The sequence below is a fragment of the Phoenix dactylifera genome, chromosome 3 (genome assembly GCF_051530095.1).
Source record: "Phoenix dactylifera cultivar Ajwa chromosome 3, Ajwa_hap1_PhDact_Kaust_v1.1, whole genome shotgun sequence".
Lineage (NCBI taxonomy): Eukaryota > Viridiplantae > Streptophyta > Magnoliopsida > Arecales > Arecaceae > Phoenix > Phoenix dactylifera.
In genome coordinates, this window is record NC_143192.1 from 21,883,661 (window position 1) to 21,955,749 (window position 72,089).

The 72,089-nt window shown below is 36.2% G+C and overlaps 1 protein-coding gene and 1 non-coding gene across 2 annotated transcripts; one reads left to right on the forward strand and one right to left on the reverse strand.

Annotated features, from left to right (window-relative positions):
• The first annotated feature begins 27,138 nt into the window (after positions 1 to 27,138).
• On the forward strand, positions 27,139 to 33,771 carry LOC149767978 (uncharacterized). The gene is made up of 2 exons (XM_089929893.1): positions 27,139 to 32,503; positions 33,761 to 33,771. Exons 1-2 carry the CDS (start codon positions 27,859 to 27,861, stop codon positions 33,769 to 33,771), a joined length of 4,656 nt encoding a protein of 1,551 aa, XP_089786019.1. The 5' UTR covers positions 27,139 to 27,858.
• On the reverse strand, positions 28,345 to 28,451 carry LOC149767979 (small nucleolar RNA R71). Its single transcript, XR_016400092.1, has one exon. It is a non-coding gene; the product is annotated as a small nucleolar RNA R71 (small nucleolar RNA).
• Positions 33,772 to 72,089: the final 38,318 nt, after the last annotated feature.

Sequence of the window (72,089 nt, forward strand, 5' to 3'; positions counted from 1 at the left end):
TTCAAGAAAAGAAAAAGAATTTGCTAATGATACAGAATTTATGAGCAAGAAATTTCAACTTGAAGGATACATCGATGAAAGATACAATAAACATTCCCTTGCAAACAAAAAAAAAAGGGAGAGATTTTCTTCAGCCAAGGATGTAAAGAATCTAAAAGGTATTTGGCTTGAAGAATGCTAAATGCACTGGTAATCTAAACTCTTCTCTTGTGAGTTAGTTGAGCAAAATCAATAGTCTGAAATTATATGGTAGCATGATTAAATCTTTAATTGCTGATCATCTTGATATCATGCTTCATTCTCATGCTAGTGATGATTGTTTCATGGTGTGATTAAATTGAAGTTTACTTTTTCCTATAATGCATAACCATGAAATACACAAGTTTATGCCTCAAATCTCTAATTCAAAATAACTTGTGATGAGCTATGAATCATTGGGCATAATGAAAATGCTGTTTGCATGATATACATTTATATGCAGCATATTAGATTAATTCTTTATTCTGCTCTTTCATGTAAATTACTTGAGAATAACAAAAAGAGGGAGATAAAGAAAAGAAAATGAACAATTATTCAAGGGAAGTAAAATCTAAGTAAAGGCAAATACTCCAATCTTTAGGAAAAGCAAAACAAGCATAATATATTTGGCACATTTGTGAGACTAATATGAACATTCCTTTGGAAGAGATAAAATCCGTAATAAAATACACTTAAACAGGAAGAGTTTGAAGTGAACATTTTAACATTTCTATATTGCTCATCATAGGGATGGTGCCAATGGGGAGGCTAGTGGTAGTACCCGGCACTATTTGACCCAACTATTTGGTGTAGGGTATATTAGGGACGGCACAAGAGGAAGGCTAGTGGTAGTACCTCGTGCCCCTTCCAACTCCACCGGATAGGGAGCAAATAGAGTATAGAGCATAAGAAGGTAAAAATGAAAGTATATAAGAAGAATCAAGTCAAATTTTTTTAATCACTTGAAAACACACTTTAAGGATGAAATCAGTGCAAGATTATATTTAAATAGGAGGAGTTTATTTGAAAAGAATTGATTTTGATCCTTGACATGCTTGTTCTGAATATTTTAATGCATAATATATTTTGCATGTCACATGATATTTTGAATTATATGTTTTCAATATTCATATAACAAAGATATTTCCTAAATATAACTTGTAATGCTTCATGCCTATAAAATTTGATTGAAACATGTTATTACCAACAACAACATCATTTTGTTTTAATGAATATATTTTAAAAAATAACAGAAAAGAATAATTTGAATTTGCAAATTAGGCAAAATGAATTGATTCCGATTTATCTTTTATCTTGCCTAACATTAGTACATAATGTCCTCCAATTTGTACCAAAATTCAATATGAATTACAAAGATTCTGGATGTGCTCTAATGTTCTTGAAATATGTGTTTTCAATCTTAATAATTTAAGATAAGCTACAATGTAGAAGATGCATATCTCAAATTATAATCCTGAAAGCCTCCTTGAAAATTTTTATGAAATTCAGAATCTGATTTTGTATAAAAGCTTAAACTTAATTTAAAAATGCTTCTATCATTGCATTTTTGTAACTTTCATTATATGCTTCAATGATTGCATCATTTTGGGAAATAACTCAATATGATTTCTAGATAAAAACTACGGTTTAAGAAAAATAGAATTACTTTTGATGCCTTGATTGTTTGCTCCGATACGCATCTGAAACATATCATTTTCTATCTTATAAGTTTATTAAAATTAGTCTAAATGATGCATTTTTCAATGATTTTGATTGCAAACAAATGGTTCTAAACATATGATGTTATTTTGATATTAAAAAGATTTATTGTGCTTCATGTATACATTGCTGAGAAACTATGACTAAGAAATTGAAATTTATAAATATACACCTTGAATGTTTTATATTTGATTCATGATCATTCTTGTTAATTTCTGAATTTAACTGTTTTACTTACAAAGCATGAATTGATATCAAGAGCCTTGCATACAAGAAAGAGACATGACTTAAAGCTAAATCATTAAAGATTACTCTATGTAAATTTGGCAAAGGACTTTTAGCATGCTTTTAATGTCAAATTGGTTTCAAACTAATATCAATTTAAGCATATTTTGGTATTAGACTTTGTGCTTCATTGAATATCTTTTGAAAGTTGGATTTTCATGTGTACTTAATTGGTAAATCACTTGTTTTGAAAACTAAGTGAAAAGAATTCCATTTGTCTTAGTATTGAAAATTTACTTTGGAATCCACTAATGAGCTCTTATTGGCTTGCACTTTAGTGTTTCAATCCTGAGCCAATTCATTTTAATTGATTTTGATGCTATGATCTTTAAAGGAGTAAAAGAAAGTCTTTAAGAGAGCTTTAAAAGAACTTCCAAAGCCCTGAATTTTATGTATCCTACATTGCATAAATTCATATTTTGGTATCTATGCTCCAATACTTTTATATCATGAAAGAACTTTGAAGTCATTAAGAATTAAGGATTCAACATAATCTTATGTTTTTCGAGTATATAAATTTTGATCTTTATCTGCTCTTATACTATACTCTAAAAATTAATTAGATTGCTCTCATGTTGCTATATACTTAATATATTAAAAAAAAAGGGTATTGGATTTTCATTCGTACTTTCTTTGAATATTATTCTTGATACTCCTTGAAATAACTTGAAAAGGATTCCATCTACACTTGATTTCAAAACTATCTTTGGAATCTACATTTAGAGATCACTTCGGGCTTACATCCTAAATATCTCATTCCTAAAGCCAAACACATAGAAATAAGATATCATTTTATTAGGGATCATGTGCAAAATGGAAACATATGTATTGAGCATATATGTACTGAAAAATAATTAGCTCACATATTCACAAAACCCTTGAGTGAAGATAGAATCTGCACGCTAAGGAGGGAATTAGGCATATGTGATCCTTTTTATTGAAGAGATATAAAAGGGAGCAAGCAGTCTCATGATACATTCCTCCCATTTCTAAAAACCCATGAAACATGAGTCAAACTTGTAATCTATAGATTCCTTACTCATGTATCATTGTCCCAGAAAGAATTTGTAAGGATTGGAAGCAAGGAAAATTTTTAGAAGCGAAAAGGAAGAGAAAGAAAAAATTTCTGACCTTGGGTCGACCCAACCCAGAATAGAGTCGACCCAACGTTGAGTCGACCCAAGAAAATTCGTGAGTCGACCCAACGTCGGGACCCCACTGTTAAAAAGGGGGACCCGAGAGCATTGTTAGGGCACTGTTTGCCCCTGTCCTCTTCTGAATATTCCTATTTTGATCAATGAAGTTTGAAGTTTGCTATTTATTGCATCTTTCCCATGTATCTTTTTGATGATAACAAAAAGGGGGAGAAGTAAAGTAAGAGTATTTATTTTAGGAGAAGTAAAGATCTTAGGGGAGAAGTAAAGATTTTGTAGATTAGATAAAGTAACAAAAAAGGGAGAAGTAAAGATATCTTTAGAGTAAGTAAAGAAAGATTGATAAGAGGAAAAGTAGAGAAAGGAGAAGTAAAGAAAGTTAAAGAAAGGAGAAGTAAAGAAAGTTAAAGAAAGGAGAAGTAAAGAAAGAAAGAGAAATAACTTGTAAAACAAATTAAAAATTATATAAGAAAGCTTATACATCTAAGGGGGAGCAATTTGTAACAATGAAATTGATTAAATCAAAAATTTCTATCAAATTTCAGAATTTGGCACATATAAATTCAGAATTTGGCACGCACCTCTCGCACCCCGATACATAACCTGAAACTCATATTTTATCTCAAATTTTTGAAGTTTCATCGCTAATGAATTATAAATGAAAGGGGGAGCAATTCAAAGAGTCAAATTGGCAACATTTAAATAATATAGGGGGAGATTTCACTCTTATATATGAAAAGCTGAAATTCAGCAATTTAAACCCTTTTATAAACTGTTTTTAAAGACAAGTATCAATAGGCTTATACTCTTTATTTTGTAATCATCAAAAAGGGGGAGATTGAGGATGATAGTGTTATTTTGATGATTAACAAGCAATTATCTAGAGTATATTATAAGTTAAATTGATACTAAATTTATAAGTTCATTACTCTCAGTATATTTGTATGAATTGATATAGATACATGTCTTTGTTCATTTGAATGAATCTAACCTTGAGGTGCAGCAAAGTGTAGATTGAGTCGACCCAAAGGTTGATTGGGTCGACCTCGGCACATCAAGAAGTCATTTGGCACACTTCTGCAAAATTGGCACAGATGAACAGTGAGTTGGGTCGACCCAAGGTAAGCATGAGTCGACCCAAACTTCAAGAACCTCAAAACATGAAAGAAATATGTTCTCTGGATTTACTGAGAGGGTCGACCCAAACAGTGGTTGAGTCGACCCAAGCTTGAGTCGACCCAAACCCTGAGAGGGTCGACCCAAAGGCAAGACAGAAAGGCAGACAGAAAATGGTTCTCTGGAATTACTGAGAGGGTCGACCCAAGAATAAGTTGAGTCGACCCAAGTGAACTTTGAGTCGACCCAAAGAATGGTTGGGTCGACCCATGGGAAGGAAGGCTGAAATTTCAAGTTTCTGTGTTTTCTGAGAGGGTCGACCCAAGGAATATTTGAGTCGACCCAAGTGAATGTTGGGTCGACCCAAGGACAGGTTGAGCCGACCCAAACACGGGCTGAAGCATAACGGCTAGTTCTGCAGATGTACTTTTTGTCCTTCCCAAGGTCAATAACGGCTAGTTTTTCAAATCTAACCATTGGGGCTTGTCCAAAGGATGTGGGAAGCTATTTAAAGGGGCACTATTCATCAGATAGAACAATTTTTGAAAGAAATATCAAAGAGTACACAAGAAAACAAAAGTGCCCTAATCTTCTTCATCAAGAGCTTCATTCAAGAATCAAAGAAAGGGATTGAGCAGATTCAAAGAGGCATCAAGAGCTCCATCCTCCCTTGAAGAGTGAAGCATCCTTGACAAAGAAGAGAGAAGCCACTTCAAATCGATAAATATTTTCTAACTCTTCTTTGTGGTTAATATTGTTTCATTTGCTCATTTAGGAGTTTGAATCTCTCTTTTTGTTTGTCGAACTATTTGTAAAGGTTCGTTGGTGAACCCGTAAAACCAACAAAGGTTTTTGGTGAACCCGGAAAACCAAAGTGTAAAGGTTCGTTGGTGAGCCCGTAAAACCAACAAAGGTTTTTGGTGAACCCGGAAAACCAAAGGGTAAAGGTTCGTTGGTGAGCCCGCAAAACCAACAAAGATTTTTGGTGAACCCGGAAAACCAAAGTGTATAGGTTCGTTGGTGAGCCCGTAAAACCAACAAAGGTTTTTGGATTGCGAGCCCGGAAAACAATCCAACTGTAATCCGCGAGATTATAGTGAATTCCCAAGGGGTCGCTTGGGGAGTGGACGTAGGTGCTAAGGAGAGCACCGAACCACTATATATTGTTGTGTTTGTGTTGTGCTTGTGTTTACATTTATTCTTGCATTATCTTCCATCTTTGTTCTAGTTTAACTCATTCAAATAATCTAAGAAAGCAACCACCGCACTTAATTAAGAAAGCTTTTAAAACACCAAAATTGAGAAGAAACCAATTCACCCCCCCCTCTTGGATTGTCACCTTGGGCAACAGGATCTCTCCAGAAACTTTGCGTATACTTCTCGTAGAGGCCATTCGTGTGTGTGGTTGTGAAGTCAAGGATAAGATCCACAACTTTCATCCATCATAAAAGGTATTAATCTAGCATTAATCATTTATTATGGTGTCAAGATCTAAGTTCGATTCTCCGAGGTTTTACCCTCTTTCGGAGCTCCTTACGGAGATATCTCCAGAATCCATTCGATGGATATTCGGAGATTAATTGAAATAGAGTTATTAAGTTTCAGATCTGATAGTTAATCATGCATGAAAGTTTTAGCATAATTGTTTAAACGATTCCGGCATAATTCTATGTATTTTTAAGGTGCTGATTTCTAGATTTGATCTTGTAAGCATGCATGAATTAAATTGTTTGATTCGGTTTTTCCGCCGCATTTTTGAAACTTAAAAAGAACTACGTATGGCTTGATCCCCCTTATGAAGGGGTACGTAGGCAACCCGATCAGGTTCAATCATGGTTTTCAAAAAAAAAAATTTCAACATGCCTAACACCGAAGAACCTAAGATTCACTTTCATGGTGATCCTTCACAAGGCATTAGGACTAGATCCTCTATTAGAGATGTTTGTAATCATCTTGCATTTGTTTCTCAAATAGAACCAAAATTTTTTGAAGAAGCTGAAAAAGATAACAATTGGTTAATGGCAATGTAAGAAGAACTAAATCAATTTGAAAGAAACAATGTTTGGAATTTGGTTAGAAGGCCTGAAAATATTTCTGTAATTGGAACCAAATGGATTTTCAGGAATAAATTAAATGAAGATGGAATTATTATTAGAAATAAGGCTAGATTAGTTGCTAAAGGATATAATCAAGAAGAAGTAATTGATTTTGATGAAACTTTTGCACCTGTAGCTAGACTTGAAGCTATTAGGCTATTACTCGCATTTGCATGCTTCATGAATTTTAAGTTATTTCAGATGGATGTCAAAAGTGCATTTCTAAATGGTTTCATAACTGAAGAAGTTTATGTAGAACAGCCATCTGGATTTGAAAATCATGAACTTCTAGATCATGTTTTTAAATTGAACAAAGCACGTTATGGCTTGAAGCAAGCTCCTAGAGCTTGGTATGATAGATTAAGCAACTTTTTAATAAAGATTAATTTTTCAAGAGAAAATGTTGATAAAACTTTGTTTATTAAAAAGAAAAATGCTGATATTCTGATTGTTCAAATATATATTGATGATATCATATTTGGTGCTAGTAATGAAAGTTTATGTGAAGAATTTGCTAAGCTCATGCAAAGTGAGTTCGAGATGAGTTTGATGGATGAACTCAACTTCTTTCTTGGACTCCAAATCAAGCAAACAAGAGATGAAATCTTCATCTGCCAAAGCAAATACACAAAAAAAATCTTAAAGAAGTTTGGTATGGAAGATTCAAAATCAATAGGTACTCCTATGAGCCTCTCTTGTAAATTAGAAAAAGATGAGCATAGTAAATCCTTTGATTCAAAGCTGTATAGAGGAATGATTGGATCTTTACTTTATCTTACAGCAAGTAGACCTGATATAATGCATAGTGTTTGTATATGTGCAAGATATCAAGTAAATTCTAAAGAATCACACTTAATTGCTGTTAAAAGGATATTAAGATATTTTGGGAACACAACACTTAGGTTTATGATATTCTAAGACATCTACAATTGACTTGATTGGATATTCAGATGCTGATTTTGCTAGTTGTAGATTAGACAGAAAAAGTATAAGTGGAACTTGTCAATTTCTTCGAACAAACTTAATTTCTTGGTTTAGCAAGAAACAAAATTCCGTAGCACTATCTGCAGCTAAGGCTGAATATATTGCTGCAGGAAGTTGCTGTGCCCAAATCATATGTGTTGCCCAAGGTGACAACCCAAGAGGGGGGGTGAATTGGGTTTTTCTAAATTTTTGATGCTTTAAACAAGTTTTCTTGTTAAGAGCTGTGGAAGCTTTCTTAAGTTACTTGTGTGAACTTACCCTAGAGCAAGAATCAAATATAAAGCAAGAATAAATACAAGAGCAAGCACAACACAAACAAGACAATGTATAGTGGTTCGGTGCACTCCAAGCACCTACGTCCACTCCCCAAGCCTCTCCTTGAAAATTCACTATAATCCCTCGGATTACAGTTGGATTGTTTTCCGGGCTCACAATCCAAAAATCTTTACACTTTGGTTTTCCGGGATCACCAAAAACCTATGTTGGTTTTACGGGCTCACCAACGAACCTTCACAATTGGTTTTACGGGTTCACCAACAACCTACATTGGTTTTACGGGCTTACCAACAACCTACGTTTGTTTTACGGGCTTACCAACAACCTACGTTGGTTTTACAGGCTTACCAACAACCTACGTTGGTTTTACGGGCTTACCAACAACCTACAATGTTGGTTTTACGGGCTTACCAACAAACCTTACAACAAGAGTAATAAATAAAGAATGAAAGCTCCTAAAAGAGCAAATAAGGCAATTATAAACTACAAAGAAGAGTTTAGAGAATGTTTATCGCTTTGAAGGAGCTATTCTCTTCTTTATCAAGCTTGCTTCACTTCACAAGGGTTGGCGGAGCTATTGATGACTCTTTGAAACTACTCAACCACTTCCTTTTGGCTCTTAAGATGAAGCAATTGAATGAGGCTTGCTTTTCTAGGGTTTTCTCTTGAATGTGCTTCTTGATTTCCAAAAGCTTACTTCCTCTGATGAATACTCCCTCTTAAATACTTCTCCAACTTCCAAATAGACCTTCCTAACCGTTGGATTGAAGAAACTAGCCGTTTATAGCCGTTGGGAGTCCAAAAAGCACTTCTGCACAACTAGCCGTTATGCTTCTGCCCGTGCTTGGGTCTGTTGGGGTATGTGGAGACCTTTGGTGATGAAGAGAATTGAAGGAAAATCAATTCTGCATAGTTTTCTGTCTGACGGACTGTCGGAGTCGACTCGAGCTTCAGTCGAGTCGACTCGGGAACAGTCGAGTCGACTCGAGGTCTATCGAGTCGACCCGAGAGGAGAAAGCCGCAAAAACCATGTTTCTGTCTGGACTGTCAGAGTGGACTCGAACTACAGTCGAGTCGACTCGGAGCATCGTCGAGTCGACTCGAGATACAGTAGAGTCGACTCGAGATCGTGCCAGTTAAACTGGAAGTTGTTCAGACGTGCCAGAGTCGACTCGGACTTCAGCCGAGTCGACTCGGGCTCGCGAAAAATCGTACGGACGATTTTCTTTTGGTGTTTTTGGTGGCGTTTCGACGGCTATGATCATCTGAAGGTCTTGAGACTATATATAGGACTCATGAGAGCCCTAGGGTAGGGTTATTGGCCGTATATTTGAGAGAGACTCTTGTTTGTGAGGCTAGGGTTCTAGAGAAGAAGAGGATTGGGATCCTACTTCTTGTGCAAAGGGAATTCTGTGTGAATCTCTTGTAGATCGATCGCTTGTGATCGTTCGGGTGTGTGCTATCTCTGTAATCAGTTCATCCTTATTGAGATTTGGAGCGGTGGAGGACGTAGGCTATTTGTAGCCGAACCTCGTTACATTTTTGTGTTTGCTTTGCTATTTTCTTCCTTCTTCTTCCTTTGATCTTTGATAATCCGTTGCGGTGCTCAAGTGTTTTATCCTACTGATACCACGGGGTAATCTTTTGCCCTTCGTAGGCGGAGCGAAGAGGTGATCCTTGAGTCCGGAGTCGAGGGAGCGAGAGAGTGCTTATCCGTTTGTATCTCTCTTGCTTGTCCGACGTCGGTGGCGGCGCTGGTGTGAGTGGGTTCCGGTGCGGGGCGCCGACATCAATTGGTATCAGAGCTATTGGTTATTCTGCAATGGCGGATGAAGGGAAGTTGCGAATTGAGAAGTTCAATGGCACGAACTTTGGGTTTTGGAAGATGCAAATAGAAGATTACCTTTACCAGAAGGATCTCTATTTACCTCTTGGAGGTAGAGCAAAGAAACCAGAGAAGATGTCCGATGAAGACTGGGAGGTCCTCGATCGGAAGACGCTCGGCACCATCAGATTGTCACTTGCATCCCAAGTGGCATTCAACATCAAAAACGAGAAGACGACGATGGAGTTGATGGCAACATTGTCGCGGATGTACGAGAAACCCTCAGCATCAAACAAGGTATTTCTCATGAAGAGGTTGTTTAATCTTCGTATGAAAAATGGCGGCAGCATAGCAGAATACCTCAACGAGTTCAATGGACTCACGGCCCAGTTGGAGTCAGTGGAGATTAGTTTTGACGATGAGATTCGGGCATTGCTAATCCTCTCCGGATTGCCTGATAGCTGGGAGGGCCTGGTGATGGCGGTGAGCAACTCTTCGGCAACGGGGAAGTTGATTTTTGATGACGTTGTGGGAGTGCTTCTGAGTGAAGAAGCAAGAAGGAAATCTTCTGGAGCTACGGAGTCATCTGGAAGTGCACTAAACACCTCTGACCGGGGAAGACAAAAGAAGGACGGTCGATTTCGAAGCGACTCGAAGTCGAGATCCAGCAGGTCTCGAACACCTCAGAACAAGGGAGCGAAGTGCTGGAACTGCGGGAAGACGGGGCACTTTAGGAGGGATTGCAAATCTCCTAAAGGGAAGCAAGGCGACCACACTGAAGGAGTCAGCAAGGATCTGGCAAATCTTGCTGAAGACGGTGATATGGATGCCCTCGTTCTATCTTTGTCTACCTGTGACGAGTCTTGGGTGATAGACTCGGGCGCGTCTTTCCATGCTACATCCCAATGGAAGCTTCTTGAAGGATATGAGAAGGGAGACTTTGGCAAAGTCTACCTAGGGGATGGAGAGCCTTGCACCATACAAGGAAGGGGAAGCGCGGAAGTGAAGTTGGTTTCTGAATCTTCACTTGAGCTTGAGGACGTACGGCACGTACCTCAACTGCAGAGGAATCTGATTTCTGTTGGACAGTTGGCGAGCCAGGGGTACAAGGCTATTCACAGCTGATCAGTGGAAGATATCCAGAGGTTCGTTGACGGTGGCTAGTGGCAAGAAGGTTGGGACACTTTATGTCACCAACGGCATGGAGAACTCTATTGGAGTTGTTGCAGCAGATGTGGACACCAAGTTATGGCATTGTAGACTTGGGCACATGAGTTATCAGGGACTGGAGGTGATGCACCAGTTGGGAAAGCTGCAGGGTCTCAGGAGTGTTGAGATGGACTTCTGTGAGGATTGTGTTCTCGGAAAGCAGAAGCGTGTTTCATTCAACAAAGAAGATAAACGTCGGAAGCAAGAAAAGCTAGATCTCGTGCACACGGACGTGTGGGGGCCTGCACCAGTTTCTTCCATTGGTGGATCTCAGTACTATGTTACTTTTATTGATGATGCTACCAGGAAGCTTTGGGTGTTCTTCTTGAAGCACAAGTCAGAGGTATTTGGGGTCTTCAGGAGATGGCAGGTGATGGTAGAACTCGAGACAGGAAAGAGGTTGAAATGCCTGAGATCGGACAACGGTGGTGAGTATTCTAGCAGGGAGTTTGAGGACTACTGTGCAGATGCTGGGATCGTCAGGCAAAGGACAGTTCCAGAAACACCACAACAAAATGGAGTTGCTGAAAGGATGAACAGAACAATTAATGAGCGTGCCAGGAGTATGAGGATACATGCTGGATTGCCACAGCAGTTTTGGGCGGAAGCAGTTAACACTGCTGCCTACTTGATCAACAGAGGGCCATCAAAGAAACTTGAATTTGGGATTCCTGAGGAAGCATGGACAGCGAAGAAGATTGATTTGGCGCACTTACGAGTATTCGGTTGTACCAGTTATGTCCATGTTGATTCCAGTCAAAGAAGCAAACTAGACGCCAAATCAAAGAAGTGTATTTTCGTTGGATACGGAGGTCAACAGTTTGGGTACCGGCTTTGGGATCCCGAACACAAGAAGATCATTCGTAGTAATGATGTGGTATTCAATGAGAAAATGCAGCAGAGCACTGAATCAGAAACAAAACCTGTTGAGCCGTGTTTTGTGGATCCTGAAGAGGAGTCTACAAATTCTGGTCAGAAGACTCAGTCAGAGCAAGAACCTGAAGCATTGGCACCCCCTCCACAACTAAGAAGGTCCACTCGTAGTACTCATGGGAAGCCTCCTCAAAGGTATGATGGGACTCTTAGTTATTTGCTGCTCACAGATAATGGCGAACCTGAATGCTTCACGGAGGCATTGGAGGTTGATACCAGGAAGGAGTGGGAGTTGGCCATGGATGATGAGATGAAGTCATTGGAGCAGAATCAAACGTGGGATTTGGTGGATCTGCCCAAGGGGAAGAAAGCACTGTCAAACAAATGGGTTTACAGGCTGAAGGAAGAGCAAGGCGGGAAGAAGCGATACAAGGCCAGGCTGGTTGTAAAAGGATTTCAGCAGAGAGCAGGTATCGACTTCACAGAGATCTTTTCTCCTGTAGTCAAGATGAGTACTATTCGAGCGGTGCTGAGCATGGTGGCAGTAGAGGATCTTCACTTAGAGCAGCTTGATGTGAAGACGGCCTTTCTCCACGGAGATCTCGATGAGGAGATATATATGCAGCAGCCGGAGGGATACATTGCAGCTGGCACGGGTGACTTAGTCTGCAAACTAAAGAAAAGCCTCTATGGTTTGAAACAGGCACCTAGACAATGGTATCTCAAGTTCGATAGTTACATGCTTGAGATAGGATACAGGAGATGTCAGGAGGATCACTGTTGCTACTTCCGGGACTTCGGTACATCTTACATTATCTTGCTATTGTATGTTGATGACATGTTAGTTGCAGGAGCTAGCATGCATGAGATTGCAAAATTGAAGCTGAAGCTGTCAAGAAAATTTGCAATGAAGGATCTAGGAGCAGCAAAATAGATCCTTGGGATGCGGATCAGTAGAGATAGGTCTAAACATATCCTCAGACTATCTCAGGCGGAGTACATCAGCCGAGTACTCAGGAGATTCTGCATGGAGGGTGCCAAACCTGTTGGCACACCGCTGGGTGCCCATTTTAAGCTCTCAAAAGGGCAAAGTCCGAAGACGCGGGTGGAGGAGCTCAATATGTCAAAAATCCCGTATGCATCGGTAGTGGGGAGCTTGATGTACGCTATGGTGTGTACGAGACCAGACATTGCTCAAGCAGTGGGAGTTGTGAGTCGCTTCATGAGCTGCCCAGGCTTGGAGCATTGGCGCGCAGTCAAATGGATACTGAGGTATCTGAAAGGCACTGAGCACATGTCATTGTGCTATGGAGGTTCTGAGATCCGGTTACAGGGCTATGTGGACTCAGACATGGCAGGGGACTTGGACGGCAGGAGAAGCACGACAGGGTACTTGTTCACCTTGGGCAGTGGAGCCGTCAGTTGGATTTCCAGGTTGCAACCAGTTGTTGCATTGTCGACTACGGAGGCGGAGTATGTGGCAGCCACAGAGGCGTGCAAGGAACTAATATGGCTTCAAGTCTTGATGAAGGAGCTTGGGAAGGAACAGAAGGATTGCATGTTATATTCAGATAGTCAAAGTGCAATTCATCTGGCAAAGAATTCAGCTTTTCATTCAAGGACGAAGCATATTGACATACGGTACCACTTCGTGAGGTCATTGCTCGAGTAGGGACTCGTCAAGTTGGAGAAGATTCATACAAGTCAGAATCCTGCAGATATGTTGACGAAGGTCGTCACGGTGGAGAAGCTGAGGAGTTGTTCAGCTTCTGCTGGTCTTCATGCTTGAAGACGTTGAGGAGGCATCGTACCTATTTCACTAGGATGATTTAGTTTCAGTGGGAGCACAGAGGAGAGCCAAGTAACAAGAGGATATACCCAAGGCCTCCAAGTGGGAGATTGTTGGGGTATGTGGAGACCTTTGGTGATGAAGAGAATTGAAGGAAAATTAATTCTGCATAGTTTTCTGTCTGGCGGACTGTCGGAGTCGACTCGAGCTTCAGTCGAGTCGACTCGGGAACAGTCGAGTCGACTCGAGGTCTGTCGAGTCGACCCGAGAGGAGAAAGCCGCAAAAACCATGTTTCTGTCTGGACTGTCAGAGTCGACTCGAACTACAGTCGAGTCGACTCGGAGCATCGTCGAGTCGACTCGAGATACAGTGGAGTCGACTCGAGATCGTGCCAGTTAAACTGGAAGTTGTTCAGACGTGCCAGAGTCGACTCGGACTTCAGCCGAGTCGACTCGGGCTCGCGAAAAATCGTACGGACGATTTTCTTTTGGTGTTTTTGGTGGCGTTTCGACGGCTATGATCATCTGAAGGTCTTGAGACTATATATAGGACTCATGAGAGCCCTAGGGTAGGGTTATTGGCCGTATATTTGAGAGAGACTCTTGTTTGTGAGGCTAGGGTTCTAGAGAAGAAGAGGATTGGGATCCTACTTCTTGTGCAAAGGGAATTCTGTGTGAATCTCTTGTAGATCGATCGCTTGTGATCGTTCGGGTGTGTGCTATCTCTGTAATCAGTTCATCCTTATTGAGATTTGGAGCGGTGGAGGACGTAGGCTATTTGTAGCCGAACCTCGTTACATTTTTGTGTTTGCTTTGCTATTTTCTTCCTTCTTCTTCCTTTGATCTTTGATAATCCGTTGCGGTGCTCAAGTGTTTTATCCTACTGATACCACGGGGTAATCTTTTGCCCTTCGTAGGCGGAGCGAAGAGGTGATCCTTGAGTCCAGAGTCGAGGGAGCGAGAGAGTGCTTATCCGTTTGTATCTCTCTTGCTTGTCCGACGTCGGTGGCGGCGCTGGTGTGAGTGGGTTCCGGTGCGGGGCGCCGACATCAGGGTCGACCCAAACTTTTCTGGGGTCGACTCAAACCACTGTTCATCAGACTTGGGGTCGACTCAACTTTCATTGGGGTCGACCCAACATTGGGGTCGACCCTCTCAGAAAACACAGAACCTTATATTTTACCCGTTTTTCACTTGGGTCGACTCAACTCTTTTGGGTCGACTCAACTCTTTTGGGTCGACTCAAGGTTGGGTCGACTCAAGGTTGGGTCGACTCAAGGTGGGGTCGACTCAAGTTCCATTGGGGTCGACCCTCTCAGGGATTCCAGAGACTTATTTTCTTGAGGCTTGAAGATGGGGTCGACTCAACTTTCACTTGGGTCGACCCAAGTACTGTTCATCCGTGCCATAAGTGCTAGAATGTGCCAGAATGTTTCTAAAACGTGCCAGGGTCGACTCCTACTCTGTGCCAAGTGTTCCAAAGGCGTGCCACTTCGTTCCAAGGCATGCCAATGTATCGGGGTCGACTCCAAACTAATTGAGGTCGACTCTAACCATGTTTTTCTGCACTTTGAAGGTTAGTTATGCACATTGAAACAACAATATGATATTCCAAGCAAATTACGATGCATGGCACAATAAAGTTTCATACCCTTAACAGTAGAAATTATCGAATTGCCCTTTTAGGTATTTTTAACGTGAAACTTTGCCAAAATGGATTCTTGAGCTTTCTACCATTCTCTATTACAAATTTTATCTCGTTATCAATTCTTGAGAGTGGTTTTGACCATATATTCTTAATGTATCGTGAATGTATCGAGGGTGTGTCATTTATCAATGATGTATCGAATATTTCTTCCTTACTCACTTATGTACTGGATTAATTGAGTTAATAGCATTAGCACTTCCATATGGCCTCAATGGCTTTGTAAGCATCAAAATAACACTAGGATCCTCAATCTCCCCCTTTTTGATGATTACGAAACATTGAGTATAAGCAAATTGATTTTCATGTGAGAAGTAAGGTTTAATGTATAGGAAATGCTTTTGGTGTAAAAATTTCAAATAGTCCAATTTAGAGAATGTATCAATGAACCAAAAGCTCCCCCTATCTTATCCAAGTAGAATGCCTAATGAATTTTAGCTTTGCTCCTCCTTAAAGCAAGAGTTTCAAGCTATGTATCGAGGCAAGGAAAATCTCTATGATTATGTGCCAGATTCAGATTTTCTCTTTGTCAAATGTCTCCCCCTTAAGTGTATAATACATGTCTCCCCTGTAAGTATACAATATATACCTTTTATATTTTCTTCCTTACACAGTCTTTGTTTATAGAATTATCTTTCTTATAGAATTTGCTTCTAGTTTCTCTCTTATACTTTCTCCCCCTTTTTGTCATCATCAAAAAGAATGAATAGCAATGGATAGTATTGTATGACACAAAGATCATGAGTAAAGAAAAAATGTATTTCATCATCTTTGCCAAAAGTATAATATTCTAGAGAAGAAATGCAGACAAAAAAAAAGAGTAATACTGGTCAAAACAAATACAAAATCTAGAAGACACTAGTCATAATGAACATGCTTCATTATGAGCATATACTCAGATATTTTTTTCCTTTTTTGACAACATCAAAAAGATTGCAAAATAATGACATATTAAGCACAAACAATATTTCATTCATTGCATGCCAAATTATTGCAAGAATATGAATTATGTGACTCAAGGCAATACTGTTAGGGCAAGATAATGAGTATAGGTCAGAGCCAATTAATATAGTTTTAAAATTATGATTGGATCACATCAAAATCAAGGATGAAAAGTTTGGCTTTAAAAATGAGACATTTAAGATGTGAGCCAGAAGAGATCTCTAAATATAGATTCCAAAGATAGTTTTCAAATCAAGTGTAGATGGAATCTTTTTCAAGTTATTTCAACGAGTATCAAGAATAATATTCAAAGAAGGCACGAATGAAAATCCAACATTTTTTTTTAAATATATTAAGTATATAGCAAAATGAGAGCAATCTAATTAATTTTTAGAGTATAGTATAAGAGCAGATAAAGATCAAAATTTATATACTCGAAAAACATAAGATTATGTTGAATCCTTAATTCTTAATGACTTCAAAGTTCTTTCATGATATAAAAGTATTAGGGCATAGATACCAAAACATGAATTTATGCAATGTAGGATACATAAAATTCAAGGCTTTGAAAGTTCTTTTAGAGTTTTTTTTTTAAAGATTTTATTTTACTCCTTTAAAGATCATAGCATCAAAATCAATTAAAATGAATTGATTCAGGATTGAAACACTAAAGTGCAACCCAATAAGAACTCATAAGTAGATTCCAAGATAAATTTTCGATACTAAGACAGATGGAATCCTTTTCAATTAATTTTCAAAAACAAATGATTTATTGATGAATATAGATGGAAATCCAACTTTCAAAAGATATTCAACGAAGCACAAAGTTTAATACCACTTTACATTTAGTATTCTTTCTCTCATCTTTAGAAGTGAATTTACACGATTAAGTTCTATATGATCTCTCCCTCTGAAATTTTCTTTCTCTCCCTTAATTAATCATTCCATTTGAGAGTTTAGAGTTTGAAGATAATTTTCAATAAAGAGATTGAGTATTTAAAGCTCCCCCTCAAAAGATGCATTTTCTTTCAAACTTTCTTTTCTTCTATAATATCAAGAATGTAGAGTGATCCAAAATTTTTCAAAATTTATATCAATCACTCTTTTTAATCTTTCAAGAATAAATTATATTTCCTCAATTTTTTTTGAATATTTATGAAAATATTAATCAGAAAATAATTCTTTTGAAGCTCAAATTTCTTTCAAAAGTAATTACATTTTCAATAGCTTTTCTTTTTAATGATAGAAGCATTTAATTATGTAGGAGTGTATATTCAAAATATTAATTTCTTAGTCATAGTTTTTCAGCAGTGTATATATGAAGCACGATAAATCTTTTTAATATCAAAATAACATCATATGTTTAGAAATATTTGTTCGCAATCAAGATCATTGAAAAACACATCATTTAGACCAATTTCAGTACACTTATAAGATAAAAAATGATATGTTTCAGATGCGTATCGGAGCAAACAACCAAGGTATCAAAATTAATTCTATTTTTCTTAAGCTGTAGTTTTTATCTAAGAATCATAGTAAATTATCCTCCAGCATGATGCAATCTTTGAAGTATATAATGAAAATTACAAAAATACAAAGATATAAGCATTTTATATGAAGTTTAAACTTTTATACTAGGTCATATTCTGAATTTCATAAGAATTTTCAAGGAGGCTTTCAAAATTTATATTTGAGATATGTATCTTCTACATTGTAGCTCATCTTAAGTTATTAAGATTAAAGATACATATTTTAAGCACATCAGAGCACATTCAGAATCTTTATTTTTAATATTAAGTTTTGGTACAAATTGGAGGATATTTAACATATATCAGAACATTATGTGCCAATGTTAGGCAAGATGAAAGATAAATCAGAATTAATTCATTCTGCCTAATTTGCAAATTCAGATTGTTCTTTTCTTTTATTTTTCAGAAGATATTTACTAAAACAAAATGATATTGTTGTTGGTAGAATTATGTTTCAATTAAATTATCTAGGCATAGAGCATTACAAATTATATTTGAATAAGATCCTCAATTTATCTGAATATTGAAAACTCACAATTGAAAACATCATGCCACATACGAAACATAGTATGCATACCATTAAAGTATTAAGAACAAGTATATCAAGGATTAAAATCAATTCTTTTCAAATAAAATTTCCTCCTATTTAAATACAATTTAAAACTGATTTTATCCTTAAGGTGTGTTTTCAAGTGATTGAAACTTCATTTGGTTTTTCACAACCTTCTTATATATTTTTATTTATTTGTCATTCATTCTCCAATTTTTTTTTATTTCTTTCTTTAACCACTCAATGAACATTTTGATTATCTTCATTTGTTTTTCGGTTTTACTTTTCTATGCTCTATATTCTATTTGTTCTCTATCCGATAGAGTTGGAAGGGGCACGAGGTACTACCACTAGCCTCCCTCTTGTGCCGTTCTTAATATACCCTACACCGAATAGTTGGGTCAAATAGTGCCGGGTACTACCACTAGCCTTTCCATTGGCACCATCCCTATGATGAGCAATTTAGAAAGGTTAAACTGTTCTCTTCAACAACAAGATATTCACTCCAAACTCTCTCTATTTAAATAAAATTAATTACGAATTTTATCCCTTCCAAAGGAATGCTCACACAAGTCTCACAAATATGCTGAATATATTATGCTTGCTCTGCTTTTTCTTAAGATTGGAGTATTTACTTAGCTTTTACTTCTCCCGAACGATGTTCATTTTTTTTTTCTTTATATCTCTCTCTTTTTGTTATTTTCAGGTAATTACATGAAAGAGCAGAATAAAAAATTAATCTAATATGCTGCATATAAATATATATCATGCAAACAGCATTTTCATTATGCCCAATGATTCATAGCTTATCACAAGTTATTTTGAATTAGAGATTTGAGGCATAAACTTGTGTATTTCATGGTTATGCATTATACAGGCAAAAGTAAACTTCAATTTAATCACACCATGAAACAATTATCATTAGCATGAGAATGAAGCATGATATCAAGATGATCAGCAATTAAAGGTTTAATCATGCTACCATATAATTTTAGACTATTGATTTTGCTCACCTAACTCACAAGAGAAGGGTTTAGATTACCAGTGCATTTAGCATTCTTCAAGCCAAATACCTTTTAGATTCTTTACACCCTTGGCTGAAAAAAATATCTCCTTTTTTTTGTTTGCAAGGGAATGTTTATTGTATCTTTCATCGAGGTGTCCTTCAAGTTGAAATTTCTTGCTCATAAATCCTGTATCATTAGCAAAATCTTTTTCTTTTCTTGAAGGCAATTTATTAGGTTCTCTAGGATACAAAAATATTCATACAACATATTTCTTAACTAGATGACTCAATATGAGACATGACAATAATTGAATTTGAATCACTTTACTCAAGAGATTGCCTAAATATAAGCAAGCACAAGTCACTTGAACTAAAGAGATAACTTCATTAAGTAAAATGGTTCAAGGACAAGCATGTGAGGCAATAGAAAGATTCATTAAAGTTAAATCATTTTTTTTTATTTTCAGAATCAATTTAACTTAGATTCTATTTGCTTAAGATAATTATCAATAAAATATACAAGTTGAATTTTAATCAAATTATCTTAAATAGTTGTTTCTATCAAAATTCTGATTATGACTTAGCTTTCAACACAGATACTCTTGTTTCAGGAAGACAAGCAATCTTCTTTTAGAGCAAATAAGAAATATTTTTGACTTATAAGAGATAGTTCAAGAAAATTAATATTCATGCTTTAACAGATTTTTATGCTCAGATTAAACATGATGAGTTAAAATTAATTAGTAGAATTTGAGATCATTTTAGGAGAGGGTATTAATCATTCAATCAAGGATACAATGATTATGCTCAATGAAGTTTTAACATGAAGGCATGAAATCAGCATCAAATGTTTATACTAGAGAGGGAATTTAGATTTTGTAAACTTGAAGAAGAAGGTTATATATATATATATATCCATTCATTGTTTTCTTATCATGATGCAAGCACTAGAAAGTTTCATGCTAAAATCGTTGAGATAAGATTTAACATATGAGGCATTTAAAAACTTTGATGCAGAGAGTATCGTAATTTCATAAAAAGATAATTTCGATACACGAAGTAGAATGTTAAACCTTATACTAGATTTAATGAATAAATTGAGACATATCTTTAATTATGTGTCAACGCACCCATTTGTATGAAAGTTTCATTTGTTCCATGGGTAGCTTGGCACACCTACATCTCTACCCTCATATTTTCATTTTGGGTACCCAAGCTTGTTTGGGTCCTTGAGGGTTAGTGCATATGGTTCCTTTTGGAACCCAAATCTGTTTAATAGTAATAACTTTACCATTTGATTTATTCGTATTAGAACCATAGGTAAAGTTTTTATGCCCAATCTTTTTATGTTTGAAATAAGTTATCTTATTTGATGGTTTGCTTGGCGAATTGATAACCCTTTTTGACGCGCTCGCAAAAATATTTTCGCGAAACTAATCTTCCAAGTATAGGAGAATCGTACAAGTAGTAAAATCTCGGAAGTCCAAGGTCGAATCCTCAGGGAACGAAATATATATTAGATTATTTAATATAATTTTAGACTAATTAATTCAATAAATTAGTGGATAAAGATGATGTTTTGCAAATAGAAAATAAATCAGTAAACAGAGAATTAAAATTTGGATAGATTAAGATGGTGTAGGGATCTGGAATCCCCTTCGATGATCTTATTTTCAACAATTAAATTCTGCGATTCTTGATTAAGGATCAATCAGATAAATTAGTTCTAATCATGGAGTATATAGTTTAAAAACATGAATTCAAGATCTAAGTATTCATCGTGCCGATTACGTCTACGACAAATCAAACATCGAAACAATCCATGAATCAAGAAATATAAACCATAAAAGATCTATCGCATAGATAAGCATGCAAGAATCAAAAAAAACATATTAATAGATGTGAATCAAAGAGATCAATCTTTCAGAATTTACTTGAAAGAAAATAGGACATCAAAGGTTCCTCCATCACCCTTCACAAGATATCAGCACTCCATTAAAATATAAGCCTTTCCCTCTCTTTTTCTTTTCTTTTCGGAAGAACAGGGCATCCCCTGTTTCTTCCTTCTTCTTTTTTTTTTTTTTGGATGGCAGAGGCCCTCCTCTGTTTTTCAATGGGAAAGAATGATCCCCCCAGCCCTAACCGAGAGAGCCTCATATAGCTCACAAACTCTAGGGCTAGCAATGGATCCTTTTTTTCAAACGGCTGGGATTGGGAAGATTACACGCAGACGGTTGAAGATGAAGCGCGTGAGATGCGTGGGATCCTGATCTTCTTCAAATGGATGCACAGACGCGCTCGGGAGCTGATCGCGATCGCTTGCATCGGGGAAGGCTTGTTAGGACTCGGATGAACGCGTGGATGAGCGGAAGCGAGCTGATCACGGGAGGCAGCTAAGATACAGGGCGCTGAAATCGCTGGGGAGTCCAATGCTGGCTCACGGATGCTTGGCATGATCGTGGGCTCTGGGATTCTCTGTTGTTCCATCGTGGAAGGATGCAGATGAATTGCACACGGACGGCTGGATCTCGTGGTCGGGATGCTGGGAATTGGTTGCATGCGAATCCATAAGAGATAGACGGTGAATGAAGCCAGGAGATCTGATCGCGGAAGACTGGGATCTAGATGAGATACGGATCCAGAAGCAGGGGATGCAGGAGAATCACGGGAGAAGGCTGGGAGGTGCTGTGAACGTAGATGGGAGTTGATCGCCGATGCTGAAATCGCGGGATGCCGTGAGCGCTGATGTGGCTAGAACGTGGACGGCTGGAGCTTGTGCACTGGAGCATGGAAGCTTGGGAATGCATCATGGGAAGGAGCTAACAGCGGAAGAACAACTTGGATACTTTGTTTTGGGAAGAAACAGAGGAAGAGGTGGACACGGCTGGGAGAGCTGTGGGTGCGTGAGATTGCATACGGAAGAATTAGAATGTTGGCGCCTGCTCTTAAGATGCAGAAGAAGCTGGGACGCACGAGATGCTGGAAGATAATGGGCATGCTATTATGAACCCCACGGACCGTTGGATCCTTCCGGATAATGAATCTAGGCCCCTTTGGCTACTGCTCCATCAGGCTGAACTTGGTCTGCTAATACTCCTTTTAGTGTGCAAATGTGGCTGACCTTATGCGCATTTTAGCTATGATTTACGATCACCTGCACCCCACAAAAATATAATATTAATGCGGCAATTTTATCATTATTTGTTAGCAATAATACTAATTTAAGTGATGTATAGATCGCACTTTTGTGCTCTCATCACACCCCCCAACTAGCTTATTGCTAGTCTCTAGCAATTAACGAGCAAATAATAAAATGAGAGTACAAAAGGTGTGGTTTAACCTTTGACTTTTTATTGAAGCTAAAGACATAAAACTAAGATATGTACTCACTTTCGTAGGAATCACGATTGCACTTAGCACGTGCAACAAGCCGTTAAACCCCTAGGTTATCCTAGTGGATGAGTGTTGTCTCGTGAGGGTTTTCAGGGATGTTACCCACAAACATCATGAATGATATGACATGAGATTCTAATAAAAATAAATCCTAAGCTAATACACATGTAATTAATTGATATATATTTTCAAGTATGGCAACCGTCAAAGCAAGGAATATAAAAGTGTAGTGTGCATCAAATCACATGACTTTCTCAGAGTACTAATACCTCCACCACAACAGGGCACCGCCTGAGTTTTAGGTGCACTTCTCAAGTCCACAAGTGTTTTCTACAATTTATTAGAACCTGATCCATCAAATTTTCAGAATATCACATGTTGTCTAAATTTGTCAAGAATGGTTCGCATGTAAAGAAGAGCTATCAATCCCAACTAAATAACCCGGGTACATAGAGGTCCAAAATAATGGAGTCAAACCAGTCATTACCACATGTTACTAGGTTCAGTCCGACCAACCCTATTCATGCTTATTTTTATTTTTAAATACATATGACGATTACAATAGTTCAACCCCATTAGGCTCTAGTAAGATCCATGTAGCGAGCTTTCAGCCAATGACCCTCGATCCAGTTGGCTCAAGACATTAGGTGAAACACCCCTCGAGCTTAATTACTCGAACCAGACTACGCCACGAGGCCAGACTTGTCATCATAAGGATTTTTTTTTGTTTTATAATTATGCAAGAAAAGAGAAGATAGACTGAACCATATAGGTTTTTTTTTTTTATGTATATGTGACTGCATCGTGACTATAGGTCAACCAAAGTCGGATCATAAGGCACCTAAGTAATCTAACTGGGACATTCAACCTCTATCTTTATGTGAAAACCAAATTCTGAACCTTATGGTACGAACAAGGATACTCGTACTTCTTTTATGGATAAGGCTAACAAAAATGCAGTTAACAAATGTGAATTCCTGAGGCTTTCCTATTATCATTAAGTACACGTGCGGGGATCTAATAATAGGTCTCTGATCAGTCATAGTAGGCATGTGTTCCTTGCCTTAATAGTTGCACAAACTCAATATGAAAATACATGTGCATTTGCTCAGAAAAGAAAGTAATAGAATAAATCAAATGCAAAAACAAGTTTTTTTTTTTTTTGAATCAAAATATTTTCCTCCCCCCAATTTAAACATTGCATTGTCCTCAATGTAAAAAAAAAAAAATGCAAGAAAACTATATATGAGAGACAATAGAGAAAATAATAGAGAGAAGAAGAATACCTTGAGCTGTTGATTTTCAGAAAAGAAGACCTACAAAATAAGAAGAAAACTAGAAATAAAAGAAAAAATTGAATTCTAACTAATATACACATACCTTGGCTGTCAAGCTCAGTCATAAGAAGGCTCCCCAAAGGAAAAGGAGTCCTCTTCATCTGCAAAATTCTCAAGAAAAGGTTTTAATCTGTGTCCATTTACCTTAAAAATTGTGCCATCCTGTGGATTCTCAATTTCAACTGCCCCGTGTGGAAAAATAGTTTTTACAATGAAAGGACCTGTCCATCTTGATCGTAACTTTCCAGGAAATAGATGTAAGCAAGAGTCATAATAAAGAACTTTTTGTGCAGGTTCAAAAGATTTTCTTAGAATTGATTTATCATGCTTAATTTTCATTCGTTCTTTACAAAGTCTAGCATTGTCATACGCATCCCGACGAATTTCATTCAACTCACTTAGTTGTATTTTTCTAGCTAAACCAGCATCTGATAGTTCAAAGTTTAATTTTCTAATGGCCCAATACGATTTATGCCCTATTTCAAAAGGTAGATGACATGCTTTTCCATAGACTAGCCGATACGGGGACATACCAAGAATAGTTTTACAAGCAGTATGGTAAGCCCATAATGCGTCAGAAAGTTTTAAAGACCAGTCTTTGCATGATGGATTCACCGTTTTCTCTAAAATTTGTTTAATCTCCCGATTGGCTAACTCTACTTGGCCACTAGTCTGCGGGTGATAAGGAGTTGCAATTCTATGAGTGATACCGTACTTTCGTAATAGGATCTCAAAAGGCTTATTACAGAAATGTTTTCCCCCATCACTAATTATGACCTTGGGCATCCCAAACCTAGAAAATATATTTTCTTTAAGAAATTTTAAAACTGGTTTGTGGTCATTTGTTCGACAAGGCACAGCTTCTACCCATTTGGACACATACTCAACACCAACTAAAATGTACTCATATCCAAAAGACGGTGGAAATGGGCCCATGAAATCGATGCCCCACATGTCAAAAATTTCAATAGCAGTAATGGGCTGAAGAGGCATCATTTGCCTACGAGTTAGACTCCCAATACATTGACATGGGTCACATGTCCGATAGAACTCGTGGGCATCTTTAAATAGTGTTGGCCAATAAAAACCACATTGTAACACCTTAGCTGCCGTTTTCTTAGATGCAAAGTGTCCTCCACAAGCACTGGCATGACAAAAAGAGAGTACAGTTTGTATCTCATGCTCCGGAATGCATCTTCTAAAGATTTGATCATTGCAATACTTGAGCAAATAATGAGCATCATAATAATAATTTCTTACTTCACGCAAGAAATTATTCTTATCATTCGATCCCCAATGCTCTGGCATCCGGTTCGTGACAAGAAAGTTTACAATATCAGCATACCATGGCAAAGTAGAAAGTGCAAATAATTGCTCTTCAGGGAACGAGTCCTTGATGGGCAACTATGGCAACAAATCATGAACAACTAGCCGTGATAAATGGTCAGCTGATGAGAGTACAAAAGTATAATTTTCATACTATCATAATTAATATTAGAGCTAATCTTTATTAATAAAATTGATTAATTAATGTTTTATTTGTGTCTGAGTGCAAGTAATTCAAAAGACCCAATAACGCTGGGTTTGAACCCAATGTTCGGCAGTTCGAGGTCAACAAATTTCCCAACAGCTACCAAATCGTCCGCATTCAATATCCCAGCATCCAATTTCGGCCATCTGAATCAATCCAACCATCTCATTCCCCATCCGTTTGAAGCGTCCCAAGCCGTTCGCATGGCATCTCACGACCTCCACCCCGTGTCTCATCCGCTCCCAAACTGGCTCTTTCCTGCATCCCACCTCAGCAACTCCCCAACGAACAGAGCATGCGTGAGGAGCTTCCCAGTGGCTTCCAACAAATAGCAACGCTTCAATCTCAGCTTCCCAACCGACAGTGGACCTCCCAGCACATGCAAACCGGCTCTTCAATTCCAAGCCGCATTCAACATCCGATCATTTCATCTTCAAATTTCCTTCCCAGCAAACAAATTCTCATCCGAAGAGTCCCAAGCATTCAAATCCACGCCTCATCCGCTCCCAGCAGCGTTCCAGCTTCTCCAATCCGGTGAAGTGTCTATAAAAGGAGGCCATTCGGGAAGAAGAAGAGAAGGGGAGAGGCCAGATCCATCCAAGTCCGAGCGAGAGAGGGAGAGAGGAGAAGAGGACAGCCGGCCGTGCGCCATCGGGTGGAGGAGAACCAGCCATCGGAAGAAGAGGAGAACCAGCCGACGGAAGAAGAAGAGGTTAGCAGCCGACGGGAGAAGAAGAGGACAGCTAGCCGTGCGACGAAGGAGGAAGAGGCCAAGGGAGGATCTACCAGCGGAGCATCTCCTCTTCCGATCAATCCTCTCAGCCGGGCAAGAGAAGAGGAGAGCCCACGGGAGAAGAAGAAAGGAAATAGAGTACTCTGTTTCCTAATCAAAAAAAAAAGGGGGTTTATGTTTATTTTATTTATTTTATGCTAATCCCTTTTATAAAATTGCTTGCATCTCATATGGATAGCTAAATATCTTTTAGCTAAGGCTAAGGAAAAGCCTAGCATTTTCTTCATGTATTTCATTTAATCATCAATGGGATTTTAATGTTATTGATTTGATTTATGGTGCAGTAAATTTAAAGAAATTATTTCAAACTTATATATTTTCTTTGATTTGTTATTTCCTCCGGGTATAACAGATGCTTAGAAATCCCTGTAGTTTAAAATAGAATTACTGTAATGCTGCCCATAAGACTAAATCTATTTTATTATGATTAATAGGTGATTTTAAGAAAAGCATGATGAAGTGCTAGGCTGAATCCTAATGCCTTAGTTATATTTTTGTCAATCTGAATATTATTTAGCCTTTAGTTTTTGTTCACTGTCAAATCCCTGTGGATTCGATCTCGGACTCACCGAGAATATTAATTTGCTACACCCTATACTTGGGATATCCTACGTTTAATTTCCCTTTTTAAAAGAGCAAGATTAAAATCGTAGCAAGTTTTTGGCGCCGTTGCCGGGGATTTGCAACGTGCGAACGAGAACAAGGCTGCACATTTCAATTTTTAATTTCTGTTTCTTCAATTTTTCTTTATTTTTAACACAGCTGAAATTTCAAATCTTTACAGATTCAAGAACGACACAAAGCAGGACTAGTAACGAGAAAGATCAAGATCAAATTTTTGGATTCCCAGAGTGAACGAACTCGAGCCGTGAGTATTTAAATTATTTTTTCTATTTTGTTCATACTAGTCCTATTTTTCCTAGATTAGAATTTTACTCTTGTTTAAAAAAAATTATTAAAAAAAAATTTATTAATTAAAATAATGAAATAATAAAAAATAAATAAATAAAAAGAAAAAAAATTTAGTTAGTTTGCTTGATCAACTTTTCAAATGCAATTTAATGTCATGACATAAAATGTTAAAAATCTTCTTGATTGTTGCATATAGTATAAAGCATTTGCATAAAATAATCTAAGGGCTGAACCCATTAAAAAGATAAGGTCGGGATTTCATCACTCGTCCTTAGCCCAAAAATCATCCCAGTGCATAAAAATCCTAATCCTAATTAAAATTAACTAGACGTTGGCCCCTAAGGATATTCGAGCTCAATAGGACGAAGACCACTGAAAGTTGCACTAATTTCGCTCTATGACCCCGGTCGATGTCTAGGCAAGCTTTGTCCCTTTAAGTGATTAAAGGGAGACAGTTTCTGTTCGAGGAAAGTGGGTTTTAAGTGGGACCTTTACTACATGCATCGTGACCCCTCCACTTACCTGGGAGCTTACCTGGTCGACTAGGTTATTAGACCGGATTGGAGGCTTAAGTGTACTCTTCAAACCAGTTAGGAGCTGTCTAGAAATTTTTAGGAAAACATTAGAAATAAGGGTGCTATGCTTTGATACTGTTTGATTGTGAATAATTTTAGTAGCAGGGTGTCAATATTCATAGCTTTAGGTAATATTCATACTCATCCAAAACTCTAAAAATATATATATATACAAAATAAATAATTAATTAATAATAATAATAATTAAAAAAAAAAAGTCGGCTGGTTAATTGGTCAGTATATGCGGTTGTGGCAAAGGGATAAAACGAAAAGATTATTCCGAGTTGAATCAAGGGATAAAAGTTCAAATAATCAAATGGAAGATAATGGTAGTAATCAGGGAGATAATGAATTTCAAGATGACTTATCTATTAGAACGCTTCGTGATTATCTACAACCCACTAGGATCAGTACCCCATCCTGTATGGTCATTCCTACTGCTGCGGGAGCTTTTGACATGAAACCAGGAATAATCCAATTACCCCCAAAGTTTCATGGACTTGACTCCGAAAGTCCCTACTTGCACCTAAAAGAATTTGATGAAGTGTGTTCAACACTTCAATTTAATAATATCAATGAAGAGGTAGTGAAGCTTAAGTTATTTTCTTTTTCTTTAAAGGAAAAAGCTAAGTCATGGTTACATTCTTTAAGACCTAGGACCATAGCTACCTGGCAAGAGATGACAAGGGAATTTTTAAAGAAATTCTTTCCAACACATAAAACAAACACACTTAGAAGAAATATCATGAACTTCGCACAAAAAGATGGAGAAACATTTTTTCAGTGTTGGGAAAGATTTAAGGACCTTCTGCTTGCTTGCCCACATCATGGATATGAAATTTGGAGGGTCATTAGTTTCTTTTATGATGGTTTGTCCTCCAATATGAGACAATTCGTGGAAATGATGTGTAATGGTGAATTTATGAATAAGGAACCAGAGGAAGCCTGGGACTATTTTGATCTGTTGGCAGAAAATGCACAGGCTTGGGATACAATAGATAAGAACGAGAAACCTCAAAAATCGACTAATACTAAAGGAGGAATGTATCATGTTAAAGAAGAAAATGATGTAAATTTAAAGATTGCTAATCTAACTAGGAAGGTTGAAGCCATTGAATTAAGCAGAGCCCATACAGGAAAGGCACCTACTATAGATGAAAGTATATGTGAAATCTGTGAGAGTAATGCACACTTAACCAAGGATTGTCCTACAATCCCCGCCTTCCAAGAAGTGTTGCATGATCAAGCGAATTTCACAAATGCTTATAAGAGACCATTTCCTGAAACATATAATCCTAACTGGCGAAACCATCCTAACTTTAGTTGGAGACATGGACCCACTGCCAATGAATCTCAAGGGAATTCCATACCCTATGTGCCACCCCATAAGAGATCTCTTGAGGATACTTTGCAGGCATTCATGCAAGGGCAGACCCAGATAAATCAGAATACCATGCAGTCACTTCAAGAACTTAAAAATTCTGTAGGTAGAATTGAGGCTCAACTCAATGTTAGGGAAAAAGGGACATTTCCAGCCCAACCTCAATCTAACCCAAAGGGTCAACATGAAGTCCATGAAGCAAGTTCATCCCAACCTAAATTTGAACAAGTTAAGTCTGTCACAACTCTTCGGAGCGGAAAAATAATTAACAAAGAAATTCCAACGAAGGATGACAGACCTGAAAAATCCATTGAGAAAAGGGATGAAAATAATACTGAACAAGATGCTCCAATACCTCATCATAAAATAGTTGCTCCATTCCCTCAGCGCTTGCTTGCAGCTAAAAAAGGAGTACCTGATCAAGAAATTTTGGATATCTTTAAACAAGTAAAGATTAACATTCCTCTATTAGATGCCATTAAGCAGATCCCATCTTATGCCAAATTTTTAAAAGATCTTTGTACCATAAAGCGAAAGCTTTACGTACAAAAGAAAGCTTTTCTAACTGAACAGGTGAGTGCTATTCTCAAACACAACACCCCACCTAAATATAAAGATCCTGGTTGTCCTACCATATCTTGCATCATAGGAAACTTCAGGATACAACGAGCCCTCCTGGATTTAGGTGCTAGTGTTAACTTACTGCCCTATTCAGTTTATGAACAATTAGGACTTGGTGAACTAAAACCCACCAAGGTTACTCTCCAACTTGCTGATCGATCTATAAAGATACCAAGAGGAGTAGTCGAGGATGTACTTGTCCAAATTGATAAATTCTATTTTTCAGTCGACTTCATAGTATTAGATACCCAGCCTGTCATGAATTGTACCACTCCAATACCTGTCATCTTGGGACGCCCATTTCTAGCTACTTCCAATGCTTTGATTAACTGTCGAAATGGAATAATGAAAATGTCATTCGGAAATATGACTATAGATTTTAATATATTTAACATTTGTAAACAACCCGATAATGATAACGAAAATGATGAAATTCATGGAGTTAATCTGATCGACTCCATTGTAGAGGATGCTTTTGTCCCATCTCTTTCTTCTGATCCTTTAGAAACATGCCTAACTTATTTCGGAAATACAGATATCAACCAAAACTTTAGAGAAATCAGTGCTATATTAGATTCAGCTCCTTTGTTGGATACAGATAGGTGGAAATCTCGTTTTGAAGAATTGCCCACACGCAACAATAGTCCTCTACCATCTAGTGTTCAAGCACCTAAACTTGAGCTAAAACCTTTGCCATCTGAGCTCAAGTACGCATACCTTGGTCAAGAAGAGACTTTTCCTGTGATCATATCATCCCAACTCGAACAAAATCAGGAATTAAAATTGTTAGAAATTCTCAAGGTACATAAGGGAGCAATAGGGTGGACAATTGCTGATATCAAGGAAATTAGTCCCTCAATTTGCACTCATAGAATTCATTTAGAAGCTGATGCCAAACCTTCTTGTCAACCTCAACGTCGATTAAACCCAAACATGAAGGATGTGGTTAGAGCAGAAGTTCTGAAACTTCTGGATGCGGGTATGATCTACCCAATTTCAGATAGTAAATGGGTAAGTCCAACCCAAGTGGTCCCGAAAAAATCTGGTGTTACTGTAGTTAAAAATACCAACAATGAATTAGTTCCAACTAGGGTCCCCACTAGTTGGCGTGTATGCATTGACTATAGAAAACTTAATTCTGTCACAAGGAAGGATCACTTTCCTCTACATTTTATTGATCAAATCTTAGAAAGGTTGGCAGGTCATAAATATTATTGCTTCCTAGATGGCTATTCAGGTTACAACCAAATTGTAATTGATCCTGAAGATCAGGAAAAGACCACTTTTACATGTCCTTTTGGCACATTTGCTTACAAGAGAATGCCTTTTGGATTATGTAATGCTCCTGCAACCTTCCAAAGATGCATGCTCAGTATTTTCTCCGACATGGTTGAGCGCTTTTTGGAAGTCTTCATGGATGATTTTTCGGTTTTTGGCTCTTCTTTTGAAAACTGTGTGGACCATTTAAGACTAGTCTTAATTCGGTGTGAGGAGAAGAATCTAATCTTAAACTGGGAGAAGTGTCATTTCATGGTAACTAGGGGAATTGTTCTCGGGCATGTCATTTCATCTGAAGGAATTGAAGTAGACAAGGCTAAAATTGACTTAATTGCTAACTTACCCAACCCAAAAACTATCAAAGATATACGCTCATTTTTGGGTCATGCAGGATTTTATAGGAGATTCATTAAAGATTTTAGCTCAATATCTAAACCCTTATGTAATCTCCTTCAAAAGGAAACCCAATTTGTGTGGTCTGAAGAATGTCCAAAATCTTTTGATAAACTTAAAAGCTTACTGACCTCTGCTCCCATTATGCAACCACCCGACTGGTCGCTTCCTTTTGAAATTATGTGTGATGCTAGTGAATATGCAGTTGGTGTAGTTCTAGGGCAAAGAAAAGAAAGAAAGCCTTATGTTATTTACTATGCAAGTAAGACTTTAAATAGTGCACAAAAGAATTACACCACTACGGAAAAGGAACTACTTGCCGTAGTATTTGCACTAGACAAATTTAGGTCTTACTTGATTGGATCCAAAATCATTATCTACACTGACCACGCTGCCCTTAAGTACCTTCTTTCAAAAAAGGATGCTAAGGCGCGTTTGCTTAGGTGGATCCTTCTGCTCCAAGAATTTTTTCTAGAAATAAGAGATAAAAAGGGGGTAGAGAATGTAGTAGCTGATCACTTGTCCCGTCTGACTCTTTCAGATTCCTTAGACAATTCACCCATAAAAGACACTTTCTCTGATGAGCAACTGTTTGAGATCACATCTTCACCCTGGTTTGCAGACATTGCAAATTTTTTAGTCACAGGTGAACTACCAAGTCATTGGAATAAACAAGACAAAAGAAAATTTTTGACTGAAATAAAAAATTTTTTCTGGGATGATCCTTATCTTTTCAAATACTGCCCAGACCAAATTATTAGGAGATGTGTACCTAATGACGAATTTATTAGTGTCATTTCCTTTTGTCATTCTGAAGCTTGCGGTGGTCATTTCTCTGCTAAGAAAACGGCTGCAAAAATTTTACAATGCGGTTTCTATTGGCCCACCTTGTTCAAAGATTCCCATAACTTTTGCAAAGCTTGTGAGCGTTGTCAAAAGTTAGGTGGGATAACTCGTAGGAATATGATGCCCCTCAACCCAATTTTAATTATCGAAATATTTGATTGTTGGGGAATAGATTTTATGGGTCCATTTCTTCCTTCATTCGGAAATTTGTACATCTTAGTAGCTGTAGATTATGTCTCCAAATGGATTGAGGCAATTCCTTGCAAACATAATGACCACAAAACTGTTCTAAAATTTTTAAAGGAAAACATTCTTTCCAGATTTGGAACGCCTCGAGCCATCATCAGTGATGGGGGTTCACACTTCTGTAATAAGCCTTTTGAGGCTTTAATGCGAAAATATGTGATCACCCATAAAGTCGCCACCCCTTATCATCCACAAACAAGTGGACAAGTTGAAGTCTCCAATCGATCAATTAAGAATATTTTGAAAAAAACGGTTAACCCAAATCGCAAAGACTGGTCTTTGCGTCTAACTGATGCACTTTGGGCTTATCGTACTGCTTTTAAAAGTCCAATTGATATGTCTCCGTACCGTCTTATTTTTGGCAAACCGTGTCACTTGCCTGTGGAATTGGAGCATAGGGCCTACTGGGCTATTAAAAGATTTAATTTTGATATGGATAAGGCTAGTTCACTACGCAAACTTCAACTTAATGAACTAGAAGAAATCAGGAATGAAGCATATGAGAATGCTCGAATTTATAAGAACAAAATGAAAGTCTTTCATGATAGAAATATTATAAGGAAAACATTTGAGCCTTCCCAGAAAGTTCTATTGTATAATTCAAGACTTCATTTATTTTCAGAAAAATTGAGATCTAGGTGGACCGGCCCTTTTATAGTTAAAACTGTTTATCCGTATGGAACCGTTGAGATAGAGAATCCAAACACCGGTAATATTTTTACAATAAATGGCCAACGTTTGAAGTTATTTTTGGACAACTTTACCCCGGAGGTTGAATCGACCAATCTGGGAGATCCTGTTTATCAGGATTGATCTCTATATCTGCTAGAGATCCTCTGTTTGTACATAATTTTTCTTTCTTTCATATGGCAATTGGTGAGCAACAACAGTGTGCAGTCATTCTATCAGGTAAATTCTAACCTTCAGCCTTATTATCCTTCATACAATCATTAATGCCATATTTTATGCATTCATGTTGCAACATTGGGGACAATGTTGAAATTAACTTGGGGGGGAGAGATTACTGTATTTTTCTATATATCATACCAATTGTCATATCTTTCAAAAATATATATATATAATAATAATATATTATATATATATAATATATTATTGTAATAATAATAACAAACATATATTTTGTTTCATTTAATTACCACTTTAATTTTTTTCAAAAAATTAAACATGTGTAGCTATTAAGGCAAGGAGCGCATTATGACTTATCAGAGACCTATTACTAGATCCCCACACAAGTATTCAATGACAATAGAAAAGCCTCAGGAGTTCACTTGTGTTACCTATTTATTTGTTGATCTTATTCGCAAGAGAAGTACGAGTGTCCTTGTCTTAAAGTTCATGTTTTGGTTTTCACATAAAGATAGAGCTTGAAATTTCCGGCTAGATCACCTGGGTGCCTTATGTTCTGACCTTGGTTGACCTATAGTCACAATACAGTCACATTACATAAAAAAAAAAGAAAAAAAAAAGAAAGAAATAATACAGTTTTTCTTCACTGAGTAACCGGGTCTCTTGCCTACAAAGCAGCGAGTTTTCGCGTAAAAAGGTGAAAATAACTGAAATAAGTGATTAGTCTGGCCTCGTGGCGTAGTCTGGTTCGAGTAATTAAGTCTGAGGGGTGTTTCACCTAATGCCTTGAGCCAACTGGATCAAGAGTCATTGACCCAAAGCTCGTTATATGGACCTTACTAGAGCCTAATGGAGTTGGACTGTTGTAGTCATTGTACATCTTAAAAAAAAAAAAAAAAAAAATATTTTAAACATGAGTGAGTTAGTTAAACTTAAACCAAGTGACATGTGGATGACTGGTTTGACTCCATTGTTTTAGAACTCTGTGTACCTGGGATGTCTAGATGGGATTGATAGCTTCATTTTTATATGCGAACCATTCTGGACAAATAACATGTGATATTCGGAAAATTTAGTGGGTCGGGAGCTAACAAATGATAGTTAACACTTGTGAATTTGAGTAGTGCACCTAGAACTCAAGGGGTACCTAATTGTGGTGGAAGTATAGGTATTCTGAGATGTCACTTTTACATTTGCCTTAAGGGTTGCTATATTTTAAAGTATTTTAATTTGAAAAAAAAAAAATGATGTTTGTGGGTAACATCACTGCAAACCCTCACGAGACAACACTCGTCCACTAGGGTAACCTAGGGGTTTAACGGCTTGTTGCACGTGCTAAATGCAATCGTAATGCTATAGGAAAATGAGTATTTATTTTAATTCATGCATATATTAATAAACAATACTTTTGCACCCTTATTTTATCATTTTCACACTAAATTGCTAGAGACTAGCAATAAGTTAGTTGGGGGGTGTGATGAGAGTACAAAAGTATAATTTTCATACTATCATAATTAATATTAGAGCTAATCTTTATTAATAAAATTGATTAATTAATGTTTTATTTGTGTCTGAGTGCAAGTAATTCAAAAGACCCAATAACGCTGGGTTTGAACCCAATGTTCGGCAGTTCGAGGTCAACAAATTTCCCAACAGCTACCAAATCATCCGCATTCAATATCCCAGCATCCAATTTCGGCCATCTGAATCAATCCAACCATCTCATTCCCCATCCGTTTGAAGCGTCCCAAGCCGTTCGCATGGCATCTCACGACCTCCACCCCGTGTCTCATCCGCTCCCAAACTGGCTCTTTCTTGCATCCCACCTCAGCAACTCCCCAACGAACAGAGCACGCATGAGGAGCTTCCCAGTGGCTTCCAACGAATAGCAACGCTTCAATCTCAGCTTCCCAACCGACAGTGGACCTCCCAGCACATGCAAACCGGCTCTTCAATTCCAAGCCGCATTCAACATCCGATCGTTTCAACTTCAAATTTCCTTCCCAGCAAACAAATTCTCATCCGAAGAGTCCCAAGCATTCAAATCCACGCCTCATCCGCTCCCAGCAGCGTTCCAGCTTCTCCAATCCGGTGAAGTGTCTATAAAAGGAGGCCATTCGGGAAGAAGAAGAGAAGGGGAGAGGCCAGATCCATCCAAGTCCGAGCGAGAGAGGGAGAGAGGAGAAGAGGACAGCCGGCCGTGCGCCATCGGGTGGAGGAGAACCAGCCATCGGATGAAGAGGAGAACCAGCCGACGGAAGAAGAAGAGGTTAGCAGCCGACGGGAGAAGAAGAGGACAGCTAGCCGTGCGACGAAGGAGGAAGAGGCCAAGGGAGGATCTACCAGCGGAGCATCTCCTCTTCCGATCAATCCTCTCAGCCGGGCAAGAGAAGAGGAGAGCCCACGGGAGAAGAAGAAAGGAAACAGAGTACTCTGTTTCCTAATCGAAAAAAAAAGGGGTTTATGTTTATTTTATTTATTTTATGCTAATCCCTTTTATAAAATTGCTTGCATCTCATATGGATAGCTAAATATCTTTTAGCTAAGGCTAAGGAAAAGCCTAGCATTTTCTTCATGTATTTCATTTAATCATCAATGGGATTTTAATGTTATTGATTTGATTTATGGTGCAGTAAATTTAAAGAAATTATTTCAAACTTATATATTTTCTTTGATTTGTTATTTCCCCCGGGTATAACAGATGCTTAGAAATCCCTGTAGTTTAAAATAGAATTACTGTAATGCTGCCCATAAGACTAAATCTATTTTATTATGTGTTGCCCAGTAGATACAACCCAAGAGAGGAGGGTGAATTGGGTCTTTTAAAGCTTTTATGCTACTTCTAAAACTTTATGATTAACTATGCTAAGTTGTATAGATGCACAGTGAAAGTTAAACTTAGCAAGGGTTTGATGTATAGACTTCGACTTGATTAAATATGCTTGCAACTAAAGGATGTGCGGATAAGAATTAAGCAAGCAATTTATCTAAGTAAGTAAGTGTGTTAGTTAGACAATAACTAGAGGCATTACAAACACAAAGGACATATAGTGGTTCGGTGCACCCCAGCACCTACATCCACACCCCAAGACCTCTTGGAAATTTCACTATAATCCTACCGATTACAGCCGGTTGTTTTACAAGCTGACAACCCAACTTGTTGTTTTACGAGCGCACAACGAACTCGGTCGGTTTTCCCAGGCTCACCGACTAGAACCAACCCCGATTGTTTTTCCGGGCTCACAATCAAACCCTTACACGTTGGTTTTACCCTCGGCTCACCAACAAACCTAAACCCCGTTGGTTTTCCCTTTGGCTCACCAACAAACCTTAATCCCGTTGGTTTTCCCTTTGGCTCACCAACAAACCTTACACCGTTGGTTTTCCCTTTGGCTGACCAACAAACCTTACACCGTTGGTTTTCCCTTTGGCTCACCAACAAACCTTTAACCCCTTGATTCAATCCCTTGATTGAATCAAGTTACAAGATATTAAAACAAAGAATAAAAAACAAATCAAAGCTTCTTAAACAAGCAGATATGACAATATAAACAAATAGAGTAAAGAGAAGCCCTCAAACGAGTTTTGAAGATGGAGGAGCTCGGCTTCTTCTTTACTTGATCCTCCTCTGATTTGGCATGAAGTAGAGGATCCCCGAGGCAGCACACGGATGGAGAGGAAGCTTTCGGATTCACTTGGATGCTCTTCTTCTCTCTATTTCATTTTGGATGGCCCTTTTGTGCTTATGGGAGATTTCCTTTGTAATCTCTTTGAGATCTCTTTCCTAGATGATCTCTCCCACTTCCATGAGTTCTCCCCTAGCTCTCTTCTTGTTTTTATAGCTTTAGATGGCGTGGAAACAAGAATATAGCCGTTAGAGACAAGAAAAAGAGCCGTTGGACACAGTCTGCATTTCCTGACAATGTTACCGTTGGGATCGGAGTCGACTCGCGCGATCAGGAGTCGGCTCGCCTGTTGTAGGAGTCGGCTCGTGTTTTACCGGAGACGACTCGGCCACTGTTCCAAATTTGAATTAATGTGCTTGCCTAGACTGGGAGTCGACTCGTCTTAACCTGGAGTCGACTCGCCAACTTCTGGAGCTGACTTGGCAATTTCGGAGTCGGCTCATCCACTGAAGTCCGTGGATCCAATTTTGAATTTTGTCCTCTCGAGTCGACTCGACTGTCCGGGGAGTCGACTCGAATCTCAGAGCCCGAACTCCCGATCCTCTGTCTTTTGGCTCGTCCAGTCTTGGAGTCGACTCGAACTTCCTTGGAGTCGACTCGACTCTCAGTTTCTAAAAGTTGGTCTTCTCCCTTTTGACGTGAAGCTATCGTGGAGTCGACTCGAGCTGTCTGGGAGTCGACTCGAATCTCAGAGGCAGTAACCTTTGGAGTCGACCTGCCAACCATTGGAGTCGACTCGCGTTCCACTGGAGTCGACTCGAATTTCAGACCCGAAAAACTGCTCTCTGACTTTTCTGCCTGTGACTCCTAGGAGTCGACTCATACTTCCCCGGAGTCGACTCGGTAAACATTGGAGTCGACTCGAATTCCTCAGGAGTCGACTCGAAGACTATTCTTTTGAATTTTTTCCTTTGATTTTACTCCTCCAATTTGAATCCTTTGAACTTTAAGCTTGGACCAATAAATTGTAGCTTTCTTCCAACTTGAGAGCTTTGGAGGCCTTCTTGTGTTCTCCCAACTTGCTATGTTCCTTGCAAAATAAATATCTTTCTCCTTGCAACATAAACATTAGTATCTATACTTCAAGGTTTTGTGATCATCAAAATCAATCTATGAATCAATCTTTGGGTCATCAATCTCCCCCTTTTTGATGATGACAAAACTTGGAGTATATGCAATATAAAAGATATTGATTTCTAGAAGTAATACATAGCTAAGTTGCATGAAGTAGAAAACATATATATGTAAAAACATACTTCATGATAATGCTTTAGATTTAATCAGCTTAACACAATTAACATATTTTAAATTTTAAGCTGATTTGTATTCAATTCAAAGTAATAAAGCATTATGAGTATATATAGCATATACTTAGATATTTCTTCCCCTTTTTGACAACATCAAAAAGATAGTGAAACATTAAGCACAAAGATCAGAGCAGAACACATCGAGTGTGAATTCAAGAGGTTTTCTAATTTGATACCACAGATAGTTTTCTAATCAAGTGTAGGTGGAATCTTCCTTAGGTTAATTCAGGACATGAGTGGAAATCTAACCTCTTCAATAAGTATGAAAGCTTGTTCATTTAAGACCTTTTGCCCAATCTATTAAGTATTTTGAGAGCAATTTAATTAAGTTTCAGAGTAAAAGATCAAAACTTATATATGTGAAAGACATATCATCATGTTGGATCATTAATTCTTCTATGACTTCAAAGTTCTTCTATGATAATAAGAGCATTGGAGCATAAATACCAAAATATGAAATCATGCAATTTTTGATACATCTTAGAGCTCTTTTAAAGACTTTCTTTTATTTCTTTAGAGAGTAAGCACAATTTGATACATAAAAATATGAATTGGCACACAATTTAAGTTCTAAAGATCAAGTCAATTAGGACTCATTAGTGAATATCAAAATAGGTTTTCTAAAAGATGCTCAAGAAAATTTTACACGTTATTCTCCCCCTTTTTCATTAAGTTAGAGGCTCTTTAAGCTCAACTTGCAATTTGGTTCATGATTTATGCATAAGATATACTAACCAAATAACACGCCTCAAGGTGTATCATAAAGATTTTCAGATTAAATTTCAGATGATACATATTGGAGAGTATTAGGATCATTTTTCATTTTGTATTCTTCCTCTCTTCTTTAGTTATAGATATACGCGATTAAGTTCCGTGAGACCTCTCCTTCTGAAATTTTCTTTCTCCCCCTCTATTGATCATTCCATTTAAGAGTTTAGAATTTGAAGATAATGTTCAATAAAATTGTCAATCTCAAAAATATATTTTCTATAAGTTTCAGCTCATTTTCATAAGACTCAAGGTTTGAGATAAGACAGCCTTTATAGAACTCATCTCAAGGTATAAACTCATTATATAATTAAAGCAAGTCGTGCAATATAAGGAGGTTCATTAAAAACAATCCATAAAAAAGATACTGAATATCTGAAGCTCCCCCTCAAAAGATGCATTCTTCTTTAATCATTCTTTTCTATTGTTGAATTTCAGATTTTAATGATAAACGTGAATAAGACTGAAATTCTATGATATCGAGAATGTAGAGTAATCTAGTATTATTCAAAATTTGTGGCAATTACTCTTTCTAATCCTTCAAGAACAAGTTATGCTTTCTCTTAATCTTAGAGAAAATGTATAGAAATATTAAACAGAAAATGATTCATTTTAAGCTCAGTTTCTTTCAAAAGCATTTACATTTTCTTTTTCTTAGAATCATTTGAGTGAGCTGAAATATTTCTAGCTTTAAGATCATTCACTCTATATATATTCTGATGGAAGTCTTGAAGAATGTAGGAGAGAAAAACATATAGATGATCATTGAGGTATATAGATTTATAGAACTCAATTATTTAATCACAGTTTTTCAGCAATGTATACATGAAACACAATAAATCCCTTTTTAATATCAAAATAAAATTATATATTTAGAAATTTTTGTTTGCAATCAAGATCATCGAAAGACACATCATTTGGATCAATATTGGTACACTGTAAGGATAAGAAATGATATGTTTCAGATGCGTATCGGGTCAAACAATCAAGGCATCAGAATTATTCTATTTTTCTTAAACTGTAGTTTTTATATAGGAATCATATTGAGTTTAAAAATCAGATTCTGAATTTTATAAAGATTTTCAATAGAGGCTTTTAAATCATGATTTGAGATATGTATCTTTCACATTGAAGCTCATCTTAAATCACTAAGATTGAAAACACATATTTCAATAACATTAGAGCACTTTCAGAATCTTTATATTTAATATTGAGTTTCGATACACAATGGAGGATAATTTAATAAGTATTAGGACATTATGTATCAAAGTTAGGCAAGTAGAAAGATAGATCAAGATTAATTCATTCTGCCTAAATAGAGATATCTTTCTCTTCTCCTTTTTACAAATTTATTTAACTTTCAGATTTTAAAGATGATTGTGAACGACAAATCTGAAATTTCTTTTCAATAATACCCAAAAATTTATGCAGTATTTCAAACATTCAATTAAATTATCTAAGCATGGAGCATTAAAAAATATTGAGAACCCATAATTCAAAACATCATTCCACATGCAACATATATTATGTGTTAAGTCATGCATTAAGAACAAGCATGTCAAGGATCAAAATCAATTCTTTTCAAATAAACTCCCCCTATTTAAATATAATCTTGCATTGATTTCATCCTTAAGGTGTGTTTCCAAGTGACAAAGAAATTGAATTGATTCTTCTTATATATTTTCATTTACTTTGTCTTTCATTTTTACTTTCTTATGCTCTATACTGTATTTGCTCCCTATCCGGTGGAGTTGGAAGGGGCACGAGGTACTACCACTAGCCTCCCTCTTGTGCCGTCCCTAATATGCCCTACACCGAATAGTTGGGTCAAATAGTGCCGGGTACTACCACTAGCCTCCCCATTGGCACCATCCCTATAATGAGCAATATAGAAAGGTTAAAATGTTTACTTCAAACTCTCCCTGTTTGAGTGTAATTAATTATAGATTTTATCCCTTCCAAATGTGCCGAATATATTATGCTTGTTTTGCTTTTCCTTAAGATTGAAGTACTTGCCTTTGCTCAGATTTTTCATCTCTTGAACAATGTCCATTTTCTTTTCTTTATCTCTCTCTCATTTTGTTATTCTCAAGTAATCTACATGAAAGAGCAGAATAAAGAAATAATGAAATGTATCGTATAGAGGTATATCATGCAAACACTATTTTCATTATGCCCAAGAATTCGTAGCTTCTCACAAGTCATTCTAAATCAGAGTTTTAATCATATACTTGTGTATTTTATGGTTATGATACAGCCATAGAAATATTTTAGATTGAGCAAACCATGAAACAATTTCTAAAAGTATAAGTCAGTCAATACACATATAGACATGATATCAAAAATTAATAATTAAAGAATTTAATCATGCCATAATAGGATTTAAGTTATTGACTTTGCTCAATTAATTTGTGAGAAAGGTATCTAAAATTACCTATTCATTATATGTTCTTCAAGCCAAACTAGATTTCTTATGTGTGAACTTTTGGCTGAAGAAGATCCTCTCTCTTGTTTGCATGTGAATGTTTAGTGTATCTTACATGAAGATATCCTTCAAGTTGAAATTTCTCATTTTTCTTTCTTGAAGGAAGGTCATTAGTTTCTTTAAGATACAAAGCATTCATCCAACATATATATATTTTTTAATTAGATGACTCAATATGAGATATGACAATAGTTGCATGTTCAGTCACTTTATTCAAGAGATTGCCTAAATATAAGCAAGCACATATCACTTGAACTAAAGAGATAGATTCATTAACCAAGATAGTTCAAGGACAAGCATGTGAGGCAATAGACAGATTTATCAAGGTCAAATCAATTTAGTTTAGATTCTATTTGCTTAAGATAATTATCAATAAGATGTGTTAATTAAGTTTTAATCAACTTATCTTAAACGTTTGTTTCTATCAAAATTCAGATTATGACGTATTTGTTATCAATAAAATATGATTAATTAAAGTTAGATTGAAGTCTTGCACAAGGTCACATAATGAGCATACAATCTGGTCTACTAGCTGTATGATAAAATAATTATTCTATCATGCTTCAATACAGCTTTAAACAATAGATCTACTTTGCTCATCCTTTACAATTTCTACAAGATGGGGTCATAGATATACCTTCTTCACGCCAATCTTCTATAAGAGTTTTCTTGTGGACTAACGTTGGTCAATGAAGATCCCCTTTCCTGTTTGTCTTAATTTGGAGTTTGAGAGAAGATGTTAATTCATTCATCATATTTCAAACTCACTTTGCAATATAACTCTTCATTAGTAGAACCAAAAATGATGTCATCAATGTGTGCTATGAGCAAGCAAGATATCATAGATTCTTCTTTTTGATGCATAGATTTATCACTATTACTTTCTATCAACAAGGTTACCTAAGCTTTTATATATCAAGCTTTTGATGCTTGTTTTAAATCACATATTGCTTTATCATATATGTAATGTGTAATTTTTAAATATGGTGGTTATTTAACATAGATCTACTTTTTAATGAAATAACCACATAGGAGTGAATTCTACACATTCATTTGACAGAATATAAAGCTCATGAGTCAAGCAAATGATAGTGGTGATCTTTACTTTTAATCATGCAAGAATCAAGATCTATTTCATCTTTTCTTGATTCAGTCTTTTAGTAGTTATCAATTTTTCTTCATTAAGTGCATTTCTGAAAAACTCAATTTTGTTATAATTATTAACAAGTTTTCAGATTGTTATATGTAAAGATTAACCATATATAATTTGATCTTAGTATCTTGACAGTAAATCATTAGTCTCATAGAGAATAAGACGATTTGATATTTTTGCAACTAAAATCTTTTCATTGAATATTCTATATGCATTGCTTGATGAATGATATCCAAGGATAGACATATCTCTATCAGAGTTGGCATTATTTTTCATAAGAACATATCAAGCATAACATGTACGACTGAAAAATATGAAAGATATGCAATGGTTCATTTTCCATTTTTCAGAAGATCAAAAGGAGTTTTCATCAAAAATAGATCTAATAGAAATCATATGTATGACAAGCAGTGATGATAGCTTTTAAGGATGACTATCATACACAATTGTCTTTTTCATTTCTTCAAGAATTCCATTAACCCTATTTTACTTAAGGTGTTCTTGGTGCAGACACAATTGTATTCAACATTATTTTCTGTGCACAACTTAACATAAAATTGGTTTTCAAAACTATGCCATGATACTTTACTTTCATAGTTTGCAAACCTTTATCATTTGACCGCTTTTTGTGAGTTTGTGCCAATGCAGAAAATATTTTAATTTGAGTGCCAAGAACAAGACTAATGTAAACTTTTGAAAACTTAGTGTTGGAAACAACATCTTTAGATTTAGAAATTGATTCTTGTTTGTTTTCTTAGTTAACATGCATAGCAAACTTTGACCTTTCAGAAGATAATCTAAGTAAGCCAATGGCAAGGTCTTTTGAGATTAAGTACATACTAGCATGAGTTGATTTTATATGCCAAGGATGGTTTCTTGGTATTCATAGTGCATATATTCAAAAGCATACCAAGTACACATTATCATATCTATGATCAATAAACAATAATGCCATGGATAATAACTCTCAATCAAGCATATAGAGAATTCATAGAGTTATTCTTAATAAATTGATTAATCATTTAGCAACTTATCCAATAGTGAGTAAAGTATACTATAAAATGAAGAGATTTGATTATATTTCCAAAAGTATTTTCTATATCACAAAATTGATCAATACATGCAATTCATATTTTAATCGAATACTAAAGTAATTTCAATATGAGAGGATGCAATAATAACTTATATCATTATTTCTTTCATTTAACTCATTCTTCTTAATTACATTTTAAATTCAATCCTTTAACACATGTCTAGAGCACCCATTGTTTAGATAACATCTTTCATTAGAACCTTGGATAGCTAGACATGCTTGCTGAAAAATAATCATATTTTCAACTTAGGAACCCAAGCTCTTTTGGGTCCTTGTAGGTTAGCTATAATTGTTCCTTTTGGAACCCATATTTTCTTAATAGCTATTTTGTCCATAAATTTAAAGATTTTAGGATTACAAGGGATGTATTTCTGTATCCTCTTGTTGAATTTAACAAACATAGATCTAACATAAGTAGTAGATAAACCTTCAGTTTTCTGTTTTTGCCTTTTAGGTTCATCAAATTTGTAATGTATAGATTTAGGAACAATAGAAGAGATTTTACTTAGCTTTTGTTTATCAGTATTATAAGAATCTGTTTTAGAATAATTAAAGACTGTTTTAACCAACATATACTTAAAAGATTTTTGGGTGTACCAAGGTTGATATCCTAATCCAACTTTATCAAATTCAGCTCTTTGATTATTTATCATTAGGTTCAATTTTTCAGAGCCGAAGGTAAATCGTTCAACAATAGGTTTTAATTTGTCAACTTCTTTAGTTAATCTTCTGTTATCTTCTGAAAGTAATTCATTGTTTTTCTTAAGTTTATCTTGACTTTCAGTGAGAAGTTGATCCCTTTGATTTAGTTCTTGATTTTCTTTAACTAAGATTTCAATTTTACTAGTTAGTTTCAGTTTTTCATTTATTAGAATTTGATTTTCATTCTTCAAGTTCTTGTTCTTACAGATAAGTTTCTTATATTCTAAATACAAATCAGAAAATGCATCATGGAGTTCATCAAATGTAAAATTGCTTTCAGTCTCAGCATGTACCTCTTGTGCCACCAAGCATGGATTTTCAATATGATACTGCTCTCCTTCTACACATGATGTTTCAGATTTGTTAGTGCATTCATATTTATCTTCAAGCATATTCCATATTTCTTTAGCAGTCATGCAAGAAGATATGCAATTAAACTCATTCCTATCTAATGCACAATATAATAGGTTCATTGCATCAGCATTCAATTGTGCTAAGTCCTTTTCATTAAACGTTTGAGAGAGTGTGTGAAGATCATTTATTATGATTTTCCATAAATAATAGTTTTGTGATTGAATAAAGATGCGCATGCGTATTTTCCAATGTGTATAGTTTATGCCATTAAATAGTGGAGGTGTATCAATTGATTGTCCTTCTCCTAGAAAACTATCTATTTGAGTTGTCATGATCTTTGGCTCTAGTCGGTTAAGACTACAAATAATACTTGAGCACCTGCTCTGATACCACTTGTTGCCCAGTAGATACAACCCAAGAGGGGGGGGTGAATTGGGTCTTTTAAAGCTTTTATGCTACTTCTAAAACTTTATGATTAACTATGCTAAGTTGTATAGATGCACAGTGAAAGTTAAACTTAGCAAGGGTTTGATGTATAGACTTCGACTTGATTAAATATGCTTGCAACTAAAGGATGTGCGGATAAGAATTAAGCAAGCAATTTATCTAAGTAAGTAAGTGTGTTAGTTAGACAATAACTAGAGGCATTACAAACACAAAGGACATATAGTGGTTCGGTGCACCCCAGCACCTACATCCACTCCCCAAGACCTCTTGGAAATTTCACTATAATCCTACCGATTACAGCCGGTTGTTTTACAAGCTCACAACCCAACTTGTTGTTTTACGAGCGCACAACGAACTCGGTCGGTTTTCCCAGGCTCACCGACTAGAACCAACCCCGATTGTTTTTCCGGGCTCACAATCAAACCCTTACACGTTGGTTTTACCCTCGGCTCACCAACAAACCTAAACCCCGTTGGTTTTTCCTTTGGCTCACCAACAAACCTTAATCCCGTTGGTTTTCCCTTTGGCTCACCAACAAACCTTACACCGTTGGTTTTCCCTTTGGCTGACCAACAAACCTTACACCGTTGGTTTTCCCTTTGGCTCACCAACAAACCTTTAACCCCTTGATTCAATCCCTTGATTGAATCAAGTTACAAGATATTAAAACAAAGAAAAAAAAACAAATCAAAGCTTCTTAAACAAGCAGATATGACAATATAAACAAATAGAGTAAAGAGAAGCCCTCAAACGAGTTTTGAAGATGGAGGAGCTCGGCTTCTTCTTTACTTGATCCTCCTCTGATTTGGCATGAAGTAGAGGATCCCCGAGGCAGCACACGGATGGAGAGGAAGCTTTCGGATTCACTTGGATGCTCTTCTTCTCTCTATTTTGTTTTGGATGGCCCTTTTATGCTTATGGAAGATTTCCTTTGTAATCTCTTTGAGATCTCTTTCCTAGATGATCTCTCCCACTTCCATGAGTTCTCCCCTAGCTTTCTTCTTGTTTTTATAGCTTTAGATGGCGTGGAAACAAGAATATAGCCGTTAGAGACAAGAAAAAGAGCCGTTGGACACAGTCTGCATTTTCTGACAATGTTACCGTTGGGATCGGAGTCGACTCGCGCGATCAGGAGTCGGCTCGCCTGTTGCAGGAGTCGGCTCGTGTTTTACCGGAGACGACTCGGCCACTGTTCCAAATTTGAATTAATGTGCTTGCCTCGACTGGGAGTCGACTCGTCTTAACCTGGAGTCGACTCGCCAACTTCTGGAGCTGACTTGGCAATTTCGGAGTCGGCTCATCCACTGAAGTCCGTGGATCCAATTTTGAATTTTGTCCTCTCGAGTCGACTCGACTGTCCTGGGAGTCGACTCGAATCTCAGAGCCCGAACTCCCGATCCTCTGTCTTTTGGCTCGTCCAGTCTTGGAGTCGACTCGAACTTCCTTAGAGTCGACTCGGCTCTCAGTTTCTGAAAGTTGTTCTTCTCCCTTTTGACGTGAAGCTATCGTGGAGTCGACTCGAGCTGTCTGGGAGTCGACTCGAATCTCAGAGGCAGTAACCTTTGGAGTCGACCTGCCAACCATTGGAGTCGACTCGCGTTCCACTGGAGTCGACTCGAATTTCAGACCCGAAAAACTGCTCTCTGACTTTTCTGCCTGTGACTCCTAGGAGTCGACTCATACTTCCCCGGAGTCGACTCGGTAAACATTGGAGTCGACTCGAATTCCTCAGGAGTCGACTCGAAGACTATTCTTTTGAATTTTTTCCTTTGATTTTACTCCTCCAATTTGAATCCTTTGAACTTTAAGCTTGGGCCAATAAATTGTAGCTTTCTTCCAACTTGAGAGCTTTGGAGGCCTTCTTGTGTTCTCCCAACTTGCTATGTTCCTTGCAAAATAAATATCTTTCTCCTTGCAACATAAACATTAGTATCTAAACTTCAAGGTTTTGTGATCATCAAAATCAATCTATGAATCAATCTTTGGGTCATCATTATGATTAATAGGTGATTTTAAGAAAAACATGATGAAGTGCTAGGCTGAATCCTAATGCCTTAGTTATATTTTTGTCAATCTGAATATTATTTAGCCTTTAGTTTTTGTTCACTGTCAAATCCCTGTGGATTCGATCTCGGACTCACCGAGAATATTACTTTGCTACACCCTATACTTGGGGTATCCTACGTTTAATTTCCCTTTTTAAAAGAGCAAGATTAAAATCGTAGCATCAGCAACCACATTCTCTACTCCCTTTTTATCTTTGATAGTGATGTCAAATTCTTGGAGTAGAAGTATTGATCGGTTATTTCAATTTCAAAAATAAACCACGCAATAGCACGTATCCTGTAGGATAGTGATTACGGGTGTCGGTCCACAGGGATTGGAGATAAGTTATTTTTCTTTTAAAAATAAATCACGAAGAAGAATTTGCTAACTTGATTTAACTAAATTAAACTATGAGTGCGAATTAGAATTTATCAGAATAAATGGATCTAGGGTTTGGAGTCCACCACATAGCATTGCATCAGGGTTTGTATTCCTTATTTTTTTTTTTATCTTTTGGAGAGGCATGCAATATTGGCTACAAGCCTTTTGTTGACCCCCTAATGGATTTTGATGAATACAAAACACTAGAGTATAATTCCTTTTATCTTAACAATTTATTTAAGGATTTCAGGTGTTTAATTAAGAATATTGTTAAGAAATGTCTAGGCAAGTTTCCATATTTTTCAAGGATTTATTGAAGAATTTTTGAGATGAAGAAAACAGATCAGGGACAGCCGAGACGTCTCCGGTTTGTCCCAGAGACGTCTCTGGCACGAACAGAAAGAATTGGCACGTCTGGAGACGTCCCCGGCACCTGGCGAGGCGTCTCGTAGGGTCGGAGTCGACTTCCGACTTTGCGGAGTCGACTCTCTCAGAGGCGGCAGAAAGACCAAACTCAAGGGATGCGCGCGAGTCGTCTCCGAAGGACGCGGAGTCGTCCCCACGCATAAAAAGCAAACTTCCCGAGACGTCCCCAGAAAGCGCGGAGTCGACTCTCTCAGGGGATTCCAGAGGACTTGTTTTTCGGTGATAAAGCTACGGAGTCGTCCCCGACGTCGCGGAGTCGTCCCCATGCAAAAAGCGCAAACATCCCGAGACGTCCCCGTAAAGTACCGAGCCGACTCTCTCAGAAAAACAGAAAAACAAGCATTCAAGCTGCTCTTCTTCAGAGACGTCCCCGTAAAGCGCCGAGTCGACTCCAAACAACGTCAAAAGAAATTTTATACAGCCGAGACGTCTCGCGGTCAAGCGGAGACGTCTCCGGAGCGCCTGGGACACGACTGACACACTTTTGCAGGTTTGTTTGAATTTCAAACGTTCATATTTTTGTGTCTAACGGATTTATTGCTTTTTGGGCTATAAAAGGGAGCTTTTAAGTGCCTTCCAAAAACTTCTCACCAACCTAACACAAGATCATTCAAGAGAGAAGAAAGTGAAAGAGGTTCAAGGGAGTTAGTACTTTCAAGAGGAGAAATCAAGTGCATTCAAGCTTTCCCATCTGATTTTGTGCTCAACTACTCACTCCCACTCGGCATTCAAAGCTCACATTCAATCCAACGCGATCCACATCGGAAGAACCACCATTACCCACGCTTCCAACGGCAAAAAGGGTTCTTCCGGGTTTTGTTATTTCTCATTGATATATTTGCCTTCTTAAGAGCTTTCAAATTTTTGTGAAACACTCGTTTATTGTGCTTGTTCCAGTCAAGGGACTTGGAACAAGGGATAGGCGTCCCAAGCCTAGGTTAAATTGGGGGATTGTAGGGTTCGTTGTTAGCCCGGTGTAAAACAACAAGTTGGGTAGTGCACTCACAAAACTACCAGACTGTAATCGCGGATTATAGTGAAATTTCCAAAGATATTTGGGGAGTGGATGTAGGAGCAGTGGAAGCTCCGAACCACTATAAATCTTCGTGTTTGCGATTGACTGTGCTTATAGCTTTATCTTTACTTTAGCGCATACACTTGTGTGTTTTGTTTTTAATTAGACAAAAAGTTTAAAACACCCAATTCACCCCCCTCTTGGGTGACCATCTCTGGGCAACAAGTGGTATCAGAGCAGGTGCTCTGTGTATTTCTTGAAGACCTAACCGTCTTTGCCAAAGATCTAGATGGCAACACCCTTCAACAATGTTCCTGCTGAGGGGTAGGCTACCAATAGACCTCCACTCTTCAATGGGACAAATTATTCCTATTGGAAGACTAGAATGAGGATCTTTATTCAAGCACAAGATTATGCCTTGTGGAGGGTTATAATCAAGGGACCACACGAACCATCTCACATAGTTAATGGCATTCAAGTTTCCAAACCTGAGGAGGATTGGGATGAGAATGATAGTAGGATGGTTCAACTCAATGCTAGAGCCATGAACTCATTATTTTGTGCTCTAGATGTGAATGAGTTTAATAGAGTCTCCACCTGTAGTTCCGCCAAGGAAATATGGGATAGGCTTGAAGTTACCCATGAGGGTACCAATCAAGTCAAAGAATCTAAAGTGAACATTCTAGTTCACAAATATGAGTTATTTAAGATGGAACCCAACGAAACCATTTCATGCATGTTCACACGCTTCACTGATATAATAAATGGTCTAAAGAATTTGGGTAAATCTTACACTAACCCAGAACTTGTGAGTAAAATTCTCAGGTCCTTGCCAAAAGCTTGGGAAGCGAAGGTCACGGCAATCGTTGAAGCTAAAGACCTCAACACATTGGCACTTGAACAACTATTGGGCTCATTGATGACGCATGAGCTCACAATGAAGCAACATGAAGAAGATGTGCCAAAGAAGAAGACAATCGCACTCAAGGCTACTTCAAGTGTTTGTGAAGAAGAAAGCAGTGAGAGTGAAGAAGAAAGCGAAGATGAGGACATGGGCTTAATAGTAAGGAAGTTCAAGAAATTTATGAGAAGAAAGAAACCCTTTCCAAGAAAGAAGTTTGGAGGGAGAAATAATTGGGAAAAGGAAAAAGAAAAGGAAAGAGACCCAATCATATGTTATGATTGCAAGAGACCGAGACACATCCGTTCCGAATGCCCTCAACAGAAGAAGCACTACGGAAAGAAGAAGAAGAAGGCGTTGAAAGCAACTTGGGATGATAGTGACACATCCTCCTCCGAGGAAGAGAAGGAAGAGACCGCCAACTTATGTTTCATGGCATTCAACGACGATGAGATATGTCAAAGCTCAACTACAGATTTTACTTTAGAAGAATTATATGAAGCCTTCCAAGAGCTCATGAGTGATTGTAGTATGTTAGGAGCAAAAAATAAAGAATTAAAGGCCTCCAATCAAAAACTATGATGACCCAAAGATTGATTCATAGATTGATTTTGATGATCACAAAATCTTGAAGTATAGATACTAATGTTTATGTTGCAAGGAGAAAGATATTTATTTTGCAAGGAACATAGCAAGTTGGAAGAACATAAGAAGGCCTCCAAAGCTCTCAAGTTGGAAGAAAGCTACAATTTATTGGCCCAAGTTTAAAGTTCAAAGGATTCAAATTGGAGGAGTAAAATCAAAAGAAAAATTCAAAAGAACAGTCTTCGAGTCGACTCTAGTGGAATTCGAGTCGACTCCGGAGAAGTATGAGTCGACTCCTAGGAGTCACAGGCAGAAAAGTCAGAGAGCAGTTTTCGGGTCTGAGATTCGAGTCGACTCCCGCATTGCACGAGTCGACTCCGAGACTCCGCGACCATCAACAGACAGAAAATCAAGTTACTGCCTCTGAGATTCGAGTCGACTCCCAGACAGCTCGAGTCGACTCCAAGGCAGCGCTACACCAAGATGGCAGAAGGCTGTGTTTCGCAAACTGAGAGCCGAGTCGACTCCAAGGAAGTTCGAGTCGACTCCAAGACTGGACGAGCCAAAAGACAGAGGATCGGGAGTTCGGGCTCTGAGATTCGAGTCGACTCCCAGGACAGTCGAGTCGACTCGAGAGGACAAAATTCAAAATTGGATCCACGGACTTCAGTGGATGAGCCGACTCCGAAATTGCCAAGTCAGCTCCAGAAGTTGGCGAGTCGACTCCAGGTTAAGACGAGTCGACTCCCAGTCAAGGCAAGCACATTAATTCAAATTTGGAACAGTGGCCGAGTCGTCTCAGGTAAAACACGAGCCGACTCCTGCAACAGGCGAGCCGACTCCTGATCGCGCGAGTCGACTCCGATCCCAACGGTAACATTGTCAGGAAATGCAGACTGTGTCCAACGGCTCTTTTTCTTGTCTCTAATGGCTATATTCTTGTTTCCACGCCATCTAAAGCTATAAAAACAAGAAGAGAGCTAGGGGAGAAAAGATGGAAGTGGGAGAGATCATCTAGGAAAGAGATCTCAAAGAGATTACAAAGGAAATCTCCCATAAGCACAAAAGGGCCATCCAAAACGAAATAGAGAGAAGAAGAGCATCCAAGTGAATCCGAAAGCTTCCTCTCCATCCGTGTGCTGCCTCGGGGATCCTCTACTTCATGCCAAATCAGAGGAGGATCAAGTAAAGAAGAAGCCGAGCTCCTCCATCTTCAAAACTCGTTTGAGGGCTTCTCTTTACTCTATTTGTTTATATTGTCATATCTGCTTGTTTAAGAAGCTTTAATTTGTTTTTATTCTTTGTTTTAATATCTTGTAACTTGATTCAATCAAGGGATTGAATCAAGGGGTTAAAGGTTTGTTGGTGAGCCAAAGGAAAAACCAACGGTGTAAGGTTTGTTGGTGAGCCAAAGGGAAAACCAACGGTGTAAGGTTTGTTGGTGAGCCAAAGGGAAAACCAACGGGATTAAGGTTTGTTGGTGAGCCAAAGAAAAAACCAACGGGGTTTAGGTTTGTTGGTGAGCCGAGGGTAAAACCAACGTGTAAGGGTTTGATTGTGAGCCCGGGAAAACAATCGGGGTTGGTTCTAGTCGGTGAGCCTGGGAAAACCGACCGAGTTCGTTGTGCGCTCGTAAAACAACAAGTTGGGTTGTGAGCTTGTAAAACAACCGGCTGTAATCGGTAGGATTATAGTGAAATTCCCAAGAAGTCTTGGGGAGTGGATGTAGGTGCTGGGGTGCACCGAACCACTATATGTCCTTTGTGTTTGTAATGCCTCTAGTTATTGTCTAACTAATACACTTCCTTACTTAGATAAATTACTTGCTTAATTCTTATCCGCACATCCTTTAGTTGCAAGCATATTTAATCAAGTTGAAGTCTATACATCAAACCCTTGCTAAGTTTAACTTTTACTGTGCATCTATACAACTTAGCATAGTTAATCATAAAGTTTTAGAAGTAGCATAAAAGTTTTAAAAGACCCAATTCACCCCCCCTCTTGGGTTGTATCTACTGGGCAACAAGTGGTATCAGAGCAGGTGCTCAAGATTAATTATTGATCTCACGATCAAGAGCCAAAGATCATGACAACTCAAATAGATAGTTTTCTAGGAGAAGGACAATCAATTGATTCACCTCCACTATTTAATGGCATAAACTATACACATTGGAAAATACGCATGCGCATCTTTATTCAATCACAAAACTATTATTTATGAAAAATCATAATAAATGATCTTCACACACTCTCTCAAACTTTTAATGAAAAGGATTTAGCACAATTGAATGCTGATGCCATGAACCTTTTATATTGTGCATTAGATAGGAATGAGTTTAATTGCATATCTTCTTGCATGACTGCTAAAGAAATATGGAATATGCTTGAAGACAAATATGAATGCACTAACAAATCTGAAACATCATGTGTAGAAGGAGAGCAGTATCATATTGAAAATCCATGCTTGGTGGCACAAGAGGTACATGCTGAAACTGAAAGCAATTTTACATTTGATGAACTCCATGATGCCTTTTCTGATTTGTATTTAGAATATAAGAAACTTATTTGTAAGAACAAAAACTTGAAGATTGAAAATCAAATTCTAATAGATGAAAAACTGAAACTAACCAGTAAAACTGAAATCTTAATTAAAGAAAATCAAGAACTAAATCAAAGAGATCAACTTCTCACTGAAAGTCATGATAAACTTAAGAAAAACAATGAGTTACTTTCAGAAGATAACAGAAGATTAACTAAAGAAGTTGACAGATTAAAACCTGTTGTTGAAAGATTTACCCTCAGCTCTGAAAAATTGAACCTAATGATAAATAATCAAGAAGCTGAATTTGATAAAGTTACATTAGGATATCAACCTTGGTACACCCAAAAACCTTTTAAGAATATGTTTGTTAAAACAGTTTTTAATTACTCTAAAACAGATTCTTATAAACAAAAGCTAAGTAAAATCTCTTCTGTTGTTCCTAAATCTATACATTACAAATTTGATGAACCAAAAAGGGAGAAACAGAAAATTAAAAGTTTTCCTACTACTCATGTTCGATCTAAGTTTGTTAAATTCAACAAGAGGATACAGAAATACATCCCTTGTAATCCTAAAATCTGTAAATTCATGGACAAAATAGCTATTAAGAGAATATGGGTTCCAAAAGGAACAATTATAGCTAACCTACAAGGACCCAAAAGAGCTTGGGTTCCTAAGTTGAAAATATGATTATTCTTTCAGCAAGCATGTCTAGCTATCCAAGGTCCTAATGAAAGATGTTATCTAAACAATGGGTGCTCTAGACATGTGTTAAAGAATTGAATTTAAAATGTAATTAAAAAGAATGATTTAAATGAAAGAAAGGATGAAATAAGTAATTCTTACATCTTCTCGTATTGAAATTACTTTATTAGTTGATTAAAACATAACTTGAAAGTATTAATCATTTTTGTGATATAAGTGATATTTGTCTTTTTGGGTATGAAAAGAAAATATATTCAAATCACTTCATTTTTTTTTGTATGCTCCACTCACTATTGGATAAGTTGCTAAATGATTAATTAATTCATTAAAAATAACTCTATGAACCCTCTATATGCTTGATTAAGAATTTTTATCCATGGCATTATTTTTATTGATCATCAATATGATAATGTGTACTTGGTATGCTTTTGAATATATGCACTATGAATACCAAGATTAAAGAAACCATCCTTGGCACATAGAATCAACTCATGCTAGTATGTACTTAATCTCAAAAGACCTTGCCATAGGCTTGCTTAGATTATCTACTTAAAGGTCAAAGTTTTGCTATGCATGCTAACTAAGGAAACAAACAAAAATCATTTCTAAATCTAAAGATGTTGTTTCCATCTCTAAGTCTTCAAAAGCTTACATTGGACTTGTTCTTGGAGAATAAAACTGAAGTATTTTTCTGTATTTACTAAATCTTGTAGAAGCGTTTCAAATGAAAAAGGTTTCCAAACTGTGAAGATCATGGCACAGTGTTGAAAACCAAAATCCAGATTAAGGTTATACAGAAAATAGTATTAAATTCAATTATTTCAGCTCCATGGACATCATAAGTAAAAAGGGGTTAATAGAATTCTTGAAGAAATGAAAAAGACAATTATGTATGATAGTCATCTACTTAAATAATTTTTAAAAGACTATCATCACTGCTTGTCATACATATGATTTCTATTAGATCTATTTCTGATGAAAATTTTGATCTTCTGAAAAAAATGAAAAATGAACCATTGCATATCTTTCATATTTTTCAGTCGTACATGTTATGCTTGATATGCTCTTATGAAAATAATGCCAAATCTGATAGAGATATGTCTATCCTTGGATATCATTCATCAAGCAATGCATATAGAGTATTCAATGAAAAGTTTTTAGTTGCAAAAATATCAAGGTATTTTATTCTTTATCAGACTAATGATTTATTATCAAGATACTAAAATTAAATTATGTATGTATATGGTTAATCTTTTACATATAACAATCTGAAAAACTTGTTAATAATTAGAACCAACTTGGATTTTTCAGATATGCTCTTAATGAAGAAAAAGTGATGACTGTTAAAAGACTAAATCAAGAAAAAATGAAATAGATCTTGATAAGTTTCTTGCATAATTAAAAGTAAAAATCACCATTATCATTTGTTTGCTTCATGAGCTTTATTCTCTATCAAATGAATGTGTAGAATGCACTCCTATGTGGTTATTTCATTAAAAGGTAGATCTATGTTAAATAACCACCATATTTGAAAACACTTATTACAAATATGATAAAGTAATATATGGTTTGATACAAGCATCAAGAGCATGATATAAAAGCTTAAATAACCTTTTTGATAGAAGGTAATAGTGATAATTCTTTACATCAAAAAATGTGTGACACCTCACTTGCTCAAAGTATACATTAATGACATCATGTCTGGTTCTACTAATGAAGAGTTATATTGCAAGGTGAGTTTGAAATATGTATGATGAATGAATTAACATCTTCTCTCAAACTCCAAATTAAGACAAACAGGAAAGGGGATCTTCATTGACCAATGTTAGTCCACAAGAAAACTCTCATAGAAGATTGGCATGAAGAAGGTATGTCTATGACCCCATCTTGTAGAATTTGAAAAGAATGAATAAAATAGATCTACTGTTTAAAGCTGTATTGAAGCATGATAGATTAATTATTTTATCATACAGCTAGTAGACCAGGTTGTATGCTCATTATGTGACCTTGTGCAAGACATCAATCTAACTTTAATGAATCATATTTTATTGATAAACAAATAAATCATAATCTGAATTGTGATAGAAACAACTGTTTAAGATAAGTTGATTAAAACTTAGCTAGCGTGCCTTATTGAATAAAATCTAAACTAAATTGATTTTGAAAATAAGAAATTGATTTGACCTTGATAAATCTACCTATTGCCTCACATGCTTGTCCTTGAACCATCTGATTTAATGAAACTATCTCTTTAGTTCAAGTGATATGTGCTTGCTTATATTTAGGGAATCTCTTGAGTAAAGTGACTCAACATGCAACTATTGTCATATCTTATATTGAGTCATCTAGTTAAAAAATATATATGTTGGATGAATGCTTTGTATCTTAAAGAAACTAATGACTCTCCTTCAAGAAAGAAAAATGAGAGATTTCAGCTTGAAGGACACCTCCACATAAGATACAATAAACTCTCACATGCAAACAAGAGAAAGGACTTTCTTCAGCCAAAGGTTCATACGTAAGAAATCTAGTAGGTATTTGATTGAAGAATGGAGAATGAATTGATAATTCTAGATACTTCTTGAGCAAAGTCAATAACTTAAATCTTATTATGACATGATTAAGGTCTTTAACTATTAATTTTTGATATCATGTCTACATATATTGATTGACTCATACTTTTAGAAATTGTTTCATGGCTTGCCCAAACTATAATATATCTTTGTCTATGCCATAACTATGAAATACACAAGTTTATGCTTAAAATTTTGATTTAAAATAACTTGTGAGAAATTATGAATCCTTGAGCATAATGAAAATGTTGTTTGCATGATATACATATATATGATACGTAAGATTAATTCTCTATTCTGCTCTCTCATGAAAATTACTTGAGAATAACAAAAAGAGAGAGAGATAAAGAAAAGAAAATGGATATTATTCAAGAGAAGTAAAATCCAAGTAGAGGCAAACACTTCAACCTTAAGGAAAAGCAAAACAAACTTAATATATTCGACACATTTGTGAGACTTGTGTGAGCATTCTTTTGGAAGGGATAAAATCCATAATTAATTACACTTAAACAGGGAGGTTTTGAAGTAAACATTTTAACCTTTCTATATTGCTCATCATAGGGATGGTGCCAATGGGGAGGCTAGTGGTAGTACCCGGCACTATTTGACCCAACTATTCGGTGTAGGGCATATTAGGGACGGCACAAGAGGGAGGCTAGTGGTAGTACCTCGTGCCCCTTCCCAACTCCACCGGATAGGGAGCAAATAGAGTATAGAGCATAAGAAAGTTATAAATGAAAAACAAAGTAAATGAAAGTAGAATTAAGTCAAATTTTTAATCACTTGAAAACACACTTTAAGGATGAAATCATTGCAAGATTATATTTAAATGGGGGGAGTTTATTTGAAAAGAATTGATTTTGATCCTTGACATTCTTGTTCTTAGTATTTTAATGCATGACTTAACACATGGTATATTTTGCATATGGTATGATGTCTTGATTTATGGATTCTCAATATTTTGTAATGTTTCATACTTGGACAATTTGATTGAATGTTTGAATTGCTACATAACATCTTTTGTTTAGTTTTATTGAAAAGAAATTTCAGATTTGTCATTCACAATCATTGTTAAAATCTGAAAGCTAAATAAAATTGTAGAAAGGAGAAGAGAAGAACATCTCTATTTAGGAAAAATAAATTGATATTGATCTATCTTTCTACTTGCCTAACTTTGATACATAATGTCCTAATACTTGTTAAAATATCCTTTATTTTGTATCGAAACTCAAAATTAAACACAAAGATTCTGAAAGTGCTTTAATGTTATTGAAATATGTATTTTTCAATCGTAACAATTTAAGATGAGCTACATTGTGAAAGATACATATCTCATATTATGACTTAGAAAGCTTCTATTGAAAATCCTATGTAATTCAGAATCCGATTTTGTATAAAAGTTTAAACTCCATATGATTACTAAATAAAATGTTAATGTAAGAAAAACAGAATTTATTTTGATTGCTCCGATACGCATCCGAAACATATCATTTCTTACCTTCAAAGTATACTAATTTTGATTCAAATGATGTGTCTTACGATGATCTTGATTGCAAGTAAATATTTTTAAATATATGACTTTATTTTAATATTTAAAAATTTTATTGAGCTTCATGTATACATTGCTGAAAAACTGTGATTAAGAAATTGAGTTCTATAAATACACATACCTCAATGATCATCTATATGTTTTTCTCTCCTACATTCTTAGAAACTATCATCAGAATATATATATATAGAGTGAATACTATAAATTTTGAATAATTCTAGATCACTCTACATTCTCGATAACATAGAATTTCAGTTTTATTCACGTTTATTATTAAATTCTGAAATTCAACCAAAGAAAAGAATGATTAAAGAAGAATGCATCTTTTGAGGGGGAGCTTTAGATATTCAGTATCTTATCCTAAAGAAACTTTAATTTGATGCATACCTTGAATTTTATGGATTGATTTTGATGAACCTCCTTATATTGCAAGACATGCTTTAATTACCTTGAGATGAGTTCTATAAAGGCTGTCTTATCTCAAACCTTGAGTCTTATGAAAATGAGCTGAAACTTATAGGAAATATATTTTTGAGATTGACAATTTTATTGAACATTATCTTCAAATTCTAAACTCTTAAATGGAATGATCAATAGAGGGAGAGAAAGAAAATTTCAGAAGGAGAGGTCTCACGGAACTTAATTACATAAATCTATAGGAGAGGAAAAGAATACTAAATGAAAAGTGATCCTAATACTCTCCAATATGTATCATTTGAAATTTAAATCTGAAAATCTTTATGATATACCTTGAGGCATGTTATTTGGTTAATATATCTTCTGCACAAATCATGAACCAAATTGCAATTCAAATAGTTGATCTTAAGAGCCTCTAATTTAATGAAAAAAGGGGAGAATAACGTGTTAAATTTTCTTGAGTATCTCGTAGAAAATCTATTTTGGAATTCACTAATGAGTCCTAATTGGCTTGCTCTTTAGAACTTCAATATTGTGCCAATTCATATTTTTATTTTATGTATCAAATTATGCTTATTTTCTAAAGGAATAAAAGAAAGTCTTTAAAAGAGCTCAAAGATGTATCAAAAATTGCATAAACTCATATTTTGGTATTTGTGCCCCAATGCTCTTATTATCATATAAGAACTTTGAAGTCATTAAGAATTAATGATCCAACATGATGATATGTTTTTTCAAATATATAAGTTTTGATCTTTTACTCTGAAAATTAATTAAATTGCTCTCATGTTGATAAAATACTTAATAGATTGGGCAAAAGGTCTTAAATGAACAAGCTTTCATACTTAGTGAAGAGAGGTTAGATTTCCACTCATATTTTTCCTTGAATATCATTTGTGATACTTCTTGAATTAACCTAAGGAAGATTCCACCTACACTTGATTAGAAAACTATCTGTGGTATCAAATTAAAAAAAACCTCTTGAATTCACACTCGATGTGTTCTGCTCTGATCTTTGTACTTAATGTTTCACTATCTTTTTGATGTTGTCAAAAAGGGAGAGAAATATCTAAGTATATGCTATATACTCAGAATGCTTTATTACTTTGAATTGAATACAAATCAGCATAAAATTTAAATATGTTGATTGTGTTAAGCTGATTAAATCTAAAGCATTATCATGAAGTATGTTTTTAAATATATATGTTTTCCACTTCATGCAACTTAGCTATGTATTACTTCTAGAAATCAATATCTTTTATATTGCATATACTCCAAGTTTTGTCATCATCAAAAAGGGGGAGATTGATGACCCAAAGATTGATTCATAGATTGATTTTGATGATCACAAAATCTTGAAGTATAGATACTAATGTTTATGTTGCAAGGAGAAAGATATTTATTTTGCAAGGAACATAGCAAGTTGGAAGAACACAAGAAGGCCTCCAAAGCTCTCAAGTTGGAAGAAAGCTACAATTTATTGGCCCAAGTTTAAAGTTCAAAGGATTCAAATTGGAGGAGTAAAATCAAAAGAAAAATTCAAAAGAACAGTCTTCGAGTCGACTCTAGTGGAATTCGAGTCGACTCCGGAGAAGTATGAGTCGACTCCGGAGAAGTATAAGTCGACTTCTAGGAGTCACAGGCAGAAAAGTCAGAGAGCAGTTTTCGGGTCTGAGATTCGAGTCGACTCCCGCATTGCACGAGTCGACTCCGAGACTCCGCGACCATCAACAGACAGAAAACCAAGTTACTGCCTCTGAGATTCGAGTCGACTCCCAGACAGCTCGAGTCGACTCCAAGGCAGCGCTACACCAAGATGGCAGAAGGCTGTGTTTCGCAAACTGAGAGCCGAGTCGACTCCAAGGAAGTTCGAGTCGACTCCAAGACTGGACGAGCCAAAAGACAGAGGATCGGGAGTTCGGGCTCTGAGATTCGAGTCGACTCCCAGACAGTCGAGTCGACTCGAGAGGACAAAATTCAAAATTGGATCCACGGACTTCAGTGGATGAGCCGACTCCGAAATTGCCAAGTCAGCTCCAGAAGTTGGCGAGTCGACTCCAGGTTAAGACGAGTCGACTCCCAGTCAAGGCAAGCACATTAATTCAAATTTGGAACAGTGGCCGAGTCATCTCAGGTAAAACACGAGCCGACTCCTGCAACAGGCGAGCCGACTCCTGATCGCGCGAGTCGACTCCGATCCCAACGGTAACATTGTCAGGAAATGCAGACTGTGTCCAACGGCTCTTTTTCTTGTCTCTAACGGCTATATTCTTGTTTCCACGCCATCTAAAGCTATAAAAACAAGAAGAGAGCTAGGGGAGAAAAGATGGAAGTGGGAGAGATCATCTAGGAAAGAGATCTCAAAGAGATTACAAAGGAAATCTCCCATAAGCACAAAAGGGCCATCCAAAATGAAATAGAGAGAAGAAGAGCATCCAAGTGAATCCGAAAGCTTCCTCTCCATCCGTGTGCTGCCTCGGGGATCCTCTACTTCATGCCAAATCAGAGGAGGATCAAGTAAAGAAGAAGCCGAGCTCCTCCATCTTCAAAACTCGTTTGAGGGCTTCTCTTTACTCTATTTGTTTATATTGTCATATCTGCTTGTTTAAGAAGCTTTAATTTGTTTTTATTCTTTGTTTTAATATCTTGTAACTTGATTCAATCAAGGGATTTAATCAAGGGGTTAAAGGTTTGTTGGTGAGCCAAAGGGAAAACCAACGGTGTAAGGTTTGTTGGTGAGCCAAAGGGAAAACCAACGGTGTAAGGTTTGTTGGTGAGCCAAAGGGAAAACCAACGGGATTAAGGTTTGTTGGTGAGCCAAAGGAAAAACCAACGGGGTTTAGGTTTGTTGGTGAGCCGAGGGTAAAACCAACGTGTAAGGGTTTGATTGTGAGCCCGGAAAAACAATCGGGGTTGGTTCTAGTTGGTGAGCCTGGGAAAACCGACCGAGTTCGTTGTGCGCTCGTAAAACAACAAGTTGGGTTGTGAGCTTGTAAAACAACCGGCTGTAATCGGTAGGATTATAGTGAAATTCCCAAGAAGTCTTGGGGAGTGGATGTAGGTGCTGGGGTGCACCGAACCACTATATGTCCTTTGTGTTTGTAATGCCTCTAGTTATTGTCTAACTAACACACTTACTTACTTAGATAAATTGCTTGCTTAATTCTTATCCGCACATCCTTTAGTTGCAAGCATATTTAATCAAGTCGAAGTCTATACATCAAACCCTTGCTAAGTGTTGCCCAGTAGATACAACCCAAGAGGGGGGGGGTTGAATTGGGTCTTTTAAAACTTTTGTACTACTTCTAAAACTTTTCAATTAATTATGCTAAGTAGTATAGATGCACAGTGGAATTTAAACTTAGCAACAGGTTGATTTATTGAATGAGACTTGATTAAGTAAATTAAATGTGCTTGCAACTAAAGGATGCACGAATAAGAGTTAAGCAAGCAATTTATCTAAGTAAGTAGGTAAGCAAGTTAGACAATGACAAAAAGCATCACAAACACAACAAACATATAGTGGTTCGGTGCACCCCAGCACCTACATCCACTCCCCAAGACCTCTTGGGAATTTCACTATAATCCTCCAGATTACAGCCGGTTGTTTTACAAGCTCACAACCCAACTTGTTGTTTTACGAGATCACAACGAACTCGGTCGGTTTTCACAGGCTCACCGACTCGAACCAACCGATTGTTTTTACGGGCTCACAATCCAACCCGGTTGGTTTTCCCCAAAGGCTCACCAACCACAACCTTACAACGTTGGTTTTTCCCTTTGGCTCACCAACAAACCTTAACCCCTTGATTCAATCCCTTGATTGAATCAAGTTACAGGATATTAGAATAAAGGTTTAAAACAAATCAAAGCTTCTTAAACAAGCAAATATAACAATATAAACAATGGAACCCGCAAGAACCCTTTTAGCCGTTGGAAGCGTGGGAGATGATGGTTCTTCCGATGTGGATCACGTTGGCTTGAATGTGAGCTTTGAATGCCAAATGGGAGAGAGTAGTTGAGCACGAAATCTGTTGGAAAACTTGAAGGTGCTTGATTTCTTCACTTGAATGCACTAACTCCCTTGAACCTCTTTTTCTCTCTTCTCTCTTGAATGATCTTGTATTGGGTTTGTGAAGAGTTGTTGAGAAGCACTTAAGAGGTCCCTTTTATAGCCCAAAAAGCAAATATAGCCGTTAGAGACAAAGAAAGAAGGATTTGAAATTCAAACCAAACCTGAAAAGCTGTCAGTCGCGTTCCAGTCGCTCCGGGGACGTCTCCGCGCTTTACGGGGACGTCTCCGCTTGTTTGCGCTTTTTGCATGGGGACGACTCCGCTTCTTCGGGGATGACTCCGCGCTCCGGAGACGTCTCCGCGCTTTACGGGGACGTCTCCGCCGTTATATCTCCGAAAAACAAGTCTTCTGGAATTCTCTGAGAGAGTCGTCTCCGCTATCTAGGGGACGACTCCGCTGGTCTGCTTTTTACTTGCGGGGACGACTCCGCAGGTACCGGGGACGTCTCCAGACGTGCCAGTTCTTCCTGTTTGTGCCAGAGACGTCTCGGAGACAACCCGGAGACGTCTCGGCTGTCCCTGAACTTTTTCTTTCATCTCAAAAATTCTTCAATAAGTTCTTAAAAATCATGAGAACTTGCCTAGACATTTCTTAACAATATTCTTAATTAACCAACTAAAATCCTCAAATAACTTGTTAAGATAAAGGGAATTATGCTCTAGTGTTTTGTATTCATCAAAATCCATTAGAGGGTCAACAATCTCCCCCTTTTTGATGATGACAAAACTTGGAGTATGTGCAATATAAAATATATTGTGTTCTAGGACTAATGCATAGCTAAGTTGCATGAAGTAGAAAACATAAATATTTAAAACATACTTCATGATAATGCTTTAGATTTAATCAGCTTAACACAATCAACCTATTTCAGTTTAAGCTGAGTTGGTATTCAATATAAAATACAAAGCATTATGAGCATATACTTAGATATTTCTCCCCCTTTTTGACAACATCAAAAAGATAGTGGAACATTAAGAACAAAGATAAGAATACTCAGATATTTCTTTTTCTTATTGTACTCTGATTTGCATGTCAAGTTATTGCAAGAATATGAATCATATAACTCAAGGCAATAATGTTAGAAAAAGATTAATGAGCATAGATCAGAGCCAATTAAGATAATTCCAGAGCAGAACACATCGAATGTGATTTCAAGAAATTTTCTAATTTGATACCACAGATAGTTTTCTAATCAAGTGTAGGTGGAATCTTCCTTAGGTTAATTCAAGAAGTACCACAAATGATATTCAAGGAAAGCACGAATGGAAATCTGACCTCTCTTCAATAATAAGTGGGAAAGCTTGTTCATTTAAGACCTTTTGCCTAATCTATTAAGTATTTTATCAATAGGAGAGCAATTCAATTGATTTTCAGAGTAAAAGATCAAAACTTATATATTTGAAAGACATATCATCCTGTTGGATCATTAATTCTTAATGACTTCAAAGTTCTTTTATGACAATAAGAGCATTGGGGCACAAATACCAAAATATGAATTCATGCAATTTTTGATACATCTTAGAACTCTTTTAAAGACTTTCTTTTATTTCTTTAGAGAATAAGCACAATTTGATACATAAAATAATGAATTGGCACAAAATTGAAGTTCTAAAGAGCAAGCCAATTAGGACTCATTAGTGAAGTTCAAAAATAGATTTTCTAAGAGATACTCAAGAAAATTTAATACATTATTCTCCCCATGTTTCATTAAATTAGAGGCTCTCAAGATTTGTAATTTGGTTCATGAGTGATGCATAAGATATACTAACCAAATAACACGCCTCAAGGTGTATCATAAAGATTTTCAGATTTAAGTTTCAGATGATACATATTGGAGAGTATTAGGATTACTTTTCATTTAGTATTCTTTCTCTCTCCTTTAGCTATAGATTTATGCAATTAAATCCAATAAGACCTCTCCTTCTGAAATTTTCTTTCTCCCCCTCAATTGATCATTCCATTTAAGAGTTTAGAATCCTAAGATAATGTTCAACAAAATTGTCAATCTCAAAAATGTATTTTCTATAAGTTTCAGCTTATTTTCATAAGACTCAAGGTTTGAGATAAGACAACCTTTATAGAACTCATCTCAAGGTAATTAAAGCATGTCTTGCAATATAAGGAGGTTCATCAAAATCAATCCATAAAATTCAAAGTATGCATCAAAATAAAGTATCTTTGGGATAGGATACTGAATATCTAAAGCTCCCCCTCAAAAGATGCATTCTTCTTTAATCATTTTAATTGTTGAATTTCAGATTTTAGTGATAAACGTAAATAACACTGAAATTCTGTAATATCAAGAATGTAGAGTAATCTAGTATTATTCCAAAATTTGTAGTAATTACTCTTTCTAATCTTTTACGAACAAGTTATGCTTTCTCATAATCTTAGAGAAAATGTATAGAAATATTAATCAGAAAATGATTCATTTGAAGCTTAGTTTCTTTCAACCGCATTTACATTTTCTTTCTTTTAGAATCATTTGAGTGAGCTGAAATATTTCTAGCTTTAAGATCATTCACTCTATTGATAGAAGTGTTTAATAATGTAGGAGAGAAAAACATATAGATGATTATTGAAATATATATATTTTTAGAACTCAATTTCTTAATCATAGTTTTTCATGAAGCACAATAAATCTTTTTAATATCAAAATAAAATCATATATTTAGAAATTTTTGTTTGCAATCAAGATCATCGAAAGACACATCATTTGAGCCGATATTAGTATACTTTGAAGATAAGAAATGATATGTTTCGGATGCGTATCGGAGCAATCACCAAAGGCATCAAAATTAATTCTGTTTTTCTTAAAGTAAGACTTTATTTAAAAATCACATTTAGTTTAAGCTTTTATACAAAATCAGATTCTGAATTACATAGGATTTTCAATAGAGGCTCTCAAACTCATACTTTGAGATATGTATCTTCCACATTATAGCTCATCTTAAATGATTACGATTGAAAATACATATTTCAAACATATAAGAGCATATTCAGAATCTTTGTATTAAATGTTGAGTTTTGGTACGAATTTGAACATTATATACCAAATTTAGGCAAGTTGAAGGATAGAATAAAATTTATTTTCCCTAAATAGAGATATCCTTCTCTTCTTCTTTATTCAACTTTCAAATTTTAGAGATGATTGCTAACAACAAATCTGAAATTTCTTTTCAATAAAACTAAGCAAAAAATGTTATGTAGTATTTCAAACATTCAATCAAGTTGTCCAAGTATGGGGTACTACAAAAGATATTGAGAACCCATAATTTAAAATATCATGCCACATGCAAAATATAGTGTGTGTTAAGTCATACATTAAAATATTAAGAACAAGCATGTCAAGTATCAAAATCAATTCTTTTCAAATAAACTCCCCCTATTTAAATATAATTTTGCACTGATTTCATCCTTAAAGTGTGTTTCCATGTGACTAAAAATTTGAATTGATTCTTTCTTGTATACTTTCATTTACTTTGTCTTTCATTTTTACTTTCTTATGCTCTATACTCTATTTACTCCCTATCCGGTGGAGTTGGGAAGGGGCACGAGGTACTACCACTAGCCTCCCTCTTGTGCCGTCCCTAATATGCCCTACACCGAATAGTTGGGTCAAATAGTGCCGGGTACTACCACTAGCCTCCCCATTGGCACCATCCCTATGATGAGCAATATAGAAAGGTTAAAATGTTCACTCCAAACTCTCCCTGTTTGAGTGTAATTAATTATAGATTTTATCCCTTCCAAGTGTGCCGAATATATTATGCTTGTTTTGCTTTTCCTTAAGATTGAAGTACTTGCCTTTGTTCAGATTTTTCATCTCTTGAATAATGTCCATTTTCTTTTCTTTATCTCTCTCTCTTTTTGTTATTCTCAAGTAATTTACATGAAAGAGTAGAATAAAGAGATAATCTTATGTATCATATAGATGTATATTATGCAAACAACATTTTCATTGTGCTCAAGGATTCATAACTTCTCACAAGTTATTTTACATCAAAATTTTAAGCATATACTTGTGTATTTCATGGTTATGACATAGGCAAAGATATATTTTAGTTTGGGCAAACCATGAAACAATTTCTAAAAGTATAAGTCAGTCAATACACATATAGACATGATATCAAAAATTAATAATTAAAGAATTTAATTATGCCATAATAGGATTTAAGTTATTGACTTTGCTCAATTAATTTGTGAGAAAGGTATCTAAAATTACCTATTCATTATATGTTCTTCAAGCCAAACTAGATTTCTTATGTGTGAACTTTTGGCTGAAGAAGATCCTCTCTCTTGTTTGCATGTGAATGTTTAGTGTATCTTACATGAAGATATCCTTCAAGTTGAAATTTCTCATTTTTCTTTCTTGAAGGAAGGTCATTAGTTTCTTTAAGATACAAAGCATTCATCCAACATATATATATATTTTTTAAATAGATGACTCAATATGAGATATGACAATAGTTGCATGTTGAGTCACTTTACTCAAGAGATTGCCTAAATATAAACAAGCACATATCACTTGAACTAAAGAGATAAATTCATTAACCAAGATAGTTCAAGGACAAGCATGTGAGGCAATAGACAGATTTATCAAGGTCAAATCAATTTAGTTTAGATTCTATTTGCTTAAGATAATTATCAATAAGATGTGTTAACTAAGTTTTAATCAACTTATCTTAAACGTTTGTTTCTATCAAAATTCAGATTATGACGTATTTGTTATCAATAAAATATGATTAATTAAAGTTAGATTGAAGTCTTGCACAAGGTCACATAATGAGCATACAATCTGGTCTACTTAGCTGTATGATAAAATAATTATTCTATCATGCTTCAATACAGCTTTAACACAATAGATCTACTTTGCTTATTCTTTTCAAATTCTACAAGATGGGGTCATAGATATACCTTCTTCATGCCAATCTTCTATAAGAGTTTTCTTGTGGACTAATGTTGGTCAATGAAGATCCCCTTTCCTGTTTGTCTTAATTTGGAGTTTGAGAGAAGATGTTAATTCATTCATCATACATATTTCAAACTCACCTTGTATGAGCTTAGTAAAAATATAAATCTTCATTAGTAGAACCAAAAATAATGTCACAAATTCTTCCTTTTGATACATAGATTTATCATTATTACTTTCTATCAAAAAGGTTGCTTAAGCTTTTATATCATGCTTTTGATGCTTGTTTCAAATCATATAATGCTTTATCATATTTGTAATGAGTGTTTTCAAATATGGTGGTTATCTAACATATATAAAGAAAGCACATAGGAGTCCATTCTACACACTCATTTGATAGGATATAACGTTTATAAAGCAAACAAATGATAAAGGTGATTTTTACTTCTAATCATGCAAGAATCTTATCAAGATCTATTTCATCTTTTCTTGATTTAATCTTTTAGTAGTCATCATTAAGTGTATATCTGAAAAATCCAATTTGGTTCTAATTAACAAGTTTTTCAGATTGTTATATGTAAAAGATTTAACCATATAATTTGATTTTAGTATTTTGATAATAGATCATTAGTCTCATAAAGAATAAAATGAATTGATACTTCTACAACTAGAATTTTTCATGAATGTCTTATATGCATTGCTTGATGAATGATATCCAAGGATAGAAATATCTTTATTAGATTTGGCATTATTTTTCAAGAGAACATATCAAGCATAACATGTACGACTGAAAAATATGAGAGATACGCAATAGTTCGTTTTCTATTTTTCAGAAGATCAAGAGAAGTTTTCATCAAAGATAGATCTAATAGAAGTCATATGTATGACAAGTATTGATGATAGCTTTTAAAAAGCATTTAAGTAGATGGCTATCATACAACATTGCCTTTTTCAATTCTTCAAAGATTCTATTAATCCTATTTTACTTATAGTGTTCTTGGTGCAGAAACAATTGTATTCAATATTATTTTCTGTGCACAACTTAACACAAAAATTGGTTTTCAAACCTATGCCGTGATTCATAGTTTGCAAACCTTTATCATTTGATCGCTTTTTGTGAGTTTGTGCCAATGCAGAAAATATTTCAATTTGAGTGCCAAGAACAAGGCTAATGTAAGCTTTTGAAAAATTAGTGTTGGAAACAACATCTCTAGATTTAGAAATTTTTGTTTGTTTCCTTAGTTAGCATGCATAGCAAAGCTTTGACCTTTAAGAGGATAATCTAAGTAAGCCTATGGCAAGGTCTTTTGAGATTAAGTACATACTAGCATGAGTTGATTTTGTATGCTAAAGATGGTTTCTTTAATCTTGGTATTCATAGTGCATATATTCAAAAACATACCAAGTACACATTATCATATCTATGATCAATAAACAATAATGCCATGGATAAAAACTCTCAATCAAGCATATAGAGAATTCACAGAATTATTCTTAATAAATTAATCATTTTGCAACTTATCCAATAGTGAGTAAAGTATACTATAAAATGAAGTGATTTGATTATATTTCCAAAAGTATTTTCTATATCACAAAATTGATCAATACATGCAATTCATATTTTAATCGAATACTAAAGTAATTTCACTATGAGAGGATGCAATAATAACTTATATCATTATTTCTTTCATTTAACTCATTCTTCTTAATTACATTTTAAATTCAATTCCTTAGCACATGTCTAGAGCACCCATTGTTTAGATAACATCTTTTATTAGAACCTTGGATAGCTAGACATACTTGCTGAAGAATAATCATATTTTCAACTTAGGAACCCAAGCTCTTTTGGGTCCTTGTAGGTTAGCTATAATTGTTCCTTTTGTAACCCATATTTTCTTAATAGCTATTTTGTCCATGAATTTACAGATTTTAGGATTACAAGGGATGTATTTCTGTATCCTCTTGTTGAATTTAACAAACTTAGATCGAACATGAGTAGTAGAAAAACTTTCAGTTTTCTGTTTTTTCCTTTTAGGTTCATCAAATTTGTAATGTATAGATTTAGGAACAACAGAAGAGATTTTACTTAGCTTTTGTTTATCAGTATTATAAGACTCTGTTTTAGAATAATTAAAAACTGTTTTAACAAACATATTCTTAAAAGATTTTTGGGTGTACCAAGGTTGATATCCCCAGGTAGCTTTATCAAATTCAGCTCTTTGATCATTTATCATTAGGTTCAATTTTTCAGAGCTGAGGATAAATCTTTCAACAACAGGTTTTAATTTGTCAACTTCTTTAGTTAATCTTCTGTTATCTTCTGAAAGTAATTCATTGTTTTTCTTAAGTTTATCATGACTTTTAGTGAGAGATTGATCTCTTTGATTTAGTTCTTGATTTTCTTTTATTAAGATTTCAGTTTTACTAGTTAGTTTCAGTTTTTCATCTATTAGAATTTGACTTTCATTCTTCAAGTTCTTGTTCTTACAAATAAGTTTCTTATATTCTAAATACAAATCAGAAAAGGCATCATGGAGTTCATCAAATGTAAAATTGCTTTCAGTTTCAGCATGTACCTCTTGTGCCACCAAGCATGGATTTTCAATATGATACTGCTCTCTTTCTACACATGATGTTTCAGATTTGTTAGTGCAATCATATTTGTCTTCAAGCATATTCCATATTTCTTTAGCAGTCATGCAAGAAGATATGCAATTAAACTCATTCCTATCTAATGCACAATATAATAGGTTCATTGCATCAGCATTCAATTGTGCTAAGTCCTTTTCATTAAATGTTTGAGAGAGTGTGTGAAGATCATTTATTATGATTTTCCATAAATAATAGTTTTGTGATTGAATAAAGATGCGCATGCGTATTTTCCAATGTGTATAGTTTATGCCATTAAATAGTGGAGGTGTATCAATTGATTGTCCTTCTCCTAGAAAACTATCTATTTGAGTTGTCATGATCTTTGGCTCTAGTCGGTTAAGACTACAAATAATATTTGAGCACCTGCTCTGATACCACTTGTTGCCCAGTAGATACAACCCAAGAGGGGGGGGGGTGAATTGGGTCTTTTAAAACTTTTGTACTACTTCTAAAACTTTTCAATTAATTATGCTAAGTAGTATAGATGCACAGTGGAATTTAAACTTAGCAACAGGTTGATTTATTGAATGAGACTTGATTAAGTAAATTAAATGTGCTTGCAACTAAAGGATGCACGAATAAGAGTTAAGCAAGCAATTTATCTAAGTAAGTAGGTGAGCAAGTTAGATAATGACAAAAAGCATCACAAACACAACAAACATATAGTGGTTCGGTGCACCCCAGCACCTACATCCACTCCCCAAGACCTCTTGGGAATTTCACTATAATCCTCCAGATTACAGCCGGTTGTTTTACAAGCTCACAACCCAACTTGTTGTTTTACGAGATCACAACGAACTCGGTCGGTTTTCACAGGCTCACCGACTCGAACCAACCGATTGTTTTCACGGGCTCACAATCCAACCCGGTTGGTTTTTCCCAAAGGCTCACCAACCACAACCTTACAACGTTGGTTTTTCCCTTTGGCTCACCAACAAACCTTAACCCCTTGATTCAATCCCTTGATTGAATCAAGTTACAGGATATTAGAATAAAGGTTTAAAACAAATCAAAGCTTCTTAAACAAGCAAATATAACAATATAAACAATAGAACCCGCAAGAACCCTTTTAGCCGTTGGAAGCGTGGGAGATGATGGTTCTTCCGATGTGGATCACGTTGGCTTGAATGTGAGCTTTGAATGCCAAACGGGAGAGAGTAGTTGAGCACGAAATCTGTTGGAAAACTTGAAGGCGCTTGATTTCTTCACTTGAATGCACTAACTCCCTTGAACCTCTTTTTCTCTCTTCTCTCTTGAATGATCTTGTATTGGGTTTGTGAAGAGTTGTTGAGAAGCACTTAAGAGGTCCCTTTTATAGCCCAAAAAGCAAATATAGCCGTTAGAGACAAAGAAAGAAGGATTTGAAATTCAAACCAAACCTGAAAAGCTGTCAGTCGCGTTCCAGTCGCTCCGGGGACGTCTCCGCGCTTTACGGGGACGTCTCCGCTTGTTTGCGCTTTTTGCATGGGGACGACTCCGCTTCTTCGGGGATGACTCCGCGCTCCGGGGACGTCTCCGCGCTTTACAGGGACGTCTCCGCCGTTATATCTCCGAAAAACAAGTCTTCTGGAATTCTCTGAGAGAGTCGTCTCCGCTATCTAGGGGACGACTCCGCTGGTCTGCTTTTTACTTGCGGGGACGACTCCGCAGGTACCGGGGACGTCTCCAGACGTGCCAGTTCTTCCTGTTTGTGCCAGAGACGTCTCGGAGACAACCCGGAGACGTCTCGGCTGTCCCTGAACTTTTTCTTTCATCTCAAAAATTCTTCAATAAGTTCTTAAAAATCATGGGAACTTGCCTAGACATTTCTTAACAATATTCTTAATTAACCAACTAAAATCCTCAAATAACTTGTTAAGATAAAGGGAATTATGCTCTAGTGTTTTGTATTCATCAAAATCCATTAGAGGGTCAACACTAAGTTTAACTTTCACTGTGCATCTATACAACTTAGCATAGTTAATCATAAAGTTTTAGAAGTAGCATAAAAGTTTTAAAAGACCCAATTCACCCCCCCTCTTGGGTTGTAACTACTGGGCAACAAACTAAAGGATGACATTGAAAAC

Coding starts and splice junctions, on each gene's coding strand:
- LOC149767978 (XM_089929893.1), top strand. CDS start 27,859: ATGCGGTTGTGGCAAAGGGATAAAACGAAAAGATTATTCCGAGTTGAA.